The 65255-nt window shown below is 40.8% G+C and overlaps 1 protein-coding gene and 1 pseudogene across 1 annotated transcript; both read right to left on the bottom strand.

Moving 5' to 3' along the window:
- Positions 1–5814: 5814 nt before the first annotated feature.
- APCDD1 (APC down-regulated 1) lies at positions 5815–36317 on the bottom strand. The gene is made up of 5 exons (XM_037028561.1): positions 35767–36317; positions 23541–23724; positions 20971–21502; positions 8251–8572; positions 5815–6860 (listed from the first exon to the last, which is right to left on the bottom strand). The coding sequence occupies exons 1-5, from the start codon at positions 36062–36064 to the stop codon at positions 6409–6411; spliced, it is 1788 nt and encodes a 595-aa protein (XP_036884456.1). The 5' UTR covers positions 36065–36317; the 3' UTR covers positions 5815–6408.
- Positions 36318–63552: 27235 nt separating this feature from the next.
- LOC118974956 (mitotic spindle assembly checkpoint protein MAD2A-like) lies at positions 63553–64299 on the bottom strand (annotated as a pseudogene).
- Between the last annotated feature and the right edge of the window lie 956 nt (positions 64300–65255).

The raw sequence follows: 65255 nt of genomic DNA, 5'->3' as shown, positions 1-65255 counted from the left end.
TGGCAATGTAAAGGACCAATTGCGGCAAACAGTTTTTTGAAAGTAACTTATAAAGCATTTACCATAAACTAAATTTGTACCCTTTGCAGACTTGTGCACATACATTCTGCTATAGTTTTGCAAATTGTACCCAAACAAAAAAGGTGGAATCTTTTTATTAAATAATTGCACTTATAAGTGATCTAAAATAAAATCTCCAGTTATAGTTATTACTACCTGTGTTGTATAACAGATATCTTCATTTTAGTTGTTAATAAAGTGCTATACAAATTTTTAAAATGGGCAAAGATAAAAAGAATTGACACCATAACTAAGTGGGATTTATTCTAGTTGTGCATGACTGGTTCAACATTTAAAAATCAATTAATGTAATCTATAATGTCAATAGGCTAAAAGAAAAATTACATGATCATAGCAATTGATGCAGAAAAAAGCATTTGTCAATATCCATCCATGATTAAAAACTCTCAGGAAACTAGGAATAGAAGACTTAATGAAGATTACAAAAACCCTACAGCTAACATCAAACTTAATGGTGAGAAACATGATGCTCCACTAACATCAAGTACAAAGTAAGGAAATCCCCTCTCACCATTCCTTTTCAACATCATACTAGAAGTTCTAGCAAGTGCAATAAGGCAGGAAAAAGAAATAAAATATGTACAGATTGGGAAGAAAGACATAAAACTGTATTTGTTCACAGATAACATGATCATCTGTGTAGAGACTCTGAAAGAATCAACAATAAAGCCCTTGGAACTAATAAGCAATTATTACAAGATTGCAGGATTACACGGTTGGTATATAACAGTCAATTACTTTTCTCTATAATAGCAATGAACAAGCAAAATTTGAAATGAAAGAGAGTCACTTTCCCTCCCAGAAGCATGCCCATGCCTTTCTTCCCTATCAGGTGTACACCTCCTAAACTCTAAGGATCCACACGAGACTTGCAACCAGGGAAATAAAAGGTTGTGGCATCTTGTCCTGGGCTAACCTCCTAACCCTGTCTCCTTTTCTGTGATCCTTCAATAAACCCAATGCACGGCTGCTATTGGCTCACTAAAGAGACAGCCCTCCATTGGCTCACTTCTGTCAGCCACTTTTACTTCTCAGTGAGCCAAAGCAGCCCCAGGTAGGCTCTCTCTATCCCAAGCCCTTCTTCTATCCTAGGATTTGCTTCTTCTATCCTAAGCCCTTCCTTGTTTCTCTCTCCCCATTGATTAATGTACTCTCAAAACAAAAAAAGCTAAATGCCATTTATATCAGCATCCTAAAATTAAATACTTAGCTTTCAATCTAATAAAATATGTATAATACTTATATGATAAAAACTATAAAATAAACTAACTTTAAAATGACTAAATAAATGGAGAGATATTCTATATTTGTGGATAGGAAGACTCAATATTGCCAATGTCAGTCCTTTCCAACTTGATCTGTAGATTCAATGTAATTCCAATAAAAATTCCAGCAGGTTATTTTGTATATCTCAACAAACTAATTCTAAAATTTATATGAAGGGCCACAAGATTGAGAATGGTCAACACAATATTGAAAAGGAATGAAGTTGAGGGACTGATACTACCCAACTTCAAGACTTACTTTAAATTTACAGTAATCAGGACAGTGTGACATAGGAGAAAATAAGAGACAAAGAGAGCAATGTAGAATAGGCATCCAAGAAATAGACTGACATATATACATATGTGTATATGTATATACATATATATATGTCTATTAAGTCTATGAAGTTGAGTGTATATGTATGTGTGTGTGTATATATATGTGTGTGTGTATATATATATATATGTGTGTATATATATATATATATATATACACACACACTCAACTGATCTTTGACAGAGGAGTAATGGTAATACAATGGGGCAACAAGCTTTACTTTCCAAATAATTTGGAGGATTAAACCATAACATGCAACAGATATCTCAAATATATAAACTGATTCCAGAGCAGGTATATTGTTTGGGACCCAACCTGTGAGAAAGTAGATTATTTTCTTTAGGAGAGAGGAAGATATTCTACAAATGAGCTTTCTTAATACACAGTAGCCCTCACTTGTTTACAATAACCTTGATTTTCTGAAGGTCATAGCCTCTTAATGGCCTTATGTATTTTTCCTTATCAGCCACAGAAAAGAGTGGGCCCCAAGTGCCTTAAGTTCCTAGAAAATATCAATAGAGAAAAAGTGACCTCATGAGAAATAAAAGGGCTGGAGCAGTTCCCCAGAGGCCAACAAGAGCACCAGTCATTCCTCCCGCTCTGGAGGATGAGGATCGAGCTAGTGTGGTGGTCAACGGAGCCAAGCATACAAAGTGCAGCTCTCTGTGCTCACAAACTCTCCCCAGGCTCTCATGTCTCTGAATTCCCATGTAACAGCTACATGAGATTCATTAAATGAAGAAGTGGAAATGGTGTTGTTCCAAAGGGCATAGGGACAATGGAAGTGGTTGTAAAACAGGTGTCAAGAACTAAGAAACCAAAATGAATCCATGAATATCACAGCCTTCATCTTAGAAACGGAGGCCACCAGTCAGAGCCTGAAACCTACTTTCTTGTAGGACTGAATCTGAGTAAAGATGTGTTTGTCCAGTCACATACTCTTGGCAGCAGACAACTTAGTGTCAGTTAGGTCTCCCCTGGAGGGGTGTGAACAAATCATCGACTGCACTACCTCTTAGCCAATAGAGAAGTTGGAGACCATTACTTCCCCAATATTTTTTCTCATGATAGTGTTACTTACACCTGTTGAACACCAGGGAAATGAGGTTGTGATAAATAAACTAGGGGCCTTATTGTGCATTCAGAGATTGTTTACCCTCTGAACCACTCTTAGACTATCACAGGGATTTAAAGAATTAGTATTTTAGGACATGCAATTCTCTTACTGGTAAGAATACTCATGCATTCTCTCACAAAGCTAGAAATTAGGGAGAACATTTATCCAAACTACCTTTATTTGTTCTTGATGAAGATGAATCCTTATGCAAGATATTTGGACTCATGAAAATTCCGATGTCAAAAAGGCCAGATAAGTCTGTGTAGGTTAGAGTGGTTCTCTCTATCAGATTAGACTCACTCTCCCTCTATCTCCACCCACCACCTTTTCTCCTGTAACCCCAACTCAGGATGTTAAGCATTTGGAGAGTGTCCTGAAATGCCTAATTAGATAATATCTTTTGGTGTATTCCATTGCCAAGTGCTTCGTATGTCTAGTATAATAGAGGTTAGGTTTACTATTTTAAAATAAAACATTGTAATGTTCTTGGACTGCTATGAACATCATCATTGTTTTCAAGATATTTTTAAAGAGTTGGTAGAATAGAGAATGGCTCTCTAATGTATTACGTTTTAAAGCTTTCTCTTCAACCAGGGACCATAGGAGTCTTACATTCCAGTACTTTCCATAAGGTATGTCTGCGGAAGTCCTATCAAGGATATCCTGGGCCCTGGCTGGTGTGGCTCAGTGGACTGAGGGCTGGCCTGTGAACCAAAGGGTGGCCGGTTTGATTCCCAGTCAGAGCACATGCCTGGGTTGTGGGCCAGGTCCCCAGTAAGGGGTGCGTGAGAGGCAGCTGCACACTGATATTTCTCTTTCTTCTTCCCTTCTTCTCTGTCTAAAAAGAAATAAATAAAGAATCTTAAAAAAACAAAAAGGATGTCCTGGACAGCCAAACACCCTACTTGGGATCCTTTGTGTAGGATGCTCAGAATTGCCCTAGTGGGCTGCCACAGCACTGTAGCACTGTGATGGCCTGTTTCGGTTGAACATCACAGAAGTCTGATGCTGGATATGGTAAGCGTTATTACTGTACAGCATATCACCCAATTTGCCATATCTGAACTAACTGCCTTTGTTCTGTACCAGCTAGGCTTGGGACTTTAGGAAGCTCCCTTTTGAGTCCAGGGTAAACTTGGAGTTTATAGTTTGAAGCCTAGACCACACCCAAATTTTATCGTTCCCCAAGTAACAACTTTCTGACCCTGACCATTATCAGACTACTGCCTGGAAAGAGAAGTCCTGCCCCAGCAAGCCAGTGCAGTCTAGAACAGCCAACCTTTTAATTACTTACTACATTACCCAAACCTAGTATTTGCCAGGTAGAACTACCTGTTACTAATTTAGGGGTAGGCTTGCCAGCACCTGACTACATTTTATGGAATATTTTAAGCTTGCTATAGAATATTGTAGACTCAGTCATACCTTCCTCAGAGATAGCATCTTGGTTATAAGTTAATATTTCTGATCTTAAACCTGAATGTATATCTATCTTAAAGATACATCACTATGTTTCTTCAAGATGATGGGAAATCACTTGGAAAGATCTTCATGGGATACATGGGGTCTTACGTTTAGAAATACTTATTTGTGTTAACATGACTGACATATGTAAGATGTGATATATGTGGGTAAAAAGAAAGTAACAGGTATAAATTTAATTGTGTCACTAATTTAGCTATAATTGTGTTAATATATTTATTTAGAATATATTGGTCATTCTCTGCATTAATAAGTGATATGAACATGGGAATTTCATGTTATCCTGAAATTATATCTATGTGTGTGTATTATATACATACATGTTAATACCTATGTGTTTGGGTATATGGATATACATCTATATATGTGTATGTACATATAGATATAATGTAGTTTTTAGAAGTATGAATAGATAAATATAGGTGAGCAGCTATGAATTAAGTGGCTCTAAGTCTCCTACTTTTATAGTAAATAACCTGAGGTATTCTTTAGCAGTGAACATAGTTTTTCACATAACTTTATTATATCTTTTAAAGATAGCATTAGTATTAATTAAATGGGTTGATAGGTAAATTTTTTATGGGAGTATTTTGACATCTTTGTTTATGAAACTTGGCAGATATTAAGTTAGTATTTTCATTAGAATAAAGCCACTTAATATGTATATACCACAACTTAAAATATAATCTCAACATATAGCACTTTGCTACTCCATGCCATCCTTATAACTTAACACCACATTGAATGCTACAGTGTTCCATAACTTTATTTCTTAAATACAAGCATGACTCTTAGACTTGATCATGGTTTCCATGTTCACTTTTAGCTAAATTCAGGATTTGCAGTTACTCATTATTTCCCTCTATCAGTCTTTACTGGCAATAACACTTGGTATTCAGATAGCACCATTTATAATAATCCAGAGTAATGGGCAGGCATGATTCACGTACCCTCCCCTTGTCTGTGAGAAAGCAGCTGCATACGGTGACCCTGAGACCCTCTGCAGTGACAGAACCAAGGCAATGGCAGGACAGAAACAGTCAAGCTGGCATGTCCCAAGGTAAGGAGACTAGCCTGGATTTAACACAACATAGGAGCCTAATGGAGTACCCCGCTTGGACGCCCCCACTGCACTCTGACCAGCCGGGCCCCTAAACACCGAAGTGTGATGAGGATTCATCTCTGACGAGGGCAGAGATGCCACGGTGAAGCGCCATGTGCTCACTCCTGACTAGATACAGCATGAGCCAAGACGAGTGTCGGAAGAAGAGGAAACTGTGGAACCAATGGGCACTTTGTTATTCATGTGGCATTTAATACTTGTCACCATACCATGTTCCTGTCTGTCTGATAACAGGACTGCTTTTGATATTTGCTCAGCTGCCCTGGTCTCCTCAGCAGGTAGGAAAGCAGCATGCATCCCCAACCACCTCCCCAAACAGCAGCTAACCACCATCTTATCTTAACAAGCTAAAACAACGATAGTTTAAATTACTTTGAAACTTTAATTTCAGGTACTTTTCCACTCAGCATTTGAAAGTTTGGATTCTCTCCTTTTTTGTATAAAGGCTGTCAAGGTGGTTAAACTAAATTGTGTGTCTTTTTCTATGTACATATCTAGGCCCAAGTCTCTTCTTTATTAATAAAAGGTGTCTTGATCACAGTCCCAAAGCAACTCTGCACTGGATTCCAGGTTGTAAAACTTGGAAAGGAAATAGTTTCAAAGGGGGACAGAAAGCAACCACAATAAAAAATATGTAGCTTGATATTCATTTCTTCTAAGTCCAACTCAGAAACAATAATTAAGAGGAAGAAAAAAAGAGGACCTAGCTTTCACCCTGCTCTCTTTACCAAACACACTAGCCCCAGACGCTCTGTGGTCTTAAAGTGCAATTACTATTGTGAAGGTACCCAGGCCAGGGATCCGACTGGACAGAGTTCAAAGCAGAAACTTCAAACAGAGCTGTTCCCGACTCAGGCTGAGAGGGAGAGGCAAGGTGGAGGAGAAAGGGCATGACAGTTCTCCGGCACTCAAGTGCAACAGAAGTGTCCTCTCTTTTTTCATGAGGAAAACAATTTAAATTGTAAGGAAACCTGGATGGAAAAATACAACTTTTAAAAAATTTCTATCTGGGGGCATTCCAGTGTAGCAGAGTCAAAAGGCAGGCGAACGCAGTACAGAACCAGGGACAAGCGCTTCTTCTAGGTGCCTGGCTCCCATACTGTTGAGCCCTGTGGTCCTCAGGGAAGTCCTCGGGCCGAGGCACAGAGGAAGCACACTGGACTAAGGGCATCTGGTAGGACGTGGCTCTCTTCTCAGGCCTGTCTGGACTGGACCCGTCACTGGGCCTCTGGCCATTGAACAACAGGTAGTGGCCACGGGTGTCCTGTTCCATTTTGAAGATCTCGTATTCCGTGTGAGGTAGTTTGATTCCCAGTGCCACACAGCCATTAGTATGGGTCACATCCTGCTGGACGCCCACCTGCCAGGAGCCCTCGGCCCCACATTCATTCCCATTGAAGACATTGAGGAGTGAGGCTGTGGCCGCATCCATGGGGGTGACCTTCATGTGATTCACTGCAAAGGAGAGAGGACAGTTCTGTGACTCTAAGGGAGTGAGTGTGCAGTGCAGAGTCCACGAGCACCTGCTGGTAGCACACCAACTTCACAATGCTTTGTGATCTAAAACCAACCCTGGTACACATCCATCTAACTGCAGCCTGAGTAAAAAAGCATTCTCAGGCAGGAAGGTCAGGCCGTTGCTCTGAATGACAATCACTCCAGATTTGTGTGATCAAAAACCTACTACATTTAGCATATGAATGCTGAGCCCAAATTGCAGCTGATCACAATTGTTTTTGGTGACACTGACTCTTCAGGATTGACAAAATATTCAATAAAACTGGAAGTCTAGTTTTATGAAAAAATTTAAGGCTTTTAAATAGATGTGGCATTAAACACCTATACTAGCTAGAAGTCTTGCAAATTAATACTGGCCCATAAATCAGGCCACGCAAATAAATTAGGCTGCAGGCAAGAAATGTGAGTACCTATATTAAATACAAACCCCAGGATTTAGACAGAACATCTTTGAAGGCCCTCCCAGGAGACTGCACTCTGTGTACACAAGGTAGGTTTGGGGTGCAATCAGACAAATATGGCCATTATCTCAGCTACAACTATCAAAGGTCTATTCTTGGACCTCTTCCTTTCCTAAGAAGAGGGTTAAGGTGCCCAAGGACTTATCACGGTTATCAGCAATACTTTATACTAAATAGACTGAACCATGAAATGCTATCCTGAAAGCAGTCATACCCAGGGTCAGTACTGTCCCTCTTTGCCTTGCAGGGCTGACACCATCTTACAAAAATGTACAAGCTTAAAAAACACCTAGGTAGAGGCCAAAAGACCTCCCTTCCTGATAATCTCATTCCTTACTTTCCTCAACCCTGCATCCTAAACCTCCCACGTTTGAGAAACACGTGACAAGCTTCTTGGGTAGGACAGCCCAGCAGTGGAAGTGACAGCGCTGAGTCCCCGATGTGTAACTAACACCTGCTCTTTATTGCCCACTAAAGAAAGCACAATGCAGGCAGTGTGTTATTATTTATCACAGAAGTGGCTCAGAATATGCCATGAGCTGCACATAAGAAAAAAAACACGCAGACTTGAGATTTCATTTCTAGTCACATACTCATGGGCCACATCTGACACCATGCATGGTGGTGTGGGCTTCCTGGCATCACGGCCTGCAGGTTGAGCAGCCTGTCCTGGCTGGCAGAAAGGAGTTCAGAGGCTGTTGTAAATGATGACCTTGGGGCAGAAAGTGTTCCCTATTATCTTCTCTAACATCTCTAGCAGAAAAGAGGCCTTTTCCCTTGGGTTCTGCCTCAACAAAAGTCACAGAACCACTCACTCTCCTTCACCCATTGGGCTGTTGTGTTGGGGTTTGAGGGAGAAGACCTACCTTTGAACACAAACTCAGTTCCTCCCATGACCCTGGAGGAGTGCACGCCCCGGCTGTAACGGCCCTTGGCATAGATGGTGAAGGTGGGGTGCTTGCAGACAGGGTCGGAGTAGTGGTAGTAATGCCCTTCCCAGGTGTTATTGTTGTCATGGAAGATGAAGTGGCGTGTGAGGAAGAGGACTTCGGGCCGCACCTCACAGCGCTGGCTCACCCATTCGCCGTGCAGGCCAACGGTCAGGTCAGCCTTGGGGGGCAGGAGGGGAGGGTGATGCTCATCTGACCGGTGGATGATTCGACAGGCTATGCAGGCATGGTCGTGGTTCTGCAGTCACGAGACAAACACAAGGAGAGATCTTGCTTCATGAGAGAGCGGTGTGTGCATGCTGTACAAACGCGGATGGCCACGGCGCAGACAGTGAGGCACCTGAGCACTGTCACCTATGACCTGGGTACTCAAGAAGCACCTGCAGCCTTGCTCCACCACATAGATGGGATGTGTGTGCATATGTGTACATGTGTGTGCTCACAAGTACATGTGTTTAGCCAACATTAGACACTTAACCTAAATATTTCATAAAGAGATATGTATTCTCTTAAGAATCACATTACATTTTCAAACCATGTGTGCTAGACACTTTCAAAAAAAGGACTGGCATCACCTCATATCCATTTGGATGGCTACTGTTAAAAAAGATAACAGAAAATAACAGTGCTAAAAGGATGTGGAAAAATTGGAACTCTTGTGCAAACACTGCTGGTGGCAACATAAAATGTTGCAGCTGCTATGAAAAAGAATTACTTCATAATCCAGGAATTACACTTTTCATTTACAACCAACAGAGTTGAACCCAGGGTCTCAAAGAGAAGTTTTTTTCACTCATATTCGTAGCTATTATTCACATGGAAACAACCCAATGTACATTGACAGGTGAATAAACAAAATGTGGTATACTCATACAGTGAAATACTCTCTAATCTTGAAAATTCTGATACATGCTACAACATGGATGAACCTTGAAGATGTTGTCCTAAGGGAAATAAACCAGAAACAAACGGACAAATACTGTGTAATTCCACGTACATGAGGGGCCTAGAGTTGTGAATTTCATAGGGATAAGAAGTACAATGGTGGCTGCCAGCAGAAAGGGGAGTGAGCATTTAATGAGCACAGACGTTCAGCTGGACATGGATGAAAAGTTCTGTGGATGGATGATGGTTGCATAATAGTATGAATATGCTTAATACCACTAAACTGTCCACTGAAAATGGTTAAGATGGTAAATTTTATGTTACATGTACTTTACCACAATTAGGTTGTTTTCATTAAAAACAACTAAGAGACACAAACATTTTTTTAAAAGGACACATCCAATTGCTGGGGATAAGAAAGGGAGCTGTCCAGTAAAGGGCATGAAGGAGGGGACCCAAAGGCAGGCAAGAGCGGAGCCTCAGAAGTCGGCAGGCACACCTGCCATCCATCTGTGTCTGCAGGCCTCAGGGCTTGGGACGTTCACAGGCTCTTACTATGTTTCCTGTTTTATAGTTTTAAGTCATTTAATAAGTGCAAGATAGCTGCAGCTCTTTCAGGAGCTCTCTTCTTGCTGAGTCTGCTTTGTAACACTAACACAGATCCTGGAACAGGGCTCCTTAGGTCTGTGGCTAGAAACCAATTAGTAGGGTGGTCAGACACTGCTAGCCTTGTAAATGCTGGTGGCCCGGAGGGCTCAGAGATTACACACAAAGTTGAAGTCTAGAGGACAGGAAAGCTGGGTTCATGACCATACCTGCCATTCTGCAGCTGGAGTCACAGATACCAGGGCCTGCCTCACCTGGACCTGGGTACTACCTCTCTCTCTGCTATAATCCTTCCCACACAGGGGGCTGTAAAGTCAGCTGGCCTAACAGGCAATGGCTATGCTAGAAGCACAACTCAAAGCTGATCAATGCTATGGTAGGGGGTTGACAGTTGAGGTTCAGCATTCAGGTGGACGGCCCACAGACCCCAGCCCTTGTGTTCCCCCATCCAGGGGCCCATGTGTGGGAGGTACAGCAGCTTGCTGGCAGATGGGTGCTCTGGGCACGCAGGCAGGTAGGCAGGGAGGCACATGCTTAGTTTCTAAAAGTCAGAGTTCCAAACGTCAAAGCCCTTTTCATCACCAGTACTGAATCCATGCTGTAAAGTTGCTGTGACTGTTGTTCAGTTAAACACTCGACCATCTCAGAGTGGGAGAGCAGTGGAGGAGGGCCACTCCGCTGCCAGCCCTCCACATTCTCCTCCACGGAGAGCTCAGCACTTGCTCACTTGTTGCTGTGTTCATTATTAGATGAGGTTAGACTTGTACTTCATGAGACAGAAGGGTTCCTTTACTAACACTGTTTGTTGCTTGTAGGTGATGAGATCAAACGGGTAACTGCAGCGTGAGATGAAGGCTATCGGGCGAGGACAGATGGGACTCGCTGTCCTGGGCCCCAACACGTTTCTGGGCCTTATCCTTTCCTACAAAGTGCTCTGGGGGCACACAGGAGAAGCCGCTCAGCAGCCTGTGGTCAATAGCAAGCTGCTGTCTAAAGCGATGGTAAGGAAACAGAGAGCAAACATCTACGTACAGCCGTGCTTAACTGCCTGGAAAGACATAGCTTCAGCCAGGCCTGAGAGCCAGTCCCCAGGCCCAGGTTTTCAGCAGTGACTGCTGCCTGGCAGCTGGTGACCTGGGGCAAGTTATTTATCTCTTCATGTTTCAATGTCATCATATATAAAATGGGGATTGTTATACTTACTTGCAAAACTGCTGCAAGAAATGAGTGATAGATTAAGGTGGTTCCCACCCAGTGAATCCAAAACCACTGTAAGGAGGAAGACTAAAGAAATGGCATGTTCCACACTACATGTGCCACTATCTTTCAAATGCACATTAGACTGAGTAAGATACATATTTAGTTAAAAGAAAGCATCACCAACTTCAGTAATTTTACCATCAAGCATTTTCTTAGTAACTACCAGGAAGTGAAAGTCTCAAAGGTTTTTTTTTTTTTTTTTTTTTTGTCCCTGGAAGGGAACTCTGATAACTCTAAATCTGAGATGGGAAGTTAATATGATTGATGTGTAAAATCTTAGCTCCTGCACCCAGGAAGCAGCCCCTTAACTACCAGCAAACACTTCATGATCAGCACCTTTATCAAACTGTCCCTGCTGCCTTTGCTCCCTATCCCAGTTCCACATGGGAACTGTTCCACACAGTCAAATATCTGGGATCTCACAGGCAGGAGGGAGGGGTTCTGGTGTTGACGCCTGTTAACAAGGACAATATGGTGCTCTGTAGGGGATGGCCTTGGAAAGAGAGGACCCTCTAGGAGCACAGGCCAGGCAGCTTTCAAATCACCCACGAGAGGTCCATGCTACTCCACCTGGAGCTCCCAGCTGGCAACCTGCTTACTACTCTGCTACCTGCCCACTGAGCAGGTCCTAAACAGCCCAAGTGGATGGCCTGTTTATTTAAACACCAACCAGCCTCCACCTCCCCTTTCTCCCATTCCCCACAACTTGCTTTGCTGTCTGTAATTTGGGAATCTTAAAAACATCAACTGTGAACACTTCATTTCTGGCCATTCTAAGAAGGCATAAATCTCAATCCCTGAAAGGAATGTCTATTTCTTCTAATACCAACACCAATTCAGAAACTGCCCAGGAGCTTCTTAGATCAGAAAAGGAACAGGCTTGGTCGGGGAGGTGGACACGGCTGTCAGGCTCAGGTTGTTGTACAAAGACGCAGCCCCCAACATGGTAGTATCTGGGGCTCACATGGTGCTTTTAAGTAAAATGGGCCAGGGGTCTTGAACTCTGAGATGAGGACCTGGATGAATTGTGATCAGTTCAGTGACTATGGTCTCAAGCTGAAGCATTTTTGTTTCTCAACAGAGAAAAGCAGATCAGGTAATTTGGGGGAAACTTGCCATCCATTAGTTGGGTCTATGAGAATTTGGGGAGGGAGTGGGTGGCCCTTAGCTATTGGCCTTGCCAAATTCCTACACTAGTTCCAGTTTTGTTTATTGTGGTAAAATAAACATAACGTAAAACTTACCATCTGATGTGTACGGCTCAGTGGTACTGAGTGCATTCACACCGTTGTGCAGCCGCCCGCCACCACCTCCAGAACTGTTTCATCTTCCCAAACTGAGACTTAGTATCCACGGAACAGCAACTCCCCTCCCCTCCTCCCAACCCAGCCTGGCCACCACCACTCCACTCTCCGTCCCTGTGACTTTGAGTACTCTAGGCATCTCATATAAGTGGGATTGTACAGTATCTGCCCTTTCTGTGACTGGCTTATTTCAGTTAGCATAATGTCCTCAACATTCATCTTTGCTGTAGCATGTGTCAGAGTGCCTTCCTTTTTAAGGCTGAATTGTGTTCTGTTGCATGGATAGACCACATTTTGTTTATTCATTCACCTGTTGATGGACACTTGAGTTGCTTTCGATTTTTGTCTACTGTAAATAGTAATACTATGAGCATGAATATATAATCTATTCCAAACCCTGCTTTCAGTTCTCTTGGGTCTGTACCTAGGATGGCACTGCTGGATCACATGTTGCTTCTGTGTCCACCCTTCTGAGGAACCACCACACTGTTTTCTACAGCAGCTGTGCCATTTCACATTCCCACCAGCAACATGCCAGGGTTTTACTGTCTCTACATTCTGGTAAAAAATTGTTACTTTTTCTCTACTAGCCATTCTAGTGCATCTAGTGGGTCTAAGGAGGTATCACTTGATTTACATTTCCCTAATAATTAGTGATGTTGAACATCTTTTAATGTGCTTTGAACTATTTGTGTATCTTCTTTGCAGAAATGTCTATTCAAGCCCCTTGGTCAGTTTTTAATAGGATTTTTTTTTAGTTGACCAGTTACTTTTTCAAGTAACTCTTTAGCTGGCATTAAGAAACCAAAGACATCATAAATGATGGTGCACTTTTCGCCCCTCTGTAGACACCATCAACAAGGGGACAGCTGAGCTGTGGTGGGGTAAGGGGAGCACCACTCTGTTTTATAGGCAAATTAAGAAAAATTAACTTGTGTTCTTAATTCCTTGGATTGAATAAAAAACAAAATGCCTAAAAGGAACAGCTAAGGGAAGCAGAAGTTAAAGCCTATATATTGAATTGGCTCTAGTGCTTCCCTTTTCCAAGATGCTGTTCTTAAGTAGTAGCCTTTTAAGATTAATAAAAGGGAGGAGTTTTTCAACATGAAGAGTAATTTGTACTATGAAATATCACCTGCTTTATGAATTTACTCTTTTTTGGGACCATGTTCTAACAAATGGTTCTCATCTGAAAAGGTGTCCTCTCCCAGGCTGTCCAACTGGGCTTCTACATCACTCCCTTCCCCTGAAGTTCAGAAAGGGCCTATTTTAAAGTCAGAGTTTCTGTGCACAAAAATTGTGAAGATTAAAGCAGGACATGTTTCCTTGTTGCTATTCTTCACACCAACTATAAAAAGCTTTAATCCCAAAGGGGGCGGGAAAAGAAAAGAGCCTTATACAATAATCTCTTGAAAAAAATCAAGACTATTCTAAAAATAAAATAATCACTCTTAAATTTTGTAAGTGAGCAATGCCCTAGGCAAAGAGTAGGGTTTTGCCCATTCTCCTTTCTGATTCCTGCCCAGAGTCATGGTAATACATTAAATAACCACAGTTTGCATGGACAGAGCATTTGAATTTGAGGAAGTTCAAGCGCACTGCCTCCCAAAAAGACCATAGGCACACTTTACAGATGAGTTCACCAGGGCACAGAGAGAGAATAATATGGCTCAGGGAACTTTATAAACCAAAAGTAGAAACTGGAATATAATCTGGTCTTGGGGCTTGCAGAGAACTACTTCCTGGCCCCTGGCTGCCTCTGAGGCTGAGGTCCTGCAAAGAACTTGTCTCCCCATGAAGGATTCCAGTCCCTGGAAAAGGTTTTCTCTGGCCAATGACTGATAGGGATTCTCCAGCTTCCTCCCATTTCCTGCCAATATTTATTTCTGAAGAGTTGGTTTGCCATTTGCCGACAGTATCCACTTGTTTCCAGCATCTTCCCAGAATGGAAGAAATTACTTGATGTGATCTTGTTGTGAATAGATGAACTAGAGAAACAGGCTGAATAAAACATTTCTTGGGCTAAAATTTTGTTGAAGGAGGAGGAGAAATGGGAATAGATGATGAAAAGTTCCTTTCATAGAGTTTGTTCCATGAAATAAAAAACACATTAATGTTTCTCAGGAAGAAGCATGCCATAGCCAATGACTGATGCTGACAACTTTTTACAACTACTATTCACCATGTCTTTGATTAAATTTCTACTGTAGGTATTCCTACACTTATATCCTTTCCAGATTTTCTCCATTTCATGTTAAGTTCTTTAAGGCCAAGACCAATGTGCTCTCTCTATCTTACTTCACATGACATCTAGGAGGGTGCAATGGATATGGTAAAGGTTCTAAACTGACTGACTGGTTTAAAACATCACTGGGTATTTTAAAATATGACTAGAGTGTGGCAGCATTTATCACAAATGATGACAGTTGACTGGCCTGATGATAGGGGCCTCTTGGGTGCTTTTCAGATCTTGGATCCTGAGAATTTATGATCTCAGGCTCATTTTGACCATCTAAAGGCATCATGATGACTACACACTCTGAAAGAAGCAGGGTGACGAGCCATGGCCATACATGCTGGGTCTGTCTGACTGTAGCTTAAGGGGCCACTGCTGGGAACAGGCAGTCTGTCTTGAAGAGCAACAGTACATTTCCAGAAATGGGTTTCCTAGGAAGTTTACAGTCTAAGACATTAGCTCACAAAGACCTTTCTTGTTTTATGATATCAGAAAATCACACAAAATATAATTTTGCCTCCACTGTGCCTGTGCATATGCACTATGTATATACTCAACAGCTAAGATAAAAAGAACCACAATAAGCCGGTTCTTTAATAGAAATGACTTTAAAATGGTTTCAGAAGAAATTTTTTATTTAGTTTTTACTTGTTCCTTTCTTCTATTAAGTTGATTTAAATAGTTAAAGCAGACTTATCTGAATAATTGAATTTGCTGTAAGTGTGGTAGAGCCCCCAGTTTGACCTGTTTCTCCTCATTCTCTCCTCAGAGTGGAGCCAGAACCTCCACACAGCAGGGACTTAATATCAACTCTCTGAATGGCTGACTTCTTGCTTGCTCAGGTTTTCCCTGTCCTTCAGCCTTCTTGCCTTTTAAGGCAGGGGTTCCCAACCCCTGGTACATGTCAGGATGCAAGCAAAGCTCACCTGAGTTCCACCTCCTGTTTCCTCCACCCCACCCATCCTCCACAAGTGAGCTTTACTAGCCCAACAACTCCCCTCCCCACCCCAAGATGGTCCACGGTGCCAAAAGAAAGGTTGGGGACTGCTGTTTTAAGGGATGAAATGTTTACCACTGGCATTGCCCCAACAACAAGTATTTCTTGGTCTGTTAATTCCTTAAATTAAGCAACCTTGCATGCCTGTTGACCTGCTAAAATACTGTGGAGTCAAGACACATAAGAAACTGTTTCTGCAATAAAAGTATGTGCCAGCATCTGTGTGGTGCAATGATCATGTGATGCTTCATACTCGGTTTGTGTGGACATAAAAAGTCCACATGACCTTTCAGTGTCAAAATCCCATTATGCAACCTCAGTTTCAGATAATATGCAACATTGGCAACCTTGGAGTTAAAACACCCAGCCCCAGTGAGCAGGATCACCATTTTCTTTAGAAATCAACCTTAATGTTAGAGGCGCATCTGAACCCGTTTTAGGTTATGACTCCCTGAACCTCTCAGTCCTCTACCACCTCTTCCACCTCCCTCACCACAGTAAAGCCCTCTCCTCCCCCTGCACTGGCAGAAAGAGAAGGGACAGGATTTCTCCTATGAGCAGCTGGCTCTTTCTGTGCTTACTCCTGTGACACCCACTCACCCTCCCACCTGGGAGCCACACCAAGCACACGCCTAGGGAGAGACCGCTCTAGGCTGCAGATCTGTCTCCCGGAGTTGGGCTGACAAGTCCACTGCCCATGGCCACCTGGTCCAAAGACCCTCTGATGTCATAGATATCAGAAAGTCTGAGTTAATCTGTATTTTTCAAATACTCTGAAAAGAATTGGAAAGGGAAGATTCCTCAGAAACAAATGCTTATTCATTCAGTCTAGTCTCTACAGGCTTCTACAAATTTTAAGAAAGTGCACAAGTAACTCCTTTTTTCACAGTGACCAGTTGCTCTTAAAAACATTTGTGCTTTTCTCCCTCTGATGTGCAGTCCCAATCTGTAGTGTGCTGGGCAGAATATTTAAGATAAGTAGCTTAGAGAAAGTTGTCCGGTTTTCTGACAAACCCTCTGATTTACAACCCTGTGGCTAAATCAGTGCCGGATTTTAGAGAAAGAACAATTCCTTTTGCTAATGAGTCTGATACTGAGGCTTTGGCATTACCAACGACCCCAGCAATCATTTACTTTTAATTACACTTTGATTCTACCACATGAAGAAATGTACCTCACTAACTCTTCAACTGCACAAGAATCTAGGTGGAGGGTAATGGCAGCCCAAAATGTTAAACTCAATTCAGACAAAGCATCTTCTCTCAGGGTTATTTTAGGTGGCCTTCATTTTTTTTTTAATGAAGAGTAGCCAATTTCTTCTTGAGAGAATTCTCCCAGCACACCTGATTTTCTTTAAACATAATTTATTTGCCAAAGGACTCTGAACCTCACAGCAAAGCTGTATAAAGCTTAGAAAAACAACATGATTTAATGATTCTATTTTTACATGGTATCCCATTTCCAGAAGGGTTGAGACTAGAGGTTTCAAACTCAATTTCGCATTTAAATTAATTTTCAGCCAGGTCTCAATGGACCAGCAATTAGGGAAGGCAAGGAGTTCAAAGCGGTGGGGCACGCGGTCTTTCCGGATGCGCTCCCAGCCCCCCTCCTTCCTGCAGACCCAGCGGGTAGGGAGCACCTGGGGCTTTGCTTTTGGTGTCTGGAAAGGCACCAAAGGCCAAGTCCATTCATTCCATCTCATTGCTGTCCTGGGGAAGGATTTAAAAACTCCCTGAAGACGCTGATGCACACTGCAGGCCAAGACCTACAATGCCAGGGATAGCAAGAGAAAAACGAGCCCTTTCAGCTCCCAGAGCCAGGCGGACCTCAGGGCCTGGTCTTCGAAGGACCCCCCCCTTCCCCAGCTGGCAACCCCTGCGGTGGAGCACATGCAGGGCCCTGGATGCCAGCCTGCCTGCACCCTCCTCCTCCTCCCAGACTGCCACCACCATCCCCATCCATGGCCACAGCACTCTGAGCCTTGGAGTCCTAACTTTGAAAGATGTATTTTAACGTTGGTGGTGACTGTATTTAGGTAATTTAAGATCATGGCACAAATGTCAAAAGGTACAAAAGAGTAAACAGTGACAAATTCTGTCTGTCTCCCAGTTATTCAGTCTCCCTACTCAGAAGCAATCATTACATTTCCTATGTACCTTTGTAGGCTTATCTTCTTCTTTTATGATTAGTTCTACACAATGGCATCATACTTTTCCTGCCATTCTTAGGATAGAATAAGAATTTTTTTTCCTTAACAGTACATCTTGGATAATATCTAAGCCCCAATGTTCCTTCCGCCCTTAATATTTCTTGAGTGAGGGAACCAGACCTAGAATTTAAAGGGTTTACTTCTCAAGACACTGGGTAAATGTCCCCACAACTGCCTTATCAGAGGAGGAAGGAGAAAATGGGAGGACAGGTTTTCTAGCCAGGCACCATAAGACACTTCGATGGCCCCGGTTGGCTGCCACCTTCCTGTGGCTGCCACCTTCCGGTTGGCTGCCTCCTCCTCTAGGAGCCACACAGCCAGAACAGTGACTTACTCCAGGCCAGGGGAGAAGGGACTTCGGTGACCGGCCCTTTCCAGAGGCAGAGTGCATTCTGCACATGAACCTGATTGAACCTTCTATTTTTACCACTTTATAGAAAAAAATTAAGATTCCCAAAGGTCAGGTAATACTACTATGCCCCACAGCTGACAAGAGAATTGGGTCCCAGGGTTGGCTTCCATCTCCAAGTCCATACTCTCGTCAATTTATTGAGACAGTTTTTTAAAAAAAAAAAAAACCTCTGCAACCATTTTTTGTTGATAAAAATTCTAAGAAGGTTGGCCTTACAACTCTCATCCTTAATTCTCCATGCCAATGTTAGCAACTCACTTTCAGGACATTTTTCTTCCCAGAGTTACAACTGTATGCCTTTCCTCTCCCCCAAACTAGGCTCTATTTAGTGAGGGATGCTGACCAGGAAAACTCCATCAGACCCAGGGGATGGAAGGAGAGAGCATCATCTGTAGCTATGAGCCTTAGGAACATTGATTTTCTTTTAGCAGTTCTGATGAGCCATGCCATCAGAAGTATCACAGTGAATTTAAGGGAGAAGACAGAGGGATGAGAAAACAAAATGGCCATATTAATACTTTTTTTTAGAATCCTAGAAAGCACTAGAGATCAAAGAGCTTACCTACATAGGCATCTGCAGGTGAGGAAATAGAACCGGAGTGTTTACAAATGACCAGCCCAAGGTCAGGTATAGAGCTGGAAAGAGGGGTCCCAACTCTAGCCCAGGCAATTCTGGGGCTGTACTGTGCCTCCTCCTTGAGCAACACAGCCTCCTTTCTCCTTCCTCTTTCCTCAGCCCCTTCCCTCACTGCCCCTGAGTTTTGGCTGTCTTGCTGCTCATTAGTGCCTCCCCTACATGGTGAGTAGGGATGAAAGGGACTCTGCTGGCTTAGTCGATCTTCACAAAGGTTCAGGGTGAGACAGGGGCTAGTGTTCCTGGTTCTCATGAGTTTCTGAATTATCTGTGGACCATTTTTACTTATGACATTCTTACCTCCCATCCCCAGAAATAATTTAAAAGTTGGCTGGCTGTACTCAGAGGAAGCCAAATGTACGTACAAAAATTTCCTTTCCTCCACTGCTATCACACACCAAAGATTTCAACAAAAGTGTTATTTAGCTGCAACAGTCAACACAGACTCTGGGTAATGCTACCAACTGGAAAGGTCCCATGATGGAACTGGAAGCACATTACTCTTCTGTTTTCCCAAAAACCAGGCACTCACCCAGGTGCTACCCTGTGAAAGATTCTCCCTCTTGATGCCTTTGCATCACTGTGTGGAATGGTCACAGCATGGCCCCCACCTACCACCTCCCACTCCCTATCCCAAGAGGACATCTGGAAGAGGGCATGAATGAGGCTCTCTTGCCCACTGCCCTAACTCACCTTTTCCTTCTCAGTGCCTCTGGCACTCCTGAGGCACAACATAGTGGAATCTGGCTCCCATTCTCTATTGGAAGTACCCTCCATGGCATCTGAGTTACCTGAGTGTGGAGAACCCAAGGAGCTCTGGGCCTGAAGCTCTCGGCCCTCAGTCAGTCTCACCTCACACAGGAGACCATCCCTGACCAGCTGCATCAAGAGGAAGCAGCCTCCACCAAGTGGGCTTCCTGAGAAGATTTCCCATCGTTATAATAACGGTGACTTTCATTACATGAGCTCACAATAACAGCACTAAAAAGATAACACTGAGTAGCCTTTGGCAGGAGTAGTATTCTGTGATCACTCCACTAGTCATGAATGAGCTCAAAGGACTAAGAAGAAAAAAGGAGTTTTAAAAAAATGAATAGCCTGCCAAACAAAATCAAACAGGACCCTGCAATTAGAATTGCTGTTCTAGAGAAAACTGTCTGCCACCCTGGCCCACCACGATCAGCACCCCGCATACGCTTCATGCATTGAGCTTCTCTAACTTTTGGAGTGGAAATGATCACGTTACATGCTGACATGAATTCTGAGACCGTGGGAAGGAAATGGTTTGTGAATTCCAAATATAATTATTGGACTATCATTCAAGAAAAGAACATTGTGAGGTTTTAATTGTTTCCTGCCCCTTTCCATCCTCTCTTCTGATTAGTGACTTTACATTTAAGTCAGTCAAGTGTGGGGTCTGGAGAAGGGTTTGAGTTCAAGTTCCACTGAAACTAATTAGGTGACCTTGGGCAAAAGGCTGACCCCTTGGACCTTAGCTGCCTCTTCTGCCTATAAGGCTGGTGGTATCTGCCTCAGAGGGCTGTTGTGAAGTCTGAAATGTGGGTGGGAGATCCTCGTGGGGTCTACCACCCTTTGCAAACAGCACTGTCGCAGTTCCCCTGGGACCACCCCACCTCCTCCAGGGCTTCCATCACTGCCATGCTTGTCTGTTTTTCCCACGTGTGGTTAGAACATCTCTGTATGTCCTTCATGCTTTCCCAATAGAATCACAGACAAGGTTCCTAGAGTGTTAGAGTTGAAAGAAGCCTCAGGGATTTTCTAGGGCAACCACCTGGGACCCTACCATACCACCAACCTTAAACCCCAAACCACCACCCACATCAAATAAGAAAATCAAGGCACCAAATCAGAGCAAGCTGGCAGCTGACCTAAGTCTCCTGACTCTGGCTACATGTTCCTCCCCCAGAAGTCCTCTGAGAACCCTCTCACCTCCCAGCAGCCCCTCCCTCATGACTCAGCTCTTCTCTGTCATGGGGTCCCTTTCGCCCCATTGACACAACAGGCCTTTAGGTCCCTCATTTTACTTCACAAAGAGGAGGCTGCAGGCCCCGAGGGCAGTCAGCTTCAGGTACCTTTGCATTCTGCAGGGGGGGCTGATAACTGGACGGCCTGTAGAATGTCCTCTGAGAGGCATCAGTGTGGATGTCGCCAAGGAAGAGCTCCTCCACCAGGCGGTCCAGGTGGTGCTGCAGATACTGCTTCTCTACCCGGAGAAGCTGCAGCTCATGCATTGCGAAGTTCACGGCCCTGGTGCACTCACAGCCATCTTCCTCCTGCAGTAGGTCATAGGGCACGTCCTGCACCCAGGAACCTCCAGCAGGGATGAAGCCAGGGCACGTGCTGTTCACCAGCTGGCTGAGTCTCTCGGCAACCACCTCCGTGTGGCAGATGACCTGCACACTGTGCAGCTGGTAGTCAGCTTCTGTGCCCCCTCGGATGATCCAGGAGGCCTGGCGCAGGCGGATCTTGCCCCTGATGATGAGTGTGTAGGTGGGGCTTGTACAGCGGTTGCCACTATAATAGAACTGATAGGCCTTGAAGGTGTTATTGTGGTAGAATCTGTAAGACCTTGTGATGAACTCTGGGCCCGACCTCACTTCACAGCTGAAGAAGAAGTGGGGAAGAAAGACTTTTTTAAGCCCAAGGCCATGAGGAAGAGATTCATTCTAGTGTTAATAAATTACAGTAATAATAATAGGCTTACACTATTCTAAATTGTGTACAGATACCAGTTCACTGAATTCTCACAATAACCTATGAGTGAAGTAGGTATTATTACTATTGTCCATATTTTACAGATGGAGAAACAGAGGTACAAGAGATTAAGAAACATGGGCAAGGTCATATAACCAGCCAGCACTGGAGCCAGACGGTGAACCAAAGTGGTCCAGCCATACAGCCTATGAGTCTAATCACTCTACACGAGAAAGCCATTTGTTCACTTTATGTACAAACCAGGAGGGCAAAACCTGCCATCCACAGTTCTACCCATGGGTCTAACTTACAGAGAAATTTCTTCCTTCCTGATAGAAAGAAGGAAAGAGTACATTTCTGACCTATAAAAGAAGTTCCCTTAAGCAAGTTCAGAAATAACTTGATTTCCTTACAACTTCTGGTTTATGGACCTTGTCTAGAACAGGCAGATGCTAGATGTCTGCCATCCCAAAATGGAATCTAATCTTGGGGAGGTGTCACTTAAAGGTCAGAAATTTACCCTCCCATCCAGTCAATTTTCCCTCTAGAAAAATAAAGAGGCAAATAGTAAAATTAAACGAATATAACAATAGTAAGAAGGGTTCCTTTCATTTTGTGCTATTGACAAAGTATTTTTGGTTGTGGCATTAGACAAGTTCTAGATTCCTAGGCCAGAAATACTTGGACTGGGTCAACAGAACACAGACAGCTCAGCAGGCTTTAGCTTAGGCGCGCTCCTCACACTGCTCTGATTGTAACCGATTCTCAGACACGCAGCGCAGCACCCTCCAGGCTGATGATAGAGGTCTCCTTCAATATACTGGGCAAAGATTTTGCCTGTCTATACCTTTGGCTAGATCCTAGTCTCAGTTACATGACTTTCATCTCATTAATTTCAACTCATAAGTCTGCTCAGGTCTCTAATATATAGCATCACCCCACTGTAAAATAGGGCCCCTGGTATTCTCTTTTAGCACCTGCTGTTTTTTCCCTCATCATAGTACTTCTTTGTGTGCTTATTAGTAAAATTCCTGAAGACAGAGACCATGTTTGTTTTGTTCACTTGTTATAAACACAAAATCTAGAATAATGCTTAGCACATAGTTAATACTTGTATGCTCAATACATATTTGTTAAATAGAATAATAAATTATTTAAAAGTACATCACATTAAGATTGTTAGTGTAAGTATTTATGATGTATTTATTTTGAGAAATCTCGTTTTTATGGAAAAGAAACCTCTGGGTCTTCATCATTTTATAAAATTCCTTTTTCTTCTCCAAATTTATTTAATCCCTCCCCAAGGTACCCAGATGCTGCAAAGGAGAAGTGATTAGATCCTAGAGTTAGCCTTGTTAATTCTCAACAATTTAATGGTAGGAGAAAAATGGCAGGCCTGCCTCTAAGTTATTTTTAAAAGCTCTAATGGAAGATAAGCCAGAGCTCAAACTGGGATAAATCTCAACTCCACAGCCTGGAAAAGAATCCAAGAACTACGGCCTGCCTAGTAAGGTAGCTTGAGAACCTTTTAACTTACTCTTAGAACCCTGAAGCCATATATTAGATTACCAGAATATGGCTGGAATATTTAGATGATCAGAAACTTGCAAATCATGTTTCAGGGTTGGGGAAACACAGACTCCTAATTTCACTTGCTAATGGTTTCTTTTTATACAGCAGTGGTCCCACAGAGTTCAGTAAACAAGGACCTATTCACACACACCCTGTGGCTAACAGTGGTACAATATCATCTCTGCTTTAGCTAAGATTTCTACAGTACTTAACTCTGTTTCTTTACCAACCAGAATTTCAAAGTGGTGTTTGGGTCTTAGAATGTAGACAACACTTATGTCATTGTATATTATAAAAAGTCTACATGGATCTGAGAAACCCTAAAAAGGGCCTTCCACAGACGTGTGCTCCCCAGTGCTCCCTGAGCCCCTCTTACCCAGTGGACACCCAGTGGCCCTCAATGGCTGGTGGCATCTGCACAGTGATCCTTGCACCATTGTGGAGATGTTTGAGCATGTGATGACACTGTGATTCCTTGAATGTTCTCCAGGCACTTTTCTCTAAGGACCTAGGATGTGATCTGCTATCTGGATGAAGGAGGGCCGAACCCTCTCCCAGCCCTGAAAAAGAACAGTGGAAGTCAGCAGAAATGTGGCTAACAGCACTGCAAGTGGGAAATGAACACATACCCCCATCCCCCAGGTTTTATCAATTTCTCCACTTTCAGAAACACACAGTCCAAAGTAGGAAGTATCCTGGGAGATCATTTCCCAGGTGAGAGAACTGAGGTCTGTGGTGATAAAAAAACATGGACTTGTGTGAGGTCACTTGGGTAGTTCCTGGCAAAGACTGAGCTCCAATTCATGCATTTGTGAAATAGCAAAAGGTCATGCAGCTAAATGAGGCATGTAGTACAGACAAATGAATGTCACACGGAATGTCATGGAGAGAAATGGACATGTTCTAGAGCCACCAAAGAGGAGATATGACCTAAGGGAGAAGTAAGAGAGGGCTTATCAGGAAGGGTGAAATGTGCAGTGACTGACACATTTAGGTAAGGAAGGGAAAGACTGAGAACAGCCTCAGTGAAAAGGGAATTTTGATGGAATGGAGAAAAGCCCAGAGAATAGCTCAAAAGACTCCCCACTGTTGATCTGCTCCCTCGTGTAGCTCCCATCTGCTACATCGGATCATGCATCTTCTGGTTTCTCAGTCTCCAAATGGATGCTCTCTCAGTGGGTGCAAGTCATATTCCTGCCCTGCAATGAGGGAAGGGCATGACATTTTCCCCAATTAACTTCCGAGTCTGGCCCCTTGTCACCCCTATGAAGTTGGTAACTAAATATGCAATATAGAGTTTAAAATTAAGAGTAATTACAAGAAGATTGCACATTTTTTATTTTCCATGGATAAAGGAATACTAGGCCTGAGTTCATCTTCAGTGTAAGTAGTTTATCCTACAAATAGTAGTAGTGAATTCTCACTGGCCTAGTGTCCAGAGTAAAGCAATGAGAAAAAATGAAGTTATAATCTGAAAGGCCACTGTTTCCTTTGAGATTCACTTTTGAAGTAATTAACAAACCAATAGGTCTTTATTGTGGACCTATCATGTTTTCAGTACCCTGTTAGCAAAGAATACACTAGTCAGACCTATGTACAATAATAAAACTAAAATACATGCAAAAATACATAAAATGTATCCATTAAAATGCTACCTATGAGAAAGCAATTATATGTTTTTAAATCAGTGCCTGAATAATTTCATAAAGAAACCATGGTTTATCAGAGATCTTTTGAAAATGAAAAGTTAGACCCAAAATACAGTGACTTACACCATCAACATGATAAAAATCTACCAGAGAAACTCAGTAGATTTTCTGCAACAGGTTGATAACATACAGACATTTGCCAAGATTCAGAGGGTTGACCAGAGCATTGACTTCTAAGTCTTTTGAAATTCCTATCAAAAGCACTGAGAAGACATCTCTACAAGAAAAGTCTCGGGGTCCTCCTGTAAGTAAAATGCTATCCTGGGAATGAACAACAGCCTAGGACTGTTCTTGCAAATCTTAAATGAAGTGAAAGGCAATGAGAGAAAGACACTATGGGTATGATTTGACTAAATGATAACTGTAAAAAGAGACTGTAAAACAGCATGATGGTGTCATGTTCAAACTAAATGCAATTTCACCACCAACCATGTTCAGCTAAACCAGATGACTTAGACCTGAGCCAATATGAAAGGCTGAGACTAAGAAGCCTGTGCCTAGTGGTATCGATATTGATGCTTGTAATTGTTAAGGGAGAACCTCCTACTATATAGCCTTGTACTTCCACCCAAGGGAAGACACTGCCACCAGAGTGATTTACTGGATGGCCACCATCCCTCATTCACCCCTCCCCAAGTGTAGTAGTGTATGTGATGGAGGAGGAACAAGAGTATTTGACTCATTTTTTTCTTTCTCTGTTCAAAAGCCAGCATGTTTTCCAAATACATGCATTCTGATCCGCTCCCCGCCATGTAGTAAGGAGCCTTCCCCTTCAGGTGGCGGCTATGGCACTGTGCCAGGTAGGAATCAAGAGTTGAACTATCAGCAATCCTACCACGTACATTTCTCTATCCTGTGTCTCTGATCAAGTATTTATCATGATTTCTAATGTTTTAATCCCATTTGCCTGACACCTGTGTTGATCTCTCAGTTTTAAACTAGTTTAGAGAGAAGAGTACTACTAGTCCATGTATCTCCACCAACCCCAATAATTATAATTATCTTGATGATAGGAAGCATTTCCTGAATCCTCTGTTAGGCAATCAAGGAATAAAACATAGTACCACTTGCTATCTGGTGATTAATTACAATGTGGTTAACTTAAAATAGATTGTTTTTAAACTCAAGTCATGAGGCATTGAGAGTTGGGAAAGATTCTACTTTAAATATGAAATTAAGCATATCAACCTAGCTATGTTCTAAAAATTTATCTGTAAACCCTTTTACACCCTGCAAATGTTTCCCTGTAGAGATTAAAAAAAAAAACTGGGGGATAATGGGTATGGGTGAAATCTCCAGAGCTGGGCTGCTTGAGTTTGAAACTGGATCTGCCACTTAAAGATTTCATCCAATCCAAGACTTCAGTGATTGTTAAGATACATCATTATTTTATTACTAGTGGTAAAAACACTTGCTTATAAATAATGACACAATGCCTTAACAATAATCTTGAGCTACCCATGAATCATGCATAGCAGCCTCTGGTTGCTTTGACATTTCTCTGACCTATTCAAAAAGCTGTGACAGTATCTTGCCATTGCTTGCATTGCTTCACATGTAACAGGTAATCCTGCTGCTCTGCTCACAGCTCAGTAAAAAACACAAACTCGCCCTCACCTTTTTGTGGGTATCTTTCTTTCTAAGCAATTGATTATGCCATGTGAGAAAATACGGAATTGAAGTTCTTTTTCCAGTGATCAATATTTGCTTCACTAATGTCAAACACGCTCTACTGATCTATCAATAGGCCTGTCTGATTTTCACAGTGGTTTCTCTTTTGTGCTCAGAGTGTAATTTATAAGATTTATAGAGAAAAAAAAAGCAAGCAACTTGGCTCAAATGTTTACTCTATTTCCAAAACCAGCCTATTTGCAGCTAACCTCTAGATATATCCACTTTATGCACACAAAGAAAGTGAGTGACGGGATGAGATTTGTGCATGATGTAATTAATGAGCAGCTGTGCCCAGGTTCACACAGGTGAAGACAGTGTCATCTACTCAAAGCTACTGTCTCCAGGCTAACAGGGACTGGAAACTTCATTGACCTTAAGGTGGACAGCCATTGCAAAGATCTTAAAATATGAACACAATATGCATCTTACACTGATGAAACATGCTACTAGCACTGTGACCTTAAATTACTTAACCTCTCCAAGCTCCAGTCTCCTCATCTGTAAAGAGGGGATAACATCCCATCCCTTAGAGTTAGTATTAAGATTAGTTTCTTCAATATAAGACCTGGCACATAGTTCTCATTAAATGCTAGCTCTTGTTATTTTAAATGATGATTAGGTTCTTAGACCACCCTCAAAAAGTCTTTTCTAGCTAATAGTGCAGTTAAAATGATGGTCAAAGTCATCCAGAGCCAGGTTCCTTCTGAGTTCTGGGAAAGACAGAGTACTCGGAGTAAAGATAGGGCCCTCAGGTAAAGTGAAATGGTAACCCGGATGTAGAAGAGAGTGGGACCCAAAGTGCCAGTCTCTGGTTGTTGACAAGTTACACTTGGTTTAACAAATACCTATTCGCTATTACTCCATATATTTTAGAGGCCAGAAGCATAAAGGAGAATAACGGTAAGTTTTTCAGACTTTGGGACTGTTAAGGTCTCACTGGCCTAGATGTCAGAGAACAAGGCTAGAGATGATGAAGAAGGCTCTGAGAAGAAAGCTGGGAGTTCAAAGGCAGAGGAAGGAGGGTTGAGATCAGGATGTGCATGGGTCATTCATAAAGCTAGAGTCCCACAGGAAAGGAGCCTACAGTTAATGCTTTTTAACCAGAGGTGGAAGAAATAAAATCCAAGAGTGACCAATATGCAATCATTAAAAAGCAGGCCAAAGAATAAATAAATTACTCAGAGTTTCTAGAGTCAAATATCCATTTTACTATTGAGCTTATTGGACAATGAGCAAAGCTCATGAACCTGGCAAGGCTGTGAACCCAGGAGAATGTCAATGTGAGCAGTGAGGTGGAGAAGAACTCTGCAGTTAGCACAGTATTCAGGACCCAGTGATTTTGGGTTCCCACTCCAAGGTAATAATGTATTTCTAGGGTGAAAGAACAGGGAATTGCTATTTTTTCCTTTTTATCTTTCCCCTTCAAAGGGCCTACCACCTTGATTACTCTTAGGGAACAAAATTAAATGTCATGTAAAAGCAGGAGTTGCTGTAGGCAAAAGAAACTGTCTCTTAGGTCTGCAGTCAACCAACAGTGGTCTCCAATATTTACTTGGCTCATCTGGAGTGACGAATGTGGACAACCTTCTTGTGTGTGCTTCTTGTATTAAATGGCCGGGAAGTAAAAAGTCATTGGGAGTACCAAGTTCAGCTGCAGGAGAGGCCAAGTATAAAAGCTCGATCTTTATAACCCAAGACTTCCTTCCCAGGATCAGCCATAGAGTACCCTCCAAAGAGACCAGACACGGACTTCTGGCCAAGTCAGGGACCCTTGAGTTCAGGGCATCACCTGGAGTATATCAAATACAATGTGGGACTGAAACTAGCAACTCACTCATTCAGTCAGCCAGAAAGGCTCGAAAGGGCCAGGCATTGTTCTAGGCGTGGAAGCTACAAACATGCTTTAAGGAAGTCTCAGTTGTGTGAGAAACCAGGCCTCAGATGGGCTTGTAGAGGGACACATAGGGACAAAAGCAGGCTCTGAATTTTCCTTGTTGGGGTTTATAGAAGGGTACCTAGCCCTTGAAAATTGAATGGAAGTGACCTAGGCAGAGCATATAGTACAAACACATGGAGGCAGGCAGGAGAGATCTGTGTAGGAGGAACTAGAGACCACTGGGTGGTGGGGGATGGGTATGAAGGAGGACAGAGGAGCAGCGAACAGTGGCAGGGTCCTGGTGAAGGATGCCTTTTGTGTCATACTGAGCGTGAATTTAACTGGAAAGGTGAAGAGGAACTGCCAAAAGATTTTAAGCAGTATGATGGCATGATAAGAACTACATTTGAAAAGTTAGATTTTTCCCTTTTTGGAAGGATGGGAAGCAGATCAGAAGGAGAAAGATGAATTATGAAGTTTCTACATTCATTGTACCATTTTGCCTGAATAAGTAAGAAAGATAAAAGAAGGGAACTGCTTTCAACAAACAGAAGCAAATCTATCTTGTAGTCTTGGAACAGTACTGACCATCTTCTGCATGTTGTCGGGAAAGGTATTAAAGATATTATATTAAAAGAAAAGTAAGACAGGAAGAGGGAAAGAGAGAAGGAGGGAAGGGGGAAAATGGAAACTTCTATTAATTTACCACTATATCTGAAGAGAAATTTTTGTAAAATATATATATGTACTATTTTAATACCTCTTAAATTGTGCAATCTAAGCATCCTGGTACTTAGCAATTCATTATATCAAGTATGGAAACTAACTGCAATTATAGTTCCTGTCTGAATATGCCTATTATTATAATAATAAATGTGCTTATTATATATAATAACTTTTTAAAACCTCTACTTGATTCAATTTTTTGCATTATTGGAAGTGCTGACTAATTACAATATTTGGTTGTTGAAAACCCTGCCATTGTATGTCTTGATGATCTATCTCAGATGAGTTGGGTACTTAACATGACTCAGGGTCCTTATGAGGAACATCACTGCCCCAAATGGATACAGAGGTACTGGAATGAACAGGTAACAGCTCTGTTTAAGCCATGAGAGGGTTTTTTTCCTCTAATTTTTCCTATATGACAAGTGCAACAAAGTTATGTATGTGTGAGCGCACACACAAATAACATCAACATTTTGGTTAACTGAGGATTCCAGATGTTTTGGTTAATTGAGAAGACTAATTCATTGGGCTCCTATTCATTAAGATTTTGCTATAAATGAATCCAAGGAAAGCAGCATCTTAAGGATCAAACAACTATACAGTAAGAGAGCAGCTGCCGGTTTCCAGTCTTCAAGGTAGCCTTAGGTTAAGTAGTCTAATATGTGCTTCTTTCTCCTGTACAAAGTAAAAATTATAATAATTGTAATAACTAAAGTTTATATAACACCTGACAATCCACTTTATGCATTTATCAAATGGTAGCTATGATACAGGTATAAAAAGGAGTAAGTGGAGAACTATACTTTAATGTAAAGTGTTACTTAAAAAGCCAGTCCACAATCCCAGCTAAACTAGAAGCTCTTCATAGCACTGTTCCCAGCCCAGTGGAATGCTGAATAAGGAGATTATCAAAATAATTTCAATATAAAATGGTCTCTAACATCAGGGGTCCATGGCCTGGGCCCAGATAAATTATTATGACAAATAATATGCTAAGTAAGTGTGGGAGGGGAAAAAAGTAGACTCCGGTAGGAAATTGTTCACCTGTTCACCCACTTACCAACTGAAAACAAATCAATTGGTAAAGGCTTTAGGTTACAATTTATAGATTACTACTTCCAGAGAACCGAAGCATGTGTGTGCCTGCATAAGCATGGGTGTGAGTGTGTATTTGTGTGTGTGTGTATGTACGAATGATTTACTCCAAAGGAATAAATTACTCCACAAAAATAATCCTCAAGACTGAAGAATGATCTTAATTACTATCATCATTGCAATAATCTACTCTTCAGAGAGTGAAAACTCCCAATGCTATCAGATAAAAACCCAGATTTCCCAAATAAAGGTAGCATGTAGGGTTGACCATTTATGCAGAGATTCACATCCTAAATACAAAGTCTATGTGACCAGGCAACTGTTTACATCACTGACTTGAACAGATTATGCATTCAGAAGGCAGTCCTCAGCACAATTTTCAAAAGGGACAAATGTAGTACTTCTACTATGGTTATTAACAGCAAAGCTTATTCCTAAACTCATGGTGCCCTCAAGAAGCAACCCAGTGCATTGAAGGGGAAACAGAAAGATAAAAGGAGTGGGAGAGAAAAGGGGTACAATGGCTGCTTGCCATTTGAAAGTTAATATTCATTCACTCAATAGCTGAGAGCCTACTATGGGTGAGGTTATCATTTAGCCATGGACCACTGTTTTTACATGTGACAGAAAAAGTGAAAGGCCAGTATACTCCATGTCTACATCCCCAATTTTTCTTGATATATTCTGCAGTTTTTCACCTGCCTACCTAGATTGACAACCAAAAGTTCCAAACTACATTATACGTAATAAAATGTAAAATTAGTTGCGAAGGAAACAATTTTCAAGCACACTTTGAAAACTAATCTTTGATCATGTTAGTCTGTATATATGTACTTTACTGCTTATAAAAAGCAACTAAAAAGGATAAATAACTATAATGTCAAAATATTAACAATAATTATCTCTGGATAGAAAGTTTTAAATGATTCTTTTCTAGCTTATTTTGCACATTTCTGTACTTTATGTAATGTGGCATGCAGTCCTTGATAATCAGAGTGAGAAAATATTCTCAAGTTAGAACTGGCATGATACTTACAAACTTGAAGCAGATAAAATGAGACTGATTAAATCAAAAGCAGGTAATTACTTGGCCATGAAATTGCCTTGCCCAATTAAATGAGCAGTCATTACTGTAAATGTGTGCTTTGAAGTGGACAGACTCCTGCACAGCTTTTCATGATTTGGAGTAAAAGCATGTATGTGTTGCAGACATACTGGGTTTTACTGCAGTATGGGTACCTGTGCTTACCAAGCTATTGTTTTCATTTCCATTATTTTTTTTGATAAAAGCAAAGAGAGTTGCTTTTGCCAATCTTTAAAGCTTCATGTCTAGAAATATTTTTATGAGAAATATAATGAAGTCAAGATTTCAAATTCCTGGCCCCATTTGACTTTAGTCAAACACAAAATAATTTTCTATGTCTTTTTCTTCTAATGCCACAGTCTCCAGGCTAGACACTGAGGCTGAATCACGGATTGCTAAATTTGCATGTTGGGTTTGTAACTGACTGCTGCTGCTATACCCATGCTCTTCAGCACAGCTGTGTGTATACGCAGTGTGTGCATATTATGTGGTGTGTTTGTGCACGTGTGTAAGTGTGTGTGTGGTGTGATGGGTCTCCCAGCAGAGGAAATGCTGCAGTCAACCACAAGGCGACATCCTCCCAGCTCTGGGGTTCTGCAATAAGCTTTTCTTCCTCAGGCCTAGATATTCTTCAGGAGAGGGAGACTGTTCCTCCTCACAACCTCTGTCTCTAGCAACCAGTAACACCTGGCACATAGTAAGCTCTCATAAATGTACTTGTTGAATAAATGGGTAGCTGAAAGAATGAATCTGGAAAACCTTTATAGAACAGAATATAGAATACTGTTAATTAATTTGGGGTGACAATATATCCTTTTTCTAACCTAGATAGCTATCATGTGACCTTCCAGAATAATTTCACTCCCCAACTTAAGAGGATAAACAACATGTAGATACAAAATCTTGACACAGTGAGAAGTCACGCTTGAATGATGACAGCAGGTTTCATACTAAAGTTTCTCCTGTAACCACCTCGACTCTACAGGCAGAGTCTATCGACATGTCCTCCTGTGGAAGCTTTCAGTAGAGGTATACAATCACTAACCTACCTTCTCATGTTTCTAGTCTTAAATGTTTTATACTATACTTTAAATGATTATCTAAAGTTGTTATCAGTCTGTCCCTAAATAGTATATAATTACACAGTCTTGTCATCCAACCATATCTAGTTCTTTTCTCATTTATGAAGAAAAAGGATGAAGATGACAGCTATAGATCTGTTTAAGGCAAGTCAATTTATTTCACAAAATAATATTTAATATCTATTTATGAACAGATATTAAATCTGTGCTCTGTTATGAACAGATGCTAATCTGTGTTTTTGAAGCTGAATGATTTTTGTGCCTTTTCATCTAAGAGAAAAAATAGTGATAGAGGACATCTTTCAGCTGCATACCTTCATGCCATTCAATGGGTTTCTTTGGGTTAAAAAATACAACTGTTTTCAGGTGTTGAGGAAGAGAAAAGTAACACTGACATGTATACTTTTATGCCATCAGATTTGAATTTGAGGTATGCACTACAGTTCCAGTTTTAAAAAACAGCAAAATAAACAATGGACTCCAGTCTTGCCAAGGCTTAATTTACTCATCAACAGGACCTAAAGATGACTTATAACCTGCAATTACTTGAAATAAAAGTAACTAAAAAACCTGATCAGAGACTAGATGCCAAACATAATAGTATCCTCACACAGAATCTTCATGAAGGCCTTGTGCACTTTAAATCATATTAATGTGATTTATTAGTGTAACACTCTAAATGACGTCTGAAACTAAATGTATTAATATTTGTCACAAGTATATACATAACCAAGAAGAAATGTTTTTACCTACCAATCACTACCACTCATTGACAAATGGTGTCTTACAGTTAGCGAAATAAAATGCTTCTCTATCAGGAAAAAATCACTAAGCCATTCTAAGGGGATTTCAGGTAATTTCCTTCAGACTGAAAACATCTATTAAAATATTTGATCAAGAGCCATTATTGTAGAATTTTTAAATGTTTGCAAAACCCCTAGCTATAGAGTACAACACACCCATTCTTCTGAGTTAGGTTGATTAATACCCATTTTCTGTTAAAACTATTTTAATCAAGTAAAAATCAGGCAAAAAAAAAGAGAAAAGGGAGACTACCCAATTCTTTCCTAGTGTTTCACATTATCCTAATGAATTATGACAAGCCTTTCTTAATCCAAGGATTTATATATTGAACAACTATTCCCTGTTTATATTCTTCCTAGAATTGGACACTGTCTACAGGACCTAAGTAAATCTTCGGGGAACTTCAATGTTTTTACCATTGTAAATTCACTTTGAAATTGGGTAACTTTTTGTAGGGTTATCCACACCCTTCAATTAAACTTCACAAACCTTTGCTTTTTACTCTTTTATCTTCTTTGTCATATACACGTGCACATAGTGTGAGCTTACATGCACATGTATGCAGGGTCTGGCCCCACAGTCTCCCCATATATGGCATACACTGTCCCCTCCACATGCTCTCTCTCTAGACTATTCTCCTGGCACAGGGTGCAGCTGGATCTGGGTAATCCCTGATCCCAAGGAGTTCAAGCCAACTCAGATTTGAATTTGGAGATTTGGGGCTATACCCAGACCTCACTAGGACATACTTGTGCTCTTGTTACCTGCCAACTATTAAAATCCCAGCTGGTACTAGTGGGGAAGAAAGTATAATTACAACACCCCTTCTCAGAGAAGGGAGAAAAATCTCAGTATAAATTAGGTCAGGTTGCATCTCTGAGGATCATTTTTGTAGCCCAAATGTCAATGGTTTTATATTAAAAAAATTCTATTTTTGCCAAATTTCAAGTAATTTTTAATTTAAACTAATTTGACCATACTATCTTTTTTTCTTCACAGATATTACAGCAAGTTTTTTTAAAGGGAACAATTTTCTCTGTTTCATCTCTCTCACCCTCTTTTTTCCTGGTGTGTGTGGCAGCTGCTGTTTGATCTGTTCATTGGCTCTGATCTGTTTCATGTTTCAGCCAAAGATTAAAACTACTCTGTAATTCTAAGCAGATGGGCCTAGGAGCGCAACCCTATAATTATACCTTCTTTCTTTGGCCCTCGAATTGCAAGCCTTCCATCCTGACTTTTAAAGTCTGGGATCACTAGAGTTCAGAATACACCTTGGCAATCAGGCAGGTCTGGCCCAGCCCAACATGCACACAAGGCCTGTGGAGCTGTGCTGCCCAGGCCCCTGCCTAAAGCAGGCCTACAAAAACCAAACTGAACAGCACAAAACAAAACCCTGGCCCTGTACAGCTTAACCTGCAGGTCTTGCAGGTTAACTTTCCTAGATCTTTTGCAGGGGTGGGGGGCATAGCTTGATACTCACTGCTGTCTACAATGCATTCTGAAGCTCTATCCAGCTGCAGATCCTACTCAGAATTTCAGTATTCTGAGGGTACTGATCTGATCTGTGAATGTCTGGGGTGGTGGTGGTAGGTACCGAGGAAGGAGAACCAAGCTCCTAGTGGAGACGTTCTGCCCAAAAGTCAGGTGTACACCATTAAGGAAAGTTCGCTCAGAACATCTGAATCAGCACCATGCGTTCTGCCACTGCCCCGCTGATGATCAACACCAATCCAGTACAAAATCTGCCTTGGCGACTCCCTGGCAAGTGTCTGATTTTTTTCTCGAGGCAATGCCTGGAACTCTTAAAGTGCTGATGTCCTCTGGGTAAGAGTTTACTAGAGCTCCTGAGAAAATGTGGCACATGAAGTGGAGACAAAATGATCAAGCAACGGCCAGAGGGAAATAAGGCGTCAAGTTCTGCAGAACTTAAGATACTGGTTTTAATTATCACACCTGGGCTATTAGAAGTCCCCTGCTCCTTGAAACTGCATCCAGTCTACTTGAGGGAGAACCCCATCTCCACCCTTTCAAAAAACACTAGTCCTAGAAAGGGCTCACAAAAACACCCGCGAGGTATTTTTCCGCTTAAATAATCACAGTTTCTCTTTACGGCCCCATAAAGGCTTGGACCACATCAGGAGCCCCTCCTGCACTCTGACACTTGGGAAACAAGATCGCAAACCCTGCGATTTCATGACAGTCTACAGTCTGAAAATCCAACAGTGGATAAAAGTTTTCCCTAGGACTAGAGGCAATCCATTCAGGAGATAAAAGTTGTGTGTGAGACGTTTGCACCCTTCCAGAAAGAAAACTCCAGCCTCTAAAGGGTTCTGGGCGCTGCCAGGGGAGAGGAGCTCAGAGCCTTGGAAACGCCGAGTCCCTCTTCCAGGGGTTAGCAGGAAGAAGCGGAGACTCTGCTGGGCTGGTGCAGGGACAGGAGCTGCCCTGAAGAAGACTGGTTCCGCGGGGAAGTTTCTGCCGCTCTCCGGGATCCTACCCTCTGGCGCCGGCGAGCGGCCAGTCACCGCCCCCCATTCCCCGGAACTCACCGTGAAGCAGCAGGGCTGGGAACAGGTAGGTGAGCAGGAGGCGGCACAGACAGGACATTTCCAGTCCTCCTCCGGGACCTCCCGCGCGCTCCGAACCACCCGAGCCGCTAGCCGTCAGGGGCCCCTGCTCCCCGGGAACCGCCGCGGCGCCGCGCGCGCTCTGCCCTCCAGTCTCCAGCCTAGGACAGCCTGACGAGGCGGCGGGGCCGAGACGGGCGAGTGCTCCTGCACGGGGACACGGGGGCGGGTCCGCTCCTCTGCTCCGGCTCGCTTGCGGCCAGGCTAGGCCCGCGATCATTCCGCCGCGGCACCGGGCCCCATACCCGGGGGGTGCGGCGCGGGGGCTGCGGGGCGCGCGCTCCCTCGGCGCCGGCGGGCCCCGCGCTCCCGGCCCGTCCCTCTCCGAGCTCGGGGTCTCTCCGGGTCCTTCCTCTCCTGGTCCAGTCTTGGCCGCCGAAGCAACGCGCGCCACTCTGAGCTGCAGTGGCTGGCACCGCCAGCGCAGCTGCAGCGTCTCTTCATATTTCCCTAACGCCGCCGGCGGGGCGGCCCCGCCGCAGGGCGGAGGAGGGGCCGGGGGCGGGGTCCGGGGTCGGGGAGGCGACGCCGCGCCACCGCCCCCACAGCCGCCGCGGGGGACTGGGCGCAGGGACGTGGAAGAGCGCGTGAGACACCGCCTTTCTCCTCCCGCCTAGCTCTCCAACCTCGCCCTCTCCCCGCCCCCCCCCTCTTCCCCTCCTCTCCCCTCCTCGCTTACCCCATCCTCTCTGAACCCCGTCACCCGGACTACCACGTCCCTCCACCTCCTTTCCCCGATTCCCCTCATTCCCAGCCCCCTTCTCCCGAAAGTGTCTCCTCTCTCTAGTCCTCCGGCTCTCGAAACTCCTTTTCTTCGCCAACTGCCTACTCCGTGGGAGCTTCCTTCTGCGAAGGGCTAATAGCCCTTAGCACAGCCGGCAAGGAAAGAAAACGTACCGTTAACATCCCTGCTTCCACTCCGGGCAGCTTGGGACTCTGTGCCGCTGTCGGGTGGATGCCCCACTTGTGAAAGGTGTTCCAAAAGGAGGGGCGGGGTAGTGGGCCCCGCGAAGCTAGGGGTCTCAAGTGGGGTCTGAACAAGGTGGCTTGCAAAAAGATTGGTGCGTATGCGTGTGTGCCTGTGTGTGAGAGAGAAGAGAGAAGAAAAGAATTGAGTTGTGGAAAATTGCTCAGGGTGGGGAAGCGGCAGTGCCTGGCTCCCTCAGTAGTGCAGTACTTGTTTTAACTGAAAAATCCGCATCACAAGTTAGTGTCTAGGCTCCCCTGGGGAGCATGGGAGCCCTGTCACAGGTCCCAACCTGTGAAGGCAATTGTGTGGGCAGCAGGAGAGCCTTTTCTTCCCCCCTCCCCTCCCCTTCTAGGAGGCAAGGGACTTGTTGAAACACGGGAGAGATCTCAGAGAAAAACACCCTGTCAGTCCTCAAGAAAGTGCACCCTGGCCCCTTCTATGAGTCGTCCTCTCTTCCAGGGGAAGTCTTGATTTTTTATTTACGTCCTGTGGGCCTAGGAGTGGTGGTATGTTCAATTTTGCATTGGTTTTTAAGACCCAAAGACAGAAACAACTTTCCAGGGCGCTGGAACAAGCCGCTCTTGGTAAGTGGTGGCTTCCCTGCCGGCATGAAGTGCCCTGGACTCCGATTTATTTGGAATCGCTCCTCTGCGAAGGTCCTCCAGCCGTTCTGTAACCCCCAGGAGGGGGTTTATTCAGTCTCTTAGGCTAAATGTCACCTTTCCTCACCCTAGGCTATGGGACCAGATGGAATCAAGAGAACATTTTTTAATGTTTCTTTTTTTAAACTTTTTTTATTGTTCAAGTACAGTCGTCTCCATTGTCCCCTCACACTGTCCCTCTTCACCCCAGCCACCCCCCCTTCCCACCCTTCATCCTTTCTTGACTCAACTGTTCTGGTGTTTTTGTAAATAAAACACTTAAAAAAGAATGCCTGACTTTCCAAGAGAGTGTTCTGCCCCTTTGAACAATGTAATGATTAAATTCCTTATACTTTAGACTTTCGAAGCTAGTTGGACCTTAGCATTGGTGTGAGACTCAGTAAAATCGATGAGAATACATTTGACAGTTTCCACTTTTTTTTTTTTTTTTTTTGCTGAGAAAGCCATGGATCTTTTGATGTGATGGAGCTGATACTGTTTGATGTGCTTTCATTTTTACCACCATCATTATCTTCTTTCCATCCTTAATCTGAAGGAACATAACTCACACCACCTGCCTAGCTCACAAGAATGTTGTAAGGGTTAAAGTGCCACTGGTTGCAAATCTTGAAGATGAAGGACTCCCTGCCTACCTGAAAGAAGGAGGATTGTCGTCATAAGGCTGTGAGCGTTATTGTGAGCTGGGCTTGCTCTGCAAGCATCTCTGTGGGTCAGCTTCCTTCCTTATCACTTCGTTGTCCTTCTTGCTTGCCTCCATTACTGGGTTTGGGTAGCAGGTGATGACTTGCGGGTTTGAATGTTGCCTGATCAATCTGTTTAAAGTAGGAACCTGATTTCCTCATGGATGAAAATGATATAAACAGCGTGTTTAGTGGTGTAAGCAGAACATTAGCCTTGTCACCAAGCATACAGCTAGGCAGTGTGTAGCTTTTATAGGCCTTTTAGTCATTTGATGCCTTTTAGTCTGTCACACAATATTTGAAAGAAACAGTGTAAGAGAATATTAGGGATGGTGTTTTTCTGTATAAGCAACTGGGCTGATAGTTATTGAAAAATGCTAAGGTCATTTATCACATGTTAGCAGAAAAATTAGATAATGCAATTACTTAATTATTTGATTCTGTTACTTAAAAAAAAAGAAGATAACCAGCAGTACTTTGTGTCATCTTGACAGTTAAGTCGATTCAATTTTTGTTTTTTCGACTAGTTTTACTGGTGTGGTGTAAACATAGCCAGAATGATGTCACCAGTTCTAAATTTGTTTGGCCAGTTTGTTTTTCACATGTAGTGTCACAGATTCAAGTGCTCAACCTCCAACACAACATCTTGCCAGAATTGCCCCTCCCAGATATGCCTTTATTGCCTTCTGCCCGTCTACAAGGTGCAGACGATAACTTTAGGATTCACTCTGTGTTACTTTTCACTTTCACTGTCAGTGTACTCATTGCTGGAGAATAATGGGAAAAATACAGTATGCATTTTTCTTAGAGTGCTTATATGTGGATATACGCTTACAGTATTAGAATTGGAAGGAAGGCATTTCCAGGAAGGTAGTTATAAGCTCCAACTCCAATTCTGGCCACCTGGAACCCACACCAAGAATTTCCCCAGACTACTTGTAAGGACCAAGCCTTGAGCGGGAGTGTGTGTAGCCAGGCCCCAGTTATGGCAGAAGACTCCCTGGCCAGGGTGGCTGGACAAAGTTTCCTTAGCAGCATTAATAAGTTTGTTACAATATTCAGGGCTACTTATAAACAACTCCTGTTACATTGATGGGGAAGAAGAAACTCAAAGAGGTTGAGTTCTCAGCCACACAGCACACTTGGAACTCCTGGGACTTTTCAGTCACCAGCTTACAAGGCCTCTCAGTGTTTACCAAATGGTCTTTTCCCTTGAGCACTGCTGATCATAACCAAGAGCCTCTATACTTGGTTCAGTCTTTGAGTGAGAACCAGCTCTTTGCTTTTCCAAAGTCATTCCAAATCGTAAGCAAATATTCTGGGATATCTGCACTGGGCATAAAGCTTGAGTGATGGCCTTGGCTTTGTTTTCGTAGGAGGCTCTTAATTTTTTGTGAACACAGAGTAGTAGAGAGCTCAAATGCATTGTTACCATGGAAGGTGCAAGGACCAATGTCCTTTAAAACCTGTGCTACAATTTGGTTTCCTAATACAGTCCTTGTGAAAATTAAGCTAAAGGTGTGTTACTATGCAAATCCTTTGAAATTTCAGAGAGCCCAGGCTTTTCATGACTTGAAGAAATGATAGTTTTAAGGAGGGTCAGAGGAATCAAAACATTAATTTCAAATCATGCTCAACTATGTGTATGGCTGAAAGCATTTTACTACCTCTGCGTTCTCAGAGGTGGGGAAATATCACCAGGAAAAATACGCAGACATTTTTTTAAAGTTGCTAGATCAAAGTTCCAATCCTGAGACCTGGGGTAATTTCTCTGGACTGTAAACATCTGGAGGGCAGGAATGGTGCTTCGTCCCCTCTTCGTCCTCTCTTTCAGCACCATTTTCAAAATACAAAAAGTACCTAAGCCAGTGTTTTCAGCATTTTTCCCACAGTAGGATTCATTTTAATAAATGGTAAAGATTTTAAATTGAAAAAAATTTTATAGCACTTCCTCAGAGCCAGAGCTAATAAAATTATCCTGAAGAGTCCTTAGGAAAGGGCATACTTCTCAGTTATAGTCTTTAAAAATGTTAATTAGAACAAACTCTGTTTTGAAAATAAAGTGTAGTTTAGATGTATCTTTGAGTGGCATTGTCTTCTGAACTTATAAAATTAAAGATAATATTGCACTTTATATTCATGACAAGTTTCATTTGTTAGTTCATCCATCCATCTATCCATCCATCCAGTATTTACTGACTATCAGATATATACGTGAAACCACCCGAAAATAAGGATATGTGTGTATGAGAGTGATTTAGATTAATCATCAGTTCACAGTCTGTCACAAGTTTGTTTAGGGGGCTGATAAGAAGACTGAGGACCTTTACCACCAGAAGAAAATATTTAAAGGCAGGAGGCAATAAATAACCTCAGTAACATTTTTGTCTATATTTTTATGTAACGTTCATGATATTCTTTCTTGTAGTGCTGGCTCCCATGTATATCTAGCTGCTTTATTTGCTTAACTGTATTTGGTCTTTGTGGGCAGCAAGAAAATCAGGTTTTATATTTGAATCCCCCCCCCCATTCTTTTCACAAGTCCTTTCATAATGGGCATTTGTTGGGCTAGTAGGTAGGGCATGATAAGATCAGAGCATCAAGAATGAGTCTTTATGAGGCCAGCACCACCTGAAGCCACTGTAGCACAAACTACAGACACAGGAAGAGACAGAAACACTGGTATTCAATCTGAGCATGCCAGTTGTTACGGCACACGTAGGAATTCTCAAACATGTTGACAAGTGAGAAGCAGTACACATTTGTTAAGGAGCCAGATGCACCAGGCTCAAAATTCTCAGAGGATTTTAAGCAAGTTACCTAACATGACTATAAAATGGGAGGATATATTTCGGGTCAAAATGTCAGTATAGGTAAATGTGCTACTTGAATCCTCCCACAACCACATCAAAAATACAACTAAACCACAGAGCAATCATCATTCAGAACAACCTGAAATCTAGCTGAACAGTAGTCCTGCTACTAGGGATTTAAAGAAGAAACTACATCTAGACTGATAGGAGGGTGGATACAAGGAACAGGCTGGTCTCATACCCATGTGTGCTAGTTCAAAATTAGGAGGGATGTCTTGGCTGTGGAGGTCCCCACTGAGGACTCTCCCCTGAGGAGCAAGCTGTTCTAGCCCCACATCAGAACCCACAGCTCACAGCTCCAGTGTCAAGAAGAGAAGTCATCATGACTTCTGGGTGTAAAAACCAGTGGGGATTGTGGCTGAGAGAGACAAAATGCTTCTGGAGTCCCAGGCCATTCCTCTTTTAAAAAAAAGATTATTTATTTATTTTTAAACAAAGGGGAAGAGAGGGAGAGAAACATCAATGTGTGCTTGCCTCACACACCCCTACCAGGGACCTGGCCTGCAACTCAGGCATGTTCCCTGACTGGAAATTGAACTGGCGACCTTTGGTTAGCAGGCCGGCAATCAGTCCACTAAGGCACACCAGTCAGGGCCCAGCAGTTCCTCTTATAGGGCCAATGCACAAATAGTCAGACTTACTCCCTCTGCATTCCAGTGTGGGAGCAGTAGCTTAGAAGGCACCAGAGACATACAGAAAGGGGCCGAATTGTCTGACATCAGGGTGAGAGCTGAGGGGGCAGCTTTCCTCCAGGAAAAAAGTGCTGGCAGAGATCATTGTTCTTTTTCTGAGATACCATCCACCCTATAGGGTGGACAGGTGAGCACCATATCTGAGTCTCCATCAACCTGGCTCACACTATTTACCCCACCCTGGTGATTCCCTGAGACTCCACCATGCCCAACTTGCAGACCTATCCGAACTATTTCCAGTGGCATTTCCATACAACTGGCCTCTCTTGCCTCATGCTTCAGACTTTCTGAAAATTTCTCAAACAAGCAGCATCTGCCTCAGCATACACCTTACCTCTTGGTAAATGGTCCAGCAACAGCGGTAGCTCCCCTTGGTTCACAGGCTGACCTCTCCTGGGCACCTCCAAACCCAGCACAAGTAACAGCCACCTGCTGATCACTTTGTAGCTCATGCTGGGTGGCCCCAGGCAGAACACAGGTGGTGGCTGACTTTGCACCTTGGGGAGGCCCCAGAGCCAGTGCACCCAGTGGACAGCTTCAGACCACGCCCAGTTATAACCCTTCCACCTCCACAAGCCACACACTCAACGTGTGGACTTGGTGAGCACCAAAGCCCCACTTAAACAATTCCTTCCCTGTAGGGTTGACTCCTGCACAGTAGCTCCTCTGCTATATATAAGAAAAGCCAGTCCTTGTAGCCAGTTGGCCTGGGAGGTCAATCCCTCCCTTTGATGCCAACATCAATAAAGGATCAAATATGATGGGACAGTGCATATAGCCCATACAGGGGTGCACCTGGAGTGCCCAGCTTGGGTGATAGGGGAAGCTGTGCTGCTGGGCCCTACAGGACACCTTTGATACAAGGCCACTCTACCAAGTACAGGAGACATAGCAGTTCTACATGGCACATAGAAACAAACACAGGGAAGCAGCCAAAATGTGTAAACAAAGAAACAGGTCCCAAAAGAAAGAACAGGAAAAAACTTCAGAAAAAGATAACTAAACAAAATAGATGCAAGCAAATCAATAGACAGAGAGTTCAAAACAATGGTTATAAAGATGCTGAAGAAACTTAGTGAGGACTTTAGCAGCATGAAAAATGACATAGAAACCATAAAAAAGAACCAGTCAAAAATGAAGGCTATACTAACTGAAATGAAGAATAGTTTACAGGGAATTAAGAGTAGAGAAGATGGCTCAAAGAATCAAATCAATGATTTGGAATAGAAGGAAGCAAAAAAAATAAGAACAAGCAAAAAGAAAAAAGAATCCCAAAACGTGAAGATAGTATGAGGAGCCTGTGGGACAGTTTCAAGCATACCAATATTCACATCATGGTGATACCTGACAAATGAAGAGAGAGCAAGAGCGAAGAGAGAGCAAGATATTGAAAACCTATGTGAAAAAATGACAGGAAACTTCCCCTACCTGGTGTAGGAAATGGACACACAAGTCCAGGGAGTACAGAGAGTCCCAGACAAGATGAACCCAAAGAGGCCCACACCAAAATGCATAATAATTAAAAAGCAAACAGTTAAAAACAAATAGAGAATCTTAAAAGCCACAAGAGAAAAGGAGTTAATTACCTACAAGGGGGCTCCCAGAAGACTGTCAGCTGATTTCTCAACAGAAACTTTGCATGCCAGAACAGATTGGCATGAAATATTCAAAGTGATGAAAAGCAAGGACCTACAGCCAAAATTACTCTATTCAGCAAAGTTATCATTTACAATTTCACAGATAAAGAACTTCCCATACAAGAAAAAGCTGTCAGAGTTCATCACCACTAATCCAGTATTGCAAGAAAGGTTAGAGGATCTTCTTTAAGAAGATCAAAATTATAAACAATAACATTGCAATAAGTACATAGCTATCAACAATTGAATCAATAAAACAAAATAACAAGCAGGCAGAACAGAAACAGACTCATAGATGCAGAGAGCATTTCAATGGTTGCCAGATGGGAGGGGGGTTGTGGGGTTGGGAGAAAAAGGTGAAGGGATTAAGAAGTACAAATGGGTAGTCACAGGATAGTCACGGGGATATAAAGTACAGCATAGGGAATATAGTGAATAATATTTTAACAATTATGTATGGTGTCAGTTGAGTATGAGACTTATTGGGATGATCACGTAATAAGTTATAATGTCTAACCACCATGGTGTACACCTGAAACTAATATAATACTGTATGTCAACTGTAATTGAAAACTAGAAAATTATTTAAAAATGGGGGGATATATATGCGTGTAGTCAAGCACTATGTAAGTGTACTCTAAAAAATAACTCACTGATAGTAATGACTTTAGACTAAACCATGCTGAAATTTCCTCCAAAGAAGCAACAATTGATTCTTGGTGGGTACAGGTGGTATGAGAAAAGTAGCTATTACAATGATTTGTTGTTCTCCAAAATGAAACACTGCTTAAACAGGTATAATGTATATCTGCATTGCCTTCAATGTAAGAAGCGGAGGAGGCTCCTTGATGGACAATAATAAAAAAGAGTTTCAGAAACACTACCCTAAAAGAGTAAAGTATACAATTAGTCCTATTATAATTAATCGTATATTAAACATAATAACTTTTTTAAATTCACTAGACATGTCTTCATTATATAAAAGCAAATATGTTTTACTCCAACTGACTATCTGGAGCAGCACTCTAACATAACATCACATTCAATATTGTTTATCTTTGATTTAGATACTTCAGGTATTACTAGGCTTTCTCTACAGATTGGAAAACTAAGGCTGAAGAGATTGAGTGGTTTTTCTGAAAATTGTACAGATTGTAAGATAGAATCAGCAGTCTTTGTAACTCCCAATGAAGGGCTATACTCAGCTGTAAGGTTGTAGAAAAAAATGTATTTTACCTCTCAGAAGTAGAAAATCAATTTTGATGTGTTTTGAGACATTCAAGCTAAAATGGGAATGTGTATATGCTATGTGGACATTTTATGTAGTTAGTATCTAAAAGCTTGGTGTGGCATTCCACTGTCTTATGTGTAAAATATGCAAACAATTTAGTGTTTAGAACAGATTGTTGCAATGCATAAAATATGTGGGTAAACCAGATGGTCATTAAAATGCTGTCCACTGACTGATGTAAATTTACAAACTTTTCAGTATAGGACTTGTCCAGTCCGTTCAGAATATACACATCTGTGTTATTGTGTTTTGGGTTGTGCATATTCAGAACAATGAGCTGTTTAGGTATGGCCATATACAAACATATCTCATCTACCTGAAGGTGAGGTCTCTAAAGCAGAGGCGAGATTAAACAAAACAATTTTCTGGGCCACCAAACTCAATGCCATGAACTACATAGCAATGCTTCATCTCCATATTTTTGTTAATGCTTTGTAATTCTCAAGATACTTCCAAATACATGGTCTCTTTTGATCTTCGTGTAATTTTATGAAGTCAGGTGACAACCAAGGCTGTTCTGACTTACAGATGCAAACTTGAGGTTTGGAGAAGCTTAAAATGTCTCTACAAGATCTCCTCAAGACACATAACACTTCACAATTCTGTATTTCCAGGCACTAGCAATATACACTTTATTCATGTGGGAGCATATCATGCCCTAACTTAGAATCTGCTTTATTTTCTTACACAAAAACTTGGTGTTTTTGTTGCCTCTACCCTTAGGCAGACAACAGGGTACAAACATTTATAAATAGACACAAACACTGAAAAAAAACACCAGAGTTCAATTGAAAATAAATTAATCATATCAATCTAGGAAAACTTTGCATGTGTACATAGATTATCTTCTCACATTTTATCTCTAAAATGTTTTATGCTTTAGCCAAGTACCACAATCAGTAGCTATTCCCACACTCAAGTGATTAGAATATTTTTCTGCAAAGGACCTCTTGAGTCAAATGAAAAGCAGCAAATATGCTGGCAAAATAATTCTGAAAAATAGACAAGGAGGTAAGAAACTGGGTCAGGTACACCAACCAAGCTCTTAGAACAAAAGTCAACATTATTGTAAGCTCACACAGAATAAAAGGGCCAGCTTGTTTAGAAGGGGGTCTCTAGGTATAAGAGTTTAATTTTGACCAGTTGTCTGACCCCATATCAGTGTGGATGGCCACACAGCTGTAGAGCAGAATAGCATCACTATGAGTAGGATAGCTCACAGTCACCATCACAGGTGGTGTCCACAGATGCTTCAGAGATGGAGCAGGTGGTCAAACTATACTGTTGGGCTGTTAATATTTAGGTTAGACCTCACTTCTTTCATATTGAAATCTGAGAAGAGCTGAGCAACTCCAAAACAGTCAGAAGTGAAACAGCTGACTATAAACTAATTGGGAGCATTGCCAAACAGATACTCTTAAACTTGGGGAGGTAGAGACTATCTGTGATGGGTGGCAAAGACATTGGGTCACAGACAGAGAGCCCAGACCTATGAAGAGATGGAGGCCTCTTGAAGTCAGAATTTTCCTAAATCACACAAGCTGTGGACCAGGTCTGGAGCTGTGGCCAGACACCATGTTCCCCATCTTATTTTAGAGCATCTTCCACTTTCAGAGATTCATACTTTTCTCTTGTAATGATTAAAATTTGGAAAGCAGAACATTATGAGGCACTGTGTTTGCTAAATTAATTGTATCTTGAATTTCCTCTTAAATGTATATCTGCATCAGCAAGTCTTTCCTTCATTGCCTCAATTCTAGCTTTGCCCTCCTGGAGATATGATAGGTTTTTCTGTCCTAGTATCCAAGTATTTTCTACTTCACAACAAGCCCTTAGCTTATAATCAATACATGAGTTTCTAACATTGTGAAACTCCTTGATTGAACTTTATCCACAGTACTCATTTTTTTGCTACATTGTAGTAGCTATTTCCCCTGAGCCTCTCTGTATAGGATAGCCATTGTGATTTTGTGAGAGTGAGCCATGGGATGAAGCACTCCTGAAGAGTTCACTTATGTTGCAAAGCAGGCCTGGAGAAAGATGGACAAAGGACAAGAATTACAGGCTACATTCTGATATACCTCCCAGATAATCTTTCCACTATTTTTGTACAGAATGAAATATGGAAGACATTTTTCCTGTCATTGAACAGCTGGAAATGCTGAGGATGCAAAGCTTAGCTGCTCCTCAAGAACATGGTGGACAGGGAGAGGGGCAGCAGTTGGTTCCATGCCCACAAGAGTGAGATGAAGGCATTGCCAGTCCACACCGAATTTAATATGGTGGTATCTTGTCCCCAATTCCATGGAAGCCACTGCACTAGAGAGACATCATGAGACATGGCACTTATAGAGAGAGGTGGGACTGCTTGCTAGAAGAAGGTCATTTGAAGAGCGCTGACCCCACATTTTATATTGAATTCAGTAACAGGTTTGAAATCTAGAGCTTGCACAAAACTTTGCATAGACCACCCTCTCTTCTCCCCTCCCCTCCTTTACACTTATACACTGCTCTGCTATAGAGAAATATCCTTGTCATGGAGTCCAAGTATTTGTACAGGACTGATCCACGGTGGAGAAGGTGGATGCTGGAGCAGAAGAACCCTAAAACACCATGAGAAGTAGTTACTACAGACTGAGTTGTGTGGGTCTAGCACAAGAGCTATTTTTCCCCTCTGGTGCCCAGCCAGAGCAGAGGCCTCCTTTCACACAGCCAAATTTGTCTGGGCATGATAAACTCTGCTGGCTTCACCCTGACAACTCCCCGAGACCCTGCCCAAACATAAAGATATATGTGAACGCAGTGGGTGGCAGCTAGATATGATATACCCAGAAACATTTGCTGAGTGGCATCAGACCCACCCCTGGCACCAAATTTTAACCTGTTTCAATCTGGTAAATACCACTCACCCCTACCTGTTGACTCATGGAGAACCTACTTCATGCAACTTGTTGCTGTCAGAGGCTTTCTGTAACTGAGCCTAACAATCACCCAGCAGGTGGAAAGAGGTGGAGTTGGATCTTGGGGTGCATTGGGACTCTTGCTGACCTGACCCCAGGACTGTTGCTGGTAAAAGCTGGCCTTGGTTTGCAGCTTGGTACTTCCTGTGCATACCCAGACCCAGCAGAGGCAGCCACAAACAGTGAGTTGCTTATAATCCCAAACAGGTTGCCCAAGGCCAGTAACAGACAGTGTCTGACATTGGGACCAGAGTCCTTCTCAAGAGGCCCACAACCAATACACCCAGTAGCCAGCTTCAGACAACATTAGAGCAGGACCCAGTAAAATTCACAAGGAGCAAATCCAAAGGGAGATCTTGGCAGGCTCCAAATCATGCTGAGGCAAATTCCACTTCATGTGATCAGCACCTGCATGGCAGCTCACATGACATGGTCAGAGCTGAGCCTCACAGTCAGCCAGCTTCAGGGTTAATTTCATGCATGAGTGGTCCAATAGTAGTAAACTCAATTACAACAGCAGGGCACATATAACACACTAAAGATATTCCAGGAGCACCTAGCTCAGGTCATTGAAGAGACTGCACCACTTGATCCCACAAGATACTACATGAGGCCACCCCAAAAGACTGGGAGTCATAGCTGATCTGTATAATACATAGAAATAAACAAAATGAGACAGCCAAGATGGGGAGACAAAGAAACATACCCCAAATGGGAAAAAACCCAGGAGAAATCTCCAGGTAAAAAGCTAAATAAAATGGAGGAAGGCAATTTATCAGATACATAGTTCAAAGCAATGTCTACAAGGATGCTCAACAACATGGGAAAGGATCTAGAAACCATAAAAAGAACCAGTCAGAAATAAATAATACAACATTTGAAATGAAGAATACCCTGGAAGCAATAAAGAGTAGGCTACATGAAGAGGAGGATCAAATGAGCAATTTGGAAGACAAGGTAGGAAAAACACCCAATCAGAGAAATGAAAGGAAAAAAGAATTTTAAAAATGGGATAGTTTAAGGGTCCTTTGGGACAAAATGAAGTATAAGAACATCCACATCATAGGATTTCCAGAAGGAGAAAAGTGAGAACAAGAGATTGTGAAACTATTCAAAGAAATAGTGACCCCAAACTTCCCTAACCTGGTGAAGAAAAGGGACACACATTCTAGGAAGCACAGAGAGTTCCGAACAAGATGAACCTAAACAGTCTTACACCAAGACACATCATACTTAAAATGGCAAACAATAAAGACAAAAAGAGAATCTTAAAAGCTGAAACAGAATGACAGTTAGTTACCTACAAGGGAATTTTCATAAGACTGTTGGCTGGTTTCTCAATAGAAATATTTCAGGCCAGAAAGGATTGGCATGAAATATTGAAGGTGATGAAAATTAAGGGCCTACAACCAAGACTACTTTACCCAGCAAAGTTGTCATCTAAAATTGAAGGAGAAATAAAGAGCTTCCCAGATAAGACAAAGCTAAAGGAGTGTATTACCACCAAACCAGTATTACAACAAATGTTAAAAGGCATTCTTGAAGAAAAAAATGAGAAGAATGAGAAAAACAGAGGAACATAGTTAAAAGAATAAAATGGCAATAAATACATACCTATCAATAATCACTTTAAATGTAAATAGCTTAAGTGCTCCAATCAAAACACATAGGTAGCAACATGGATAAGAAAAAGAAGACCCATATATATGCAGTCTGCAAGAGACTCACTTCAGAATGAAAGATACACACAGACAAAGTAAAGGGATAGAAAAAGGTATTTCATGCATATGGAAAGGAAAAAGAAGCTGGCAGTGGCAATACTTATAGCTGACAAAATAGACTTTAAAAAAAAGGCTATATAAAGAGACAAAGAAGGACACTACAAGGAGATTAACCCTTATATACATTTATCTATACATTCAATATAGGAGCATAGAAATGTGTAATGCAAATCTTGGTGAACATAAAGGGAGAGATTGATAGTAATACAGTCAATCAAGCATCTTCTCTAACAACAATGATATGAAACTAGAAATTAATCACAGGAAAAAAACTGAAAAACACAGAAAGACATGGAGGCTAAATAACATGTTATTAAGCAATGAATGGGTCAACAATGAGACCAAGGTACAAATCCAAAGATACCTTGAAACAAATGAGAATGAGACTACAATAACCCAAAATCTATGGGACACAGTGAAAGCACTACTAGGAAAGTCATAACATTACAGGCCTACCCTAAGAAACAAGAAAAATCTCCAATAAACAATCTAACTTTACACTTAAAGGAACTAGAAAAATAACAGCAAAGAAAACTCAAAGTGGGTAGAGGAAAGAAATTAAAAAATCAAAGTAGAAATAAACACAGTAGAGTCTAAAAAGCAATACAAAAGATCAATGAAACCAGAAAATTGTTCTTTGAAAAGATAAACAAGATTGAGCAGCCTCTAACCAGACTGATTAAGAAAAAAAAGAGAGGACCCAAATAAATAAAATCAGAAATGAAAGGAGAATAGTAACAACTGATACCAAAGAAGTACAAAGGATGGTAAGATAATATTACAAACAACTATATGCCAACAAATTGGACAATCTGGATGAAATGGATAAATTCCTAAAAGCATACAAGCTTGAAAAAGTTAATCAGGAAGAATCAGAGAATCTGAACACAGATTACAACTAGTGAAATTGAAGCAGTAATCAAAAACTCCCAAGACAAATAAAAGTCCTGGACCAGATGGCTCCACTGGTGAAATTTACCAAACATTCAAATAAGAACACCTATTGTTCTCAAGCTATTCCAAAAAATTCAAGAGTGGGGAAGACTCTCAAGATCATTTTACAAGGCCAGCATTGTCCTAATTTGAAAACCAGATAAAGACACTATATAAAAAAAAGAAAATTATAGGCCAATATCCCCAATGAACATAGATGCTAAAATTCTCAACAAAATACTACCAAACCAGAACCAGCAATACATTAAAAAGACAACACACCATGATCAAATGGGATCCAGGGATGCAAGGGTAGTACAGTATATCCTCTAATCAATAAATGTGATACACCATATAAACAAAATGAAGGATAAAGACCACATGATCATATCAATAGATGCAGAAAAACCATTTGGTAAAATCCAGCACCCATTTGTGATACAAACATTCAGCAAAGTGAAAACAAAGGGAACATACCTGAACCACAAACAAAGGCCATATATGACAAACCCACAGCCAACATCATACTGGGCAAAAACTACAAGCATCATGAAAAAGGCAGGGGTGTCTGCTTTCACCATTGTTATTCAACATAGATCTGGAAGTCCTAGCCACAGCAATCAGAAAAAAATGAAAAAATAAAAGATATTAATATTGGAAAGAAAGAAATAAAACTGCCATTATTCACAGATTACATAATACTGTACATAGAGAACATTAAAAATTCCACCAAGAAAATACTAGAACTGATCAATGCATTCAGCAAAATGGCAGGATACAAAATAAATACCCAGAAATTAGTTGCATTTTTATACACTGATAATAAATTATCAGAAATGGAAAGTGATAAAACAATCCCATTCAAAACTTCTTCAAAAAGAATAAAATACCTCAGAATACATTTAAACAAGGATATAAAATACATGTACATGGAAAATTTTAAGAAACTAAAGAAATAAATTGAAGAAGCTACAAATAAGTGGAAACATACACCATGTTCATGGGTAGGAAGAATCAACATCATTAAAGTGTCCATACTACCCGAAGCAATCTATAAATTCAAGACAATTCCTATCAAGATACCAATGGCATATTTCACAGAACTAGAACAAATATTCCAAAAAAATGTATATAGAACCAGAAAAGACCCAAAATAGCCATAGCAATCTTGATAAAATGAACAAATTTGGAAGAATCAAACTATCTATATCAGTTATATAATAAGCTCATAGTAATCAAAACAGTTTGGTACTGGCACAAAAACAAACAAATAGGTTGATGGAACAGAACATTCAGCCCAATAATAAACCCATGCTTTGTACTCAATTACTATTTGACAAGGAAGGCAAAAATATACATTGGGATAAAGAAAACCTGTTCAATAAATGGTGTTGGGAAAATTGCACAGATATGTGCAAAAAATGAAGCTAGACCACTTGTTTTATACCATACAAAAGAATTAACTCAAAATTTAATAAAGAATTAAATGTTAGATTCAAAACCATAAAAATCCTAGAAGAAAATATAGGCCTAGAAGAAAAAATAAAATCTCAGACATTTCTTGCAGCAATGTTTTTCTGATATATCTCCTCATGCAAGGGGGAAAAAAGAAAAAATAAGCAAATGGGACTACTTCAAACTAAAAAGTGTTTGCACAGCAAAGGAAACCAACAAAATGAAAAGACAATCTACTGAATAGAAGAATATACTCACCAATGATACAAAGGATTAATATCCAAAATTTATAAAGAACTTATAAAACTCAACACCAAGAAAACAAACAATCCAATTCAAAAATAGGCAAAAGATCTGAATAGACACCTCTCCAAAGACCACATACAGATGGCAACAGGCATAGGAAAAGATGCTCAGTGTCACTAATTATCAGAGAAATGCAAATTAAAACCACAGTGAGATATCACCTCACACCTGTCAGAATGGCATTATCAATAAATCCACAAACAGTAAGTGCTGGTGAGGATAGGAAGTAAAGGTACCCTCATGCACTGATGTTAGGAACGGAGATGAGTGCAGTCACTCTGAAAGACATTATGGAGATACCTGAAGAATTAAAACTGGAACTGTCTTATGACCCAGCATTTCTACTTCTTGGAATGTATCCGAAGAAACCCAAAACACTAACTGAAAAGAATATATACACCCCTATGTTCATTGCAGTGTTATTTACAATAGCTAAGATTTGGAAGCATCCCAAGTGTCCATCAGTAGATGAGTGGATAGAAAGCTATGGTACACTTACATGATGGAATACCAGTTGGTGGTTAAAAAAATAAAAGAAGGAAATCTTACCCTTTGATATTGCATGGATGGACCTGGAGAGCATTATGTTAAGTGAAATTAAGTCAGCCAGATGAAGATAAGTGCCATATGATTTCACTCATATGTGGAATCCAATGAACAGAATAAACTAACAAACAAAAATAGAAACAGACTCATAGACAGAAAACAGAGTGACAGCTGTCACAGGGGAGGGGAGTTGCAGGGCTGAGTGCAAAGGGTGACAGAATTAAGGAGAAAACAACAACAAAAAAGTAGTTATTACAGTGACCACCAGGAGACAGGTGGCCACATACATTTGTATAGCTCCAACATTTTTATTTATTTTTTAATAACATTATATTTTATTGAGTATGCTATTACAGTTGTCCTAATTTTTACCCCCTTTGCCCCTCTTCATCCAGCACTCCACACTCTCTCAGGCAATTCTCCCACCATCAATCATGTCCATGGGTCATGTGTGTAAGTTCCTGGGCTACTACATTTCCTACAGTATACTTTACACCCCCATGGCTATTCAGTAACTACCTATTTGTACTTCTTTTTTTCTTTAATATATTTTATTAATTATGCTGTTATAGTTGTCTCATTTTTTCTCCAATTTATTCCCCCCTGCCCTGCACACCACCTCCCTCAAGTATCACCACCTTAGTTCATGTCCATATTTCATACATATAACTCCTTTCACTTTTCCCGTCCTATATTATTTTAACCTCCCCCATCTATTTTGTACCTACCATTTGTGCTTCTTATTCCTTGTACCTTTCCCCCAATTCCCCCCCCCGCCTACCCATTGATAGCCCTCCATGTATTCTCCATTTCTGTGATTCTTTTCCTGATCTAGTTGTTTCCTTAAATGGTTTTTGTTTTTGTTTTAGGTGCAGTTGTTAATAACTGTGAGTATGTTGTTATTTTACTGTTCATATTTTGGATCATCTTATTTTTCTTAGGTAAACCCTTTTAACATTTCATATAATAAAGGCTTGGTGATGGTGAACTCCTTCAACTTGACCTTATCTGGGAAGCACTTTATCTGCCCTTCTATTCTAAATGATAGCTTTGCTGGATATGGTGATTTTAGATGCAGGTCCTTGCCTTTCATGACTTGGAATACTTCTTCCCAGCCCCTTCTTGCCTGCAAAGTTTCTTTTCAGAAATCAGCTGATAGACTCTGGGCACTCCTTTGTAGGTAACTGTCTCCTTTCCTCTTGCTGCTTTTAAGATTCTCTTTTTGTCTTTCATCTTGGATAATGTAATTATGATGTGCCTTGGTGAGTACTTCCTTGGGTCCAACTTGTTTGGGACTCTGAGCTTCCTGGATTTCCTGAAGGTCTATTTCCTTTGCCCGATTGGGGAATGTATCCTTCATTATTTTTCAAAGAGGTTTTAAATTTCTTGATCTTCATCTCCTCCTTCTGGCATCCCTATGATTTGGATGTTGGAGCATTTAAAATTGTCCCAAAGGTTCCTAAGATTCTCTTCATTTTTCTGAATTCTTGTTTCTTCATTCTGTTCTAGTTGAATGTTTCTTCCTTCTGCTCCAAATCATTGATTTGCGTCTTGGTTTTCTTCCCTTCATTGTTGATCCCCTGTATATTTTCTTTTATTTCACTTTGCATAGCCTTCACTCCTTCCTCTATTTTCTGACCATACTCAACCATTTCTGTGAGCATCTTGATTACCAGTGTTTTGAACTCTGCGTATGACAAGTTCACTATCTCTTCATTGGTTAGTTCTATTTTGGAAGTTTTGATCTGTTCTTTCATTTGTGCCATGTTTTTTTTTCTTTGTCTTGGTTCACATCTTAGGTTCTAATGGGTGGAGCCTTGGGTATTCTCCAGGATGAAGCAATTCACTCTATTGCATTATTGGGCTGTTTGTGGGGGAGTGGCCTGAAAGGACCAATGATGCTGAGCTCTCAGGGAGCTTTTGGTCCCTTTCCATGATATCATTTAAAAATAAGTGCAATATCATTAATGAAATAAAATTCAACCATTTTCTCAGTTGCAAAAGAGATATTCTTTTGCACACCATCTGTTATTTTGTAATGCACAAATTATGAATAAATAATTACATATTCTTTTTCACAAGCCCAGCTATAAACAAATACTCCACATGTAAAATGGAAGTCATTTTCCCTTTGAAAACTCATTAAGTCCTGCACGACTGGAAGAGATTGAAGAGAAGCTTCCTAGCAGATGCTGGGGAACATTATTACTGCACACAGATAATAACATGAAGCCAAACGTGGACAAGTCTTTGGGACTCTTCTGCCTGTTTCATATGAACCCTCTCCTTCTCCTGCACATTCTCTCCAGTGTCTCTACATGTGTACATGTGTACCTATAAACCCCCTGAAGGCTGATTATGGAGACTGGTCTCTCTCATTCTTTAAAGCCAGTTAAAATATTGGCAAGCCATGCTTCCTGCCCTACAAAACAACAAAAGATCACAAACAAAATTATAATTGACTGGTTTATTTCTAAGAAGTTGTTTGGAAACCAAATTTCCTAAGAGCTTCACCAAACAAGCCACTGCCATTTCATAGGATATTCTGGTTTGTGTCCCTGCTAAAATGGTTCTCAAGGGAGGGTTTAGGGAAAGTAGGAGAAAAATATTAAGAGGGAAGTCTTAGGTGAGTAGATTGCAACTCTCATCAAAGCAGTGTTAATTCTCTTGAAGAAAAATCAAATTTCCAGGGTCAGCATACAGGCAGTGGAGCATGGGTCAAGTTCTCCTGGACTGTCTCTCTGTTCCTCTCTGAGAGGTGCTTGTTGGAGTGCCAATTGTCTTATACTCTCAAAGTCAATAAGGCTAAAAACCAATACTTAGTTTTACCTTCTTTTCAGTAAGGACTTTTTTTTACTGAAAAAAGTTTATTCTACCTATCCCAGGTAAATATGAACTCATTAAAAGTCATAAAGTTTTGTCTTCTAGTAACAACTAGAAATTTGGCTAGATGAATGCTCTTAGAGATAACATGTATAAAATCTACACTAAATGCTGTAAAAAAAGTATAACTAGAAGCACTGGAGAGCTACCAAAAACAGGCAGAGACTGAAGGAAAATTGACCCTTGAAAGATGAGAACTGAACTAGGGAAATGTATTCATTTTCTATTGCTACATAATAAATCACCACGAGTTTTGTGGCTTGAAACAATACACATTTTGTATATCATATTTTCTGTAGCTGAAATATCTGGAGACTTGCTAGCTGGGTCCTCTGTTAAGGTCCCACCAGGCTATAATCAGTGATAGCTCAGGGTTCTCTTCCAGCTCCATTCAGTTGGCTCCATTCAGTTGTGTGTGGCTGTAGCACTCAAATGCTCAGGTCCAGAGGATACTCCCTGATTTCTGCCATGGAGGATGATTCTTCAAGACCAATGGAAAAACATCTGCTGTTTCTTATCTTTCTGAATTCTTTTAAGGGCTCACATGATTAATCCAGGCCCATCGTGATCATTAATTCAATGTCAACTGATTTGAAACCTTAATTACATCTGAAAAATCCCTTTTTCCTTTCCCACATAGTTTCTATCATTATGAAAGTGATATCTAATCATATTCACAACTGTCCCCCAAACTCAAGGGGAGGAGATTGTATAGGGCATGTCTATTAGGGGTGAGAATCTTGCTGACTTTTAGAACTCTAGCTACCACAGCAAAATTATTTTCTTAAAATTTAAATATTACAGCCTTCTGCCAGATGGCTCTCCCCAGTTTTCACTTCAAGATTTTTGGCTTGTGCCACTTCTGATCTTGGAGAAGGACAATGATTTGGAGGGTTGAAGAAGATATTAGGAATGGAAGGACTTAGGTAAGAGGAAATAAAAATTGTCAAACTCTTCCTTTCAGAGAGCACAAAGGCAATAGATGTTTATATAATGAAGTGTCGTTACCAAGTAGTACTGAGCATCATTGCTTGTTTGATTTTTTTAGCTTTCTAATTTGTAGTTCCAGAAGCCATCACAAATTACTATATGAGGTCTGTCCAAAAAAAGTCCAGCCATTGTTAATATGATGAGAATGACTCGTGTGACATTGATGTAACCTGGCAGCCAAGGAGAATGGAAGGGAATACCATGTGTGAAGAATGACAACTTCACTGTACTAGTCACTGGGGTGGTAGATGCCACTGAGCGAGCATGTGTACATGTGGCCATCACATTGAAAATGACTGAGTGAGTAGAGCAATGATTCTGCATCAAATTTTATGTTAAGCTTGAACATTTCTCCACAGAAACAATTCAGATGATTCAGAAGGCCTCAGCTATGGACAACTGGTGATTGACAGCTTCATCATGATAATGCATCTGCTCATGCATCACATCTCATGAAGAGATTTTTGGTGAAACATCATAGCACCCAGGTGACTCAACCTAACTACAGCCCAGATGTGGCACCCTGCAACTTCTGGCTCTTCCCAAAATTAAAATCACCTTTTAAAGGTGAGAGATTTCAGACCATTGATGAGATTCAGGAAAATCTGACAGTGTAGCTGGTGGCAATTGGGAGAACTGTGTGAGGTCCCAAGGTGCCTACTTGGAAGGGGACTGAGGTGTCATTGTTTAGAAAGTATCTAGCCATGTAATATGAAAAATAAAGACATTTACTGACAAAGATGCAAGATACAAGAAAAATTGTACATAGGCCAAGGATGGTTCAGTTCCCTTCAAAGTAGTCACTTCAGGACCTCACACAGTTCTCTCAATGTCTCTTCCCCTTTTCAAAACATGCTGCAAAATCCTTTGTTGGGAATCTCCATCAGCTACCCTTTCATATTTTCCAGAATATCATCAAACAGTCTGAAGTTTCTTCCCTTTCAAAGATGATTTTAGTTTTTGGAAAGCCCAGCAGTCACAGGGCACCAAATCTAGACTATAGGGGGACTAAGTCACTGGGTGATTTGATGTTTTGCCAAAAAACTCCACACAAGACATGATGCATGAATGGGCACATTGTCGTGATGAAGCTGCCAAGCACCAGTTTCCCATACCTGCACCTTTTTCATCATATTACATCTCTCAACTGATTAAGAACACTGAAGTAGTATTCCTTATCAATTGTTGGTCTGGAGGGGCATACTCATGATGGGCAACATCTTCCCAGTCAAAATTCACAGTTAACGTGGTCTTGAATTTGCAGTGACCTTGCTGTGTCTTCTTTGGGCATAGAAAACCAGGTGACTTCATTAGGATGACTGGGCCTTTTTCTCCAGATCATAGCCATACACCCATGATTCATTTCCAGTTATGACCCTCTTCAGAAAAACCAGTTCATTGGCAAAGGTTAGAATCAAGTCATTAGCAACTGCAGCATGATGTTCCTTCTACTCTGGTAGCAGAAGCCATGGAATGAATTTTGCCACAACATAGTTTATGCCAAGATCCTGCATCAAAATCTCGGACACAGTAGTTTTAGAATCTCCAGATCGGCTTCTAGTTCTCCCACTGTTAGTTGCCTACCTTAGTTGATTGCAGCCTGTTCACATTCAACATTCTCAGATGTTCTGCTTGTTGCAGCCCTTCCAGAACATGGATAACTTTCAACAGATTCTCAAACATCTTTGGAGCATTTGTGCCACACTTTTATTTGTGCTTCACTCATTGCATCATTCCCAAAGCCTTCTGAGTCATCCCAATAGTTTTTGTGGAAGAACATTCAAGCTTAACACAAAATTTGATGCAGAATCATTGCTCTATTCACTCAGTCATTTTGAACGTGATGACTACACAATACACATTCTCATTCAATGGCATATGCTGCTTCTGCTGACTAGTACAGTGAAGTCATCATTGTGTATGCATGCACATTCCAGTCCACTCTCCTTGGCCTCCAGGCTACATTGATGTCACATAGGCCATTTTCATTATATTAACAATGGCTGGACTTATTTTGGACATATCTCATATAGTGAATATATATTCATATTTGAAAGTGAATACATTTTTGATCTTTTCATTTAGATAAATAAAGATGAGTACAACCGAAAGATGAAATGCAAGTAGAGCTCAGGAAGAGAAAAATAAGAAAAAAGTAGAGAATGTTTTCAAAAAGGTGGTCTGGGTTTCTAACCAAGATGGTAGTATAGGTAAACACAGTACTTGCAACCTTCCACAACCACGTCAAAAATACAACTAAACTACAGAACCACTATCATTCAGAACTGCCTGAAATTTGAGTGGAATATAGTCCTACAAGTAAGGATGTAGAGAAGAACTCACACTGAGACTCATAGGAGGAAGAAAAACGCTGAACAGGCTGGACCCACAGCCATATGTGGAGGATAGAAATTGGGAGGAATAAATGGACTGGAGAAGTCCCCCATGAGGAACAAGGGGTAACAGCTCCACGATAGACCCCACAAGCAGAATTCCAGTTCCCATAACTTCTGGCTGCAAAAACCAGTGGGAATTGTGGCTGAGTGAGATGGAGGGCTTTTGGAGTCCCAGACATTCCCTTAATAACCATGCACACAGGCTTATTTGGACTCATTTGCTGGGAGCTCCAACCCAAAGGCAACAACTTGAAAGGCACAAGGAACACATAGGAAAAAACTGAATTGTCTGAAATCAGAGTGAGAGCAGGAGGGGTAGATTTTACCCAGACAGAAGTGCTGGCAGAGGCCATTGTTCATCTTCTGAGCTCTTCCTTAACTTGGTGAAGGAAATACACATGCAAATTGAGGAAGTACAGAAAGTATTAAACAAGATGAAATCGAATAGGCCCACACCAAGACACATCGTAATTTAAATGCCAAAGGTTAAAGTCAAAGAGATAGTTTTAAAAGCAGCAAGAAAAAAGCAGTTAGTTACTTACAAGGGAGCTCCCATAAAACTTCCAGCTGATTTCTCAAGAAAAATTTGGCAGGCAAGAAGAGGTTGGGAAGAAATACTCAAAGCAATGAAAAGCAAGGACCTACAGCCAAGATTACTTTACCCAGCAAAGCTATCATTTAGAATTAAGAGACAAATAAACATCTTTCCAGACAAGAAAAATGAAGGGAGTCCATAACCACCAAAACAATATTTTTTTTAAATGTTAAGGAATCTTCTTCAGGAAGAAGGAAAAAGCAGATAAATAATATGAACAACAAAATGGTAATATACCTACCTGTCAACAATCTAAGACACAAAACAAATAAACAAGCAGAATAGAAATAGACTTATAAAACAAAAACATTCAAATGGTTTCAGATGGGAGGAGGGTTGTGAGGTTGAGTGAAAAATGTGAGGGGAGTAAGAAGTACAAATTGGTAATTTCAGAATAGGAAGGTAGTCAATAATATTGTGAATATGTATGGTGTCAGATGGATATAAGACTTATCGAGATGATCATTTAGTAAGTTCTACTATGTCTAATCACTGGGTTGTACACCTGAAACTAATATCTGTATATTAATAGTAACTGAAAAAATTTAAAGATATTTAAAAGTAAAAAGTAGTAGTTTGCTTAGACATTTAAAAACAGGAAGCATAATCAGTAAATTTCATTTGAACATGACTCATAAAATATGAAAAATACACTGGGAATTTTTATTTATGAATATTTAATTTTCCATTAAAACATTGAATATGAGGAAAAAATTCTTATTTTAATTCAGAAGCTGATAAGGTCACATGAAATCCCTACAACTTCATAACCTTCACTAAGTGAAGATTTATTTACTGATTTTGAGAATGATACAAAAATCAACCCAGAGGCAATAATTACTACTCTGACCTGTCTATATGACATAAAAATTGCCATTTAGAATGGGAAGATGAAACCTGAAGATCTTTGCCATATTTATTGAATGATGACTCTGGGAAATGGCCATTATATCCATCTGGCTGTGTGAGAATGTTTACAGCAAGATAAACTCCATAAAAACTTGGCAGAAATTTTAGGATTTCATTTAATACCAAAGTCTTTTAAATAAAGAATTTAAAATATTATCTTTATAGGCTAAGTTCAAAGAAAGCATTTTGTTGCCATAGTCAAAATATTTTGCAACCAGGGCAAGGAAAAGAGATGAAATGGGTGAAGAGTATCCAAAGTTACAAACTTCCAGTGATAAATTAAATAAGCCATAGGGATGTAATAATGTACAGCATGATGACTTTAATTAATAAAATTATATTTCATTTTTGAAAGTTGCTAAGGGAAGAAATCTTAAACAAGAAAAAAAATCATCACAAGAAAAAATATGTTTCTATTGTGACATGCTCAGTAGATTTATTGTCTTGATCATTTCACAATATATGCAAATATTGAATGATTATGCTGTACAACTGAAACTAATAAAATGTTATATATGTAAGTAAAATAAATTAATATAAATATATATACAAGACATATATATTTAGGTTTTTTCAGATTTCTGGCCAAGATGGAGGCTTAGGTAGAAACCCTTCACTTCCTTGCACAACCAAAAGGAGGATAACAACCAATCTAAAATCAATAGAAAACCAGAAGACCCAGAAAATCAAACTGCACTGAACTCCAACAACCACGGAACTAAAGAAACAGTCAGACAAAACAACCAGGCCAGTGAGGTGGCAGACACAGAGAAACCGCGTCCAGGTTGCTGACTGAGCAGGCAGAGCTGGCTGTGGTGAGAGGGAAGGCTGGACAGGTGGGATTGACTTAAGGAGAAACTGAGACTCAGAGTTGGCTATGGACAGCAGTGGTGGCTGTGCTGGGAGAAACTCCCAGTCTCACACAAGAACCCGTAGGAAAGTGCACTAGAGACAAGCAGGGGAGCTGCATTGTTCCCTCTCTGGCCCCTCCCCCAGGGGCAGCACCACAGCACAGTAAGGAGGGTTGTCCTGCCTGGTGAATACCTAAGACCCTGTCCCCTCACAAGTTATCAGGTGCACCAAGACAAAGAAATAGGGCCCAAATGAAAGAGCAGAGAAAAACCTCAGAAAGAGAGCTAAACAATGAGGAGATAGCCAACCTATCTGATGGAGAATTCAAAGCCCTGGTAAACAAAATGCTCCCAGAACTGATTGAGCTTAGTCAACAAATGAAAAAACAAATAAAAGATACCCAAATAAACCAATGGACAAATAAAATAAATCTAAATATTCAGCAACCAACACTTACAGGAAGGAAACCAGGACTCAAATCAACAATTTGGAAGAAAAGGAAGAAACAAACACCCAACCAGAACAGAATGAAGAATTCAAAACAATGAACAGAGACTTTCAAACCTCTTTGACAACTTGAAACATTCCAATATTTAAATCATAGGGCTACCAGAAGGAGAAGAACAGCAGCAAGGAATTGAAAACTTATTTGAACAAATAATGAAGAAAAACTTCCCCAATCTGGTGAAGGAAATAGACTTCCAGGAAGTCCAGGAAGCCCAGAGAGTCCCAAAGAAGTTGAACCCAAGGAAGCACACACCAAGGCCCATCATAACTACATTAGCCAAGATAAAAATTAAGCAGAGAATCCTAGAAGCAGCAAGAAAAAAGGAGGCCGTTAACTACAAAGGAGTTCCCATAAGACTATCAGCTAACTTCTCAAAAGAGACCTTCTGAGAAGGGGCTGGAAAGAAGTATTCCACATCATGAAAGGCAAGGACCTGCACCAAAGATTCCTCTATCCAGCAAAGCTTTGATTTAGAATGGAAGAGCAGAGAAACTGCTTCTCAGGTAAGGTCAAGTTAAAGGAATTCATCATTACCAAGCCCTTATTACATGAAATGATAAAGGGGGTTACTAAGAAAAAGAAGATAAAAAATATGTACAGTAAAATGACAGCAAACTCACAATTATTAACAACCACACCTAGAACAAAAACAAAAACAAAAACAAAGCAAACAACTAGTACAGTAACAGAACCACAGAAATAGAGATCACATGGAGGATTATCAACTGGGAAGTGGTAGGATGAGAGAGGGGGAAAAGGTACAGAGAATAAGTAGCATAGATTGTAGGTAGAAAATAGGCAGGGGGAGGATAAAAATAGTATGGGAAATGTAGAAGCCAAAGAACTTATATGTATGACCCATGGACATGAACTAAAGGGCGGGAATGTGGGTGGTGTGCTGGGTGGAAGGAAGTGAAGGGGGAAAAATGGGATAACTGTAATAGCATAATCAATAAAATATATATTTAAAAAATAAGTCCAACAAAATATAACATAATTTTTAAAAACATACACATTTCATTTATTATTATCATTTAAAGCTTGATTTTATAAAACACAAAAAACTTTTTTAAGAGTTCTGTCTCACCAGAATTTAAACAGTACCAGAAACCTAGCAATAACTTTGTAGGTATAAGTTATATATATTAAAATAAATAATTGTAGATTTTTTCAATATGAAAACTATAGAAACAAAATAAATGACCAAAGAACCTAACAGCTGTATCTTGTTAGTATGGATTACCAATTACTTTAGGACCTAAATAAAGAGTGTGAATAATCAGACTTCTTCTGCCATCTCATAGTTACCTATATTCTGAGTCAAGCTATTTGACTAAAAGATTTGCTTTAGAAAGACATTTAACCATAAAGAAAAGTTTTTCCACCCTGGTTGGTATAGCTCAGTGAATTGAGCACAGGCTGTGAGCCAAAGGGTCACAACTTCGATTCCCAGTCAGGGCACATGCCTGGGTTGCAGGCCAGGTCCCCAGTGGGGACCACGTGAGAGGCAAACACACATTGATGTTTCTCTAACTCTCTCCCTCCCTTCCTCTGCCTAAAATTAAATAAAATCTTTAAAAAAAGTTTTTCCATGTACAGTTACCACCTTCAAAGTTATTGTGACATTACAGTGCTGTTGTAATCTGCTGGCTCCCTTTTGAGCAGTATGCAATAAAAAATATCAACTCCATGGAAAGTCAAACAGGTACCAAAGAATTGAATCATTATACACAGTTTAATAAAGTATCATGTTAAAAATTAACCAAAGAAATAAATCAGGAATTATGCTTCACTTGGTTTCATAAAATATACATCTGAGAATAACATTATCATTTTTTGTCTCATCTTCAGTATGGACAGGGATCTTGTAGGCCACCATACCACTTACTTTGTGGATTGTAGTAGTGAAGGAACACAGACAGACCTGCTCAGAATTGGTAATGAATTGTGGTACTGACTCTTTCCTACTTTTCAGGTACAACCAAGTTTTTGTACACATCAGCAGAGCAAATGAACAAGAAACTTCGAACATATCTGTGATGTGTCTTCTCATTGAGCAGATTTCGACTTGGAAAACTTTCTGAGACTTTTCTTTGGATGTACTGTCACCTTTGGCAGTCTTGTCACATTCATTGTCAAACTGTCATCTTTCAAGGACCTCACCACTTTCAGCATTCAAGAAGACTACCATCAGTTTCTGTACTGAACACTTGTATAACCAACTTTTATTTGTTCCACTGCATTTATTTAGGTATTTCATGAGCTCAGGATCAGTAGTTACAGGCAAGATGAGTCCCTATTTTTGCACTTGAGTAAAGTTTCCAAATGGATGAATACTACACTGATATAAAATGCTGTTGATGCCAAATGAGAAGAGCTTGGCCAGGATTTTGGTGCCACACAGGGTGATGCCTTGCTCCCAGGAGAGCTACTGAACCAGGCCAGACCCACAGACATGGTGCACCCACCACAGACGGTGACCGCAGAGCACAGCCACTGGTTCCAAAAGTAACAATGTTGCAGGCTGTTGCCTCATAAGAGAATTTTTTGAATGAAAATGTTCGCATAACTAAAAAGGAAAAGATTCAGATACCAAAAAATCCCCAAACCAATTTCTATAGAGACTACACTCTGCCTATTAAATGTCAAGCTGCAGTATAATCTTAAAGACATTTAAATCAATAGGGACATATAGCTGCTATTTTCAATTCTCTTCATAATGATCCAAAATTTTAAAATTTGGAAGGAGAAGAACTGAACTACTGTGCACATATGGATGGGGAAAATCACAAATAAATAATAGTCATTTATATAATAAAATAAAATATTTCAGAAGATTTTCTGTGATAAAAACAATTTATCCCAAACCAGTATGATGTATGTAAGCATCTTGATTTGTCAATTTGGTGGTTTGTTACGGAATGTAAAAATTTCCTTAGTATTTTTATTGACATTCCAGTTGGTATACTCTTGGCAAAATACTTTCTCCAAATTGAAACTAATTAAAGTCAATGCTATCACTACGATGACTCGAGAAAGTCTGCTGCATTCAGCATTAGTGGCAACAGAACACAAATTACATAAATTTTTAATTATGAAGGCATAACTAGTGATTTCATTGAAAGAAAGCCAAGAAAATAAATTTCATGAAATAAATATGTAATAGTTTCTTAAATACGCGGGTCTTTATTATTTTATTCTTTCAAACATTACTAGTCCATCAACATATCACTCAGACATCTGTAATAATAATTAAATTCAGTTATCTTTGATATTTTGCCAACCTTTACTCCACACATATATTTCAATTTAGATAAATACAACTTGCCAAAAGCAGAATCTAGAAGAAGTAGAAAATCAGAACAGTGCTATTTTTAGTAAAGAACTCAAATTTGTAATTAAACACATTCCCTAAATCTCCAGAACCAGAAGGCTTTACTGGCAGATTCTTCCTACCATTTTTGTATAAACTATTCCAAAAGAATAGAAAAT

The sequence above is a fragment of the Sturnira hondurensis genome, unplaced genomic scaffold (genome assembly GCF_014824575.4).
Source record: "Sturnira hondurensis isolate 20B ecotype Veracruz unplaced genomic scaffold, ASM1482457v3 Scaffold0020038, whole genome shotgun sequence".
In the NCBI taxonomy this organism is placed as follows: Eukaryota; Metazoa; Chordata; class Mammalia; order Chiroptera; family Phyllostomidae; genus Sturnira; species Sturnira hondurensis.
This window is presented reverse-complemented; position numbering and strand designations above follow the sequence as displayed.

What these genes read in the sequence shown, in the direction of transcription:
- APCDD1 (XM_037028561.1), bottom strand. Translation starts at nt 36,064, where the DNA reads ATGATCGCGGGCCTAGCCTGGCCGCAAGCGAGCCGGAGCAGAGGAGCG. An exon ending in CCCAGCCCTGCTGCTTCACG is followed by an intron (nt 23,725 to 35,766) that starts GTGAGTTCCGGG and finishes GTTCTTTTTCAG; the next exon opens with GGCTGGGAGAGGGTTCGGCC. An exon ending in CCCCCCTGCAGAATGCAAAG is followed by an intron (nt 8,573 to 20,970) that starts GTACCTGAAGCT and finishes TCGTGACTGCAG; the next exon opens with AACCACGACCATGCCTGCAT.